Raw genomic sequence first — 55,163 nt, 5'->3', positions numbered from 1 at the left:
TCTCACTACTGTACTGTACTGTATCACTTAATGGCACAGATGTACTTGTCTAAATAATAACTGGGCTGCAACATTGCTAATTCACATTAACAAGCACTATCTTAGCTGTCCACATGAATAGTTACTAACACACGAGAAAGTTATACAACACACCAAACATGAGCTCATTATTCAAAGTATGATGCACGTAACGAAATTACATCACTGAACATTAATTGCAGCCGTGTACGGCCGTAGATGTTACATATTAGTGGCATCCATTGAGAGGATAATGTCCCAACTGACAGCAGACATGATGTGAAAAGAGAGACAAAACGAGCAAATAAGCACACTATACTTTAGTGCACTTCTCTACTAATGCCAAACATATGGAAGAGAACACGTTCATGTAGTTAAACGGTGTTTGAGACACTTAATTTGTAACGGAGCGGACTTTAACGAGGTGCACAACGAGCTGTCAATCAAATCGACGTCGAAGCTTAAGGCACACAATGGCAAACCAGTGCGACAAATAAACACAATATAAAGTAACTAAACGCTATTTAGTGTCACTGTGGCATCTGACTGCATAATAACCGCTATGCAACAAGTAGTGGACGTGACCCAGAATGCAATGTGTGCGTCACGAGAGGTAAATATAATGACATTACTCTACTCTTAACATGGAACTAGACAATATAATAATGACAACTGTTAATATTTGGAACCTTTCTAACAAACATTATTTACTTAATTAAGTGAAAATGTGTGTGATTCCCTCCCCGAGTAGTTCAAGTAGCGAATTAGCTACTGGGTGTTAGCCTCCATGCTAAGCTGAACACACCACTGTTAGCTAGCGGGGATTCAATGCAAGGCAATGCAGCTCCATTCATATAGTGCATTTAATACACAACATAATTCAATGTGTTTAGCTTATCATGGTGAAAAGTTCAGCGGAGTCTCTTCTCTTTTAATTTACCTTCGAAGCATGTGTCTCTCGCGTTGTGTCCGTGGGTGCGTGTGTGACCAGCTACTGTGATACACGGCATACACTACTGATTGGTTCTGGCTCTTGCACGGCTAACCAATCAAATGCTGCTATGGGCGTTACGTTGCTGGAGTTGGACTCCATACCAGACAGAGACGCTCTGGGCTGCATTCGAAGCGAAAAGACGGAGTTTTAAATGGATCGCTCATATCGGCCGCCAGATTAATAAAACAGACTGATACCGATATGTACCAATATGTCAAATATCGGCCCCGATTATCGGCCCGGCCGATTATCGGTCTATCTCTACCAAGGATCATATGAGTAGCCTGTGGGCCCCTTCTTAAGCTCGCTCACCTGTGTTGGGACATTTTTGATTTTAGAGGAATGTTGTAGAAGTGATCATTTGAAAATGTAAAGACTAGTGGGGATTTAGAGAAATAAAGGGTCCAATTTTCATGTCCAGCGCAACCCTTATGCAAAGCGCAGTCTGACTATGCACATGGGTGGACAACATTATTCCACCTCATTCAATATGATTCCACGTTTATGTATTTTTCATTCAGCATTCACACACAATTTCTCCAGAAATTGCTTCATCTATTTCGAATATATATTACTGAAGATAATTTGAACACATTTGTCTTTTGGGTAGTATGTATCCCTTCACATTAATCAGTACCAGGGAAGTCGCTTTCGAAAAGGTTGGTGACCCCTGTCATACACCATGTCCTCTCAGGTGTCCCTCATCAGCCTTGTGGCCAATGCGCTGGGCTACTCCGAGCTCACTGCCATCAAATCCCTCAGGACACTGCGAGCCCTCCGGCCACTGCGAGCCCTGTCTCGGTTTGAGGGCATGAGGGTAAGTAAGATTCCCTTTTAATGCAAGCTTTGTAAAGTTGCAAACAAATGTTAAGTTCTCCACTCGGGATCTCAGGCAAAGTTGTTTTACCACTCATTGTGTAGCTATGGATATAACTACATGCCTTTTAGTAATTTAAAATGTGTAATTTGAAGTTAACTGCATGTTCTCCTTCCAGTTCAACTCTGTACTTCTTCTATCTGCATGTTTCTTTTGACATCGTGTTGATGGATTGCAGACATTGCTTTTTGACGCTGCTTGTTTGGTGCCTTGTAAATGTGACCTGTAATCTTTTTCTTTGTTGTGTGTCTTTTTTCATTTACAGTCAGACAAAATGTTGTGACCTCATCCTGCCTCTAAGGTTTTTTTCTGTTTTGCTTTTTTTCCTATGAAATTGTAATCTTTACTGAATCAACCTTCACCTTCTTAAATGTCTGGTAACAAAATCTTTTGTGTGCAGACATCACTCAATAAATGTAGCCTTTGTATAATGTAAAAACAGTCAAGTGATTACATGATTGTAATGGGTCACTTATCCAAAACTAAGCAGCCTTTATTTGGGGAAACAGAGCTTGAGCAACAAGAAGGCAAGGCAAGTTTATTTGTATCGCACATTTCATACACAAGGCAACTCAATGTGCTTTACACAAGGAAAGACAACACATAAGCATCAACAAACAGTAGTTAACATTCAGAGGGAGAAAAATAAATAAAAATAGGTTAGAAAATTTACTAAAAAGAACATACAATAACAATCTTAAAACATTATTCAACAAACTTTAAAACATTTAACATAAGAAAGTTTAAAATAATAATAAAAATAAAAACTTAATTAAAGCTGTTTAAAAGTCCCTAATCAAAGGTATAAGAAAAAAGCAAAGTTTTAGAGTCGAAGGTGTTGAGTTTGTCTGTATTTTGAACCTGTCCAGGTTGTGGTGAATGCGCTACTGGGGGCCATCCCCTCCATCATGAATGTGCTGCTGGTCTGCCTCATCTTTTGGCTCATCTTCAGCATCATGGGGGTCAACCTGTTCGCAGGGAAGTACTACTACTGCGTCAACACGACCACTGACAAGGTCTTCCCCATCGAGGTAGTCAACAACAAGTCCGACTGCCTGAATCTGGTCAATGACAGCGCCCGGTGGAAGAACGTCAAAATCAATTTTGACAACGTCGGTGCTGGCTATTTGGCGTTATTGCAAGTGGTGAGGTGTTCAAAAAGTCTCAGCCTGCTTTTTATTATTATTTTTAATTAGGTACACTTTCCTCCAAAAGGTTTGGAACAGTGAGGACAATTCCTTCAGGACAATTATGCTTGAGATCAAAAGACAAATGTTAGACAACAGAGCAACATTTCACCTTTTATTTCAATTTCTGATATGAGATAGCATTACAGTATTTGAATCTAATTTTGTTAATTTAGTTTTGTTTGTTTCTTTGCTTTAAATAACTGCATCAAGGCTGACATCAGCGTTCTTCTCCTTTTACTGTTGCCTCTTTCAGTGTCCATTTGACTTCCTTCACTTATTATTATTAGGACTACATGTAGTCAATGAATCACTTAAAATTGATTAGTGTAGTTTTTGGGACAGAATGTAATTTATCCCCCCCGCCCCCCAAAAAAGTACATCACAGTATCTTGACATATTTCACACACCGACATATACTAACACACAGGCGGGAGCTGCGTGGCTCAGGGACTAGATCGGTTTTCTCCCAAGCTGAAGGTTGGAGTTTGTTCCTCTAGTCTTGAGTCACTTTAATTTTATTTTATTCAATTCAATTCTTTTTTACTCTCTTCCAAGTGTAAATATTGCTCTAAAACTGAGTCTAATTGGTCCCACTCTAAATAGTCACATTTCCTCGATACAGAATTTACTGTGTATTCTTCAACAATAAACATTTCAAACAATTAAAAAAAAAAAAAAAAACTAATTCTGTGAAAGGACTCTCGTGCAATCGAGTCCGGACATCGGCCTTCCTGGGTGGAGTTTGCATGTTTTCCCTGTGCCTGCATGGGTTTCCTCCGGATTCTCTGTTTTTTTCCCCCCCACATTCCAATGACATGCACAGCAGCTTAATTGAGCGCTCTAAATTGTCCCAAGTGAATGGTTGTTTGTCTCTGTGTGCCCTGGATTGGCAGGCATCCAGTTCGGGGTGTACCCCGCCTCCTGCCCGAAGCCGACTGGGATAGGCTCCAGTACCCCCGTGACCCTTGTGAGCAATAATCGTTTAAGAAAATGGGTGGATGGATGGGCTCTCGTGCATTAAAATGACCATTTAAGGATGTCACAAAACTGCTCAGCATTAAGTGCAAGAACTCATTTTGTGCATTTTTTCCCCACAAAAATCAACTCATTATTCAGTTAGTATGTTTGTCCTGCATGTCAGTCCAATCCTCAAAATCTAAGGCTCACTTTGTTTGTAGTATAGGGCAGTAGGAATCTCTGATACAAGTGCAACTACGTCATTTCCGCCATCTAGAGGTGAATGGTAATATTACAACTTTAAAGTATACAGTAGTAGAGGAATCCATATTACCCACTTGTGAAAGACCATTAGGTTCACCGTGTGAAATAATCCAATGTCACTTAATTGGTCTGAAAATGTTTAATTTACTACAAAAAAGGAAATCTTAAAATTTAAGTTGCCTATGGGTCCACCTCTTGCCATTCAATATTAAGGCATGGCTTCCTGTGAGTTACAGTATATCAGGTTCGTTTTCATATAAGCTGGCCCATTTTTCACACTAAGTAAATTGTGAGTACCGGTAAATTGAAACGTGATTATCATTTTAGTAATCATGCTTTTTGTGATGTTTTTGCTTTGTAGTGTGTGGTGAGATTTTTCTGAAATAAATGGGTGCCTTCGTTCAAGAAAGGTTGGAAAACTGATTTATTTCTTCTCGGCTTGTTCACCCACGGACATCTCCTTGCTCTTTATTGTTTGATTAGAGGACACACTGAGCCAACAAACCACAAATGTTATTCATATGAAAAATGGATAGTTTACAACACAACAGCATCAAACAGAGACACTAAGTTATTTATCAGAAGATATGGAAATTAAAATCTGAAATGTTAATCACTTGTAGTTGTCTCATAATTCATTATTGTTAATGTAAAAGTAATGTAATTGGTATCACTGTTCCAATCGTTTGGGAGGAGAGTGTAAATGAATGGATAGGTAGATACATGGATCCTGACTTATTGACTCTTATCTGTTGTTAGGCAACATTCAAGGGTTGGATGGACATTATGTATGCAGCAGTGGATTCTCGTGATGTAAGTTTCTTCCAAATTATAAAATCAACTATACACAATAATTTAAAAATTGATTTGTGACCAATAACATTACATTTTTTTTCTTTCTGTATCCATCGCTCTAGCTGGAAGATCAGCCCGAATATGAAGTGAACTTGTATATGTATCTGTACTTTGTCATCTTCATCATCTTTGGTTCCTTTTTTACCCTAAACCTGTTCATTGGTGTTATCATTGACAACTTCAACCAGCAAAAGAAAAAGATAAGTAGTCAAAATGTCTCTAGACGTTTCATTTCCTTGATTATAACCATCTATTGTTGTTGTTTTCTATACTTTGGAGGGCAAGATATCTTCATGACAGAGGAACAGAAGAAATATTACAATGCTATGAAGAAGTTGGGTTCCAAGAAACCACAAAAACCAATTCCTCGGCCAGCAGTAAGTTTTCTTTAGACCATTTGACATTTCCATCCCATATGCTGATGATCCTGTCAGGGACAGCAACAGGATTTTTTTTCTCTCCTGGGGCTAAAAGTGAGCTTCACTGATACATAGGGGGCTGAAAAAATCATTTATGAATATATTTTTGAATGTCAAATAAAATGCTGGAAGGCTTACCTGAAACAGATATCTTAAGGGGCAGCCCCGGTGTAGCGCCATCCTTAGATCCTGTCAAAACTAATCCATTGTTTCTGTTTCTTCTTCTGTTTGGCTGACAGAATGCATTTCAAGGCTGCGTGTTTGACTGCATAACGAAGCAGGCTTTTGACATTGTAATAATGATCCTCATCTGCCTCAACATGGTGACCATGATGGTGGAGACTGACAACCAGACCCCAGACATGGACGACATTCTTTATTGGATCAACCTGGTCTTCATTGTGCTCTTCACAGGGGAGTGTGTACTAAAGATGATCTCCTTGCGTCACTATTATTTCACCATAGGTTGGAATATTTTTGATTTTGTGGTGGTGATCTTGTCGATTGTAGGTAAGGACGTCATTATTTTCATGGGTACATTTTGACCTCTGTTGGGTTTGTCATATGTGCTAATTTGATGTTTTTACTTTTGCAGGTATGTTTTTGTCAGAAGTGATCGAGAAATACTTTGTGTCTCCAACATTATTCCGAGTGATCCGTCTGGCCAGGATCGGCCGCATTCTCCGCCTTATCAAGGGTGCCAAAGGCATTCGAACACTCCTCTTCGCCCTGATGATGTCACTTCCTGCCCTGTTTAATATTGGTCTCCTCCTCTTCTTGGTCATGTTCATCTACGCCATTTTTGGCATGTCCAACTTTGCCTACGTCAAACGGGAGAGTGGCATTGACGACTTGTTCAATTTCGAGACCTTTGGGAATAGTATGATCTGCTTGTTCCAGATCACTACCTCAGCTGGGTGGGATGGTCTGCTGGCTCCCATCCTGAACAAGAGAGAACCAGACTGCGATAGCCAAATGGAGCACCCGGGCAACTCCTACAAAGGCAACTGCGGCAACCCTTCAGTGGGTATTTTCTTTTTTGTCAGCTACATCATCATTTGCTTCCTTATTGTGGTCAACATGTACATTGCCGTCATCCTGGAGAATTTCAGCGTGGCAACGGAAGAGAGCGCCGAGCCACTGAGCGAGGACGACTTTGAGATGTTTTACGAAGTGTGGGAACGTTTCGACCCCGACGCTACACAGTTCGTGGAGTACAGCAAACTCTCGGCCTTTGCCGACGCGCTGGACCCGCCGTTGCGTATGCCCAAGCCCAACATGATCCAGCTCATCTCCATGGACTTGCCGATGGTCAGCGGCGAGCGCATCCACTGCCTTGACATCCTGTTTGCCTTCACTAAGCGAGTACTCGGGGAAGGCGGTGAGATGGATGTGTTGCGCGGGCAAATGGAGGAACGCTTTATGGCGTCCAATCCTTCGAAGGTGTCGTACGAGCCAATCACCACCACTCTCCGCCGCAAGCAGGAAGACATGTCCTCCATCATCATCCAGAGAGCCTTCCGCCGCTACATGATTTGCATGGCCATGAAGAAGGCCTCGGCACTCTACAAAGAGCAGCTCAAAGAGGGCTTGCGTGACCCTGACAAGGATGTGATGGTCATCAGCAAATTCAATGAGAACTCCACCTCGGACAAAACTGACATGACCCCATCCACGGCTTCCCCTCCCCCTTACAACAGTGTGACCAAATCTGACAAAGACAAATATGAGAAAGAAAACTGTGAGAAGAAAAAAGACGTGAAAGAGCGAAAGAAATAGACTTTTTTTCCATTGTCGTGTGCTTGTATGTTGATTGCTAGGAGTTGGCGAATGTCTCAAGTAGAGGAGGGCAAGTATGTTGTGTAGGCTAATACAGTGAATCCACAAGGACATCTAAAGGGACCAAATCATCCAGAAGACACTGCCAGACTGAAAAGACACATGCAAACACGTGATTTTGTTTGGTTGTTAATTGACACACTCCAGTGTAGTCTAAGTTGTCTGTAGTTAGTGCTGCTGCTGCTATAAATACACTGTCATTAATTTAAAAATGGCTGTATTACTCAAAACTACTCTGCTTTTTTTCTTCTTTTTGCTTGGCAAGGGGATAAAATGAAACTTTTTTTTTTTTTTTTTTAAACCAGTAAATCTCAAGATGACAAAAATACAATTCAAAACAATTCTGAGCTCTTTTAAGAAAAAGAAAAAAAAAAAAAAAAAAAGATGACAAAAACACTTAACTCCTCCACTCGGGAAAGGACTTCTGCCCTTTTCTATCTGATGATCATGATCTCAGATTCAGCATTTCTGCCCTCCTTGCCGCTTTGAACTGTCAGTTGAAGATCATTCGCCTGGCAAGCCACACCCACTTTGATAAAACTACTGAAGGCATAAAAATGGATTTTGAATTGCACCTGTGGCCGGAAAATGAAACTGCATTTTGCCTTCGTCACATACACAACGCGCACATGATGTCACATCAGCAGAAATTGAAACCAAATCCAGTCTGAAAACTATTGGCCAAAGGCTTAGAGGAGTTCCCGTTATGAACAGCTAAGGTGATAATCTGATGTCAGTATAAATGGTCAAATAAAAAGGCGACTGTAAAGATATGTTTTGGGTAAATTGTTACAAAATGCAGCTTTAACAAAAGAAAGTTGGTCCTGTCCTGCCATTGAAAGTGATTTCAGTCTGGCTCAAAATGAACCGTGCAATCAAATTTGTTTATCTGCTGTGACGTGTCACCTATTCTTCGTGAGCAATGTGACTCTTTGGCGCCCGAAGTCTGTCATCTCACAAATCATCAAGTTTTTGCCGCAAAAACTACATATGTCATTCGCACTACTGTCTCTCTTAAAATAGCCATGTTGAATTTACTCCATAGCCTGTCCGCCCACCGCTACTGTTTACTCACGGACATATGAATATTATACACAGCATTTAATATGTACGTTCATGTGTGTCTACTACTCTTTCACGCGTCCCACTTTTATGACGTCATATCAGCGCTTTGTTCATTGAATCGTTTCACTGTTTTTTTTTTAAACCAATTGCCCCTTCCAACTGACGTCACTGCTTAGCTCCTGCGGCGCCTCCTGGAGGGCAAACATACCACAAGAAATGAATGTAGAGAGCTTGATTTTCGGCGAGCGTTTTCGTTAACAGGTGGGAAATATGTCAAGTGTCACAAAAAAACATCCCGAGTAGGACACCACTCGAGGAGTGAAAGACGATCACACGTGACATAGCCACCGTGCTCGTCTTTCACTCCTCACTGTCTTCCATCTGGTTTAGAATCGCTGCCGGCAGCCGAAAAAGCGATCTAATCTCTCTTTGAGCCATTAGGGCAGGGGTGTTCAAACTTTTTCCTCTGAGGGTCACCTACTGAAAGCTGCAAGGGCCACTTTGATTATTTTTTTTAAGCTATTTATTAAACAGGGTAAAAATCAATGAAGCAATTATACATTGTTGATATAATGTACAGTTACTTATTGAAAACTGCTAACAGTCACAAGGCAAATAGTACGGAGCCCCTAAGGTGACATGGTAGGAAAAAAACAAAAACTGAACGCAAAGATTGCGTTCCCGCTACTTGCAAAGATTGCGTTCCCTCGCAAAACAACTTTGCGTTCGAACGCAAAGTTGTTTTGCGAGGGAAGGCAAAGTTGTTTTTTTTCGCCTACCATGTCACTGTCGCTGCTAAACATTTCCGGGTCATCTTCCATGTGAACAAAAGCGACGTGTAAACAAAGCAGTGGAAAAATACATGCTCCATCCTCGTCGCTTTGGGAAAGCTTTCCCACTGTTTTGTTTCATGTTTACAAACGTTCCCATCCTCGTCGCTTTTGTTCACATGAAAGATTACCCGGAAGTGTTTACGCCGCAGCGAAGGTGACATGGTAGGCGAAAAAAACAACTTTGCGTTCCCTCGCAAAACAACTTGGCGTTCGAACGAAAAGATTGCGTTCCCTCGCAAACGCAAAGTTGTTTTGCGAGGGAACGCAAAGTTTTTTTTTTTTTTTCCTACCATGTCACCTTAGGGGCTCCGTAGAATCCCAACTTGACATTCTGAACCACAACACGAACAATCGGTAGTAAACTGACTACACTTAACCATTAATTTAATGTGATGCTTTCACAAATTGGACCTTGACACTAAGCAAACTATTTTTATTTCAGAAACTGAATTATTAGCTGTAAATTTGTTTCTTTGCCTAGCTAGAAATGTTTAATCCACCCTCTTTTTTTTTTTTTTTCTTCTTTTTTTTTAAAACAGCATTGAAAAATTATTTTTAGTATTTGCCGTGGGCCGCCATAAAATGTATGGTGGGCTGCCCCCAGGCCGTAGTTTTGACACCACTGCATTAGAGCATTCGCCGGCCACGCACAAGTTCACCGTAGCATTGCTCGCTGATTTGTCAACTGTTTGACCTATTTTCTAGCTCACACTGATTGTTTTCTAATTCACTCGCATTGACGCCCTGCCCTCCACAGCAAGGGGCGCACTTAAATGTGACATCACACTGGAAAGGTCTATAGCAAATGGTGCAGCTACAACAGCATATTTTGGTCAATAGTCCATCGGAAACATCAAAAGACCTATTGTGACAGATGACCCTTAGGTGGGACTGGTTCTAAGGGTCATCATTAATGAGCCACTGCTAGTAAAAGGGGAACTGTTGCATCGGTTTCTCAAGGTGATACAATTATAAAAAAAAAAAAAAAGCTACAATCATTAGAAAAGAGTTGTTTCTATGCATTTTTTTTTTAAAGATATGTTGACCAGTTCCGATAAAACTGTGGCTCAGTTAGCAACACACAACATAATCAGGGAACTGAAGCTAGAATTGTTTTTCACTTTGATCTGTACCTTTGTAACGCAACCTTTATTGTGCAAAGGAACATATTCACATAGGGAAAACTCTCACAGCACACCAACAAATTAAAAATGCCACTAAAAGTGTATATTAGGATACACAAGTGAATTCTATGTATTCTATCTCATGGGAGAGCATTTAATTCCTCTGCCTGTCACGATACGTTGCTGGTATAAACAGAGGGAGAAAGATACATTATTTGTCGTAATTATTTTCAGACCAATGAAATAAAATTGGATAATTTTTTGCAACACATGATTTCCCAAGCATTGGCTAGACAGAAATTATTGATCTATACCATAAAATATGAGTTGATTATGATCTTCACTAATATGCATTACAGGGCAACGCTGCCTTCCCTGCCTAATTTTGAATGCACAAAAACTGAAAAATATATGTATTTCACAGTTACAAGAAAATTCAAACCCTACCCTGTCCTTTACATGACACATTGAAGTTGAATGTATGTAAGCAGAATTAATGAATATGTTGTGGTCTCTATCACAGTCTCTCATGGCATTTTTCTATTTTATAAAATATTTTTAGACTTCAAATCAGCTAATTTCTACATAATTTTGCACAGTTACTCTGGCTAACTATACATCCGTCCATTTTCTACCGCTTAGCGTGTCAGAGGTGAGCTGGAGTCTATCCCAGAATGCTTTGGGCAAGAGGTCTGTCACCTCTAGATAAACAACCACTCGGATTCACACCTGCATGGGCATTTATGATAATCTAAGGTGGGATTGTCTCCAGTTTTGACAGCTTCCTCTCACATTCCAAAAACATGCATGTTAGGTTCTACAGCTCACCTCTGACAGGGTCAGTGTTAGGAAATTATGAAAGGATGGATGGAGTAGTACGAGGTCACACTTTTGATAGTAAAGGTAAATTGTACAAGTACATGCTAAGGGATGGACTAATGGATTCAATTATCGAGCTTGAGGTGTGATTTTTCTCTAGTGCCTCTGTACACGACAACAAATCTGTTGTATTGCCCCTAAATACTGACATAGGCTATTCCTGTTTCTATTCTCCCAACTCACAAACCAAAACAACTGGAAATACAGTGATGCCTTCAAATATGAGTTAAATTTGTTCTGTGATCATGCTTGTAATTCAAAATACTCACCTCAAATCATTTTTTTTCTTACTTGACTGCCGTTATACATGCAGCAAGGCCACCACTGCACAACTTTTCAAGATGACACAATTACAGTATGTCACTGTTAAAAACGACGTGGTTTGTTTTAGTGATTCAAACTATTTTGGGCCAAGGTTTGTGTTGCGCATGATTTAAGAACTTTTTTTTTTTTTTTTTTCTTTTATATTTACTCCAAGGTTTTATAGTGTGGGGCGGTCATTTTTGTGTTTGTCTGTGTGGATGTGACTGTGTGTGTGCGTGCGTGTGTGGGGGTGTGCGTGTGTGTGTAAGAGTATGAGTGAGATACTTCCATCTATTTTCTATACAACTTATCCTGTTCAGGGTCATGGGAAGCTGGAGCCTATCCCAGCTGCAGGTGAGAGGCAGGGTACAGCATGCTGATCACTCACAGGTCAAAGAGACGTTGATGTATACAGTGCATTTGACTAATGACCAATTCTCCTCATATTTGTCATGCTTTAAACACCAGTTATCTAAATACGCAAACCATTCATAAGCCATCTCAAATTGCTCATGTGGTGTTATCGTGAACTGCTTGCAGGAAGTGATTTCTGTCTGCACAAATGGTCTTATATTAAAATGCCAAAAGAATAAAATTACATATTTTTAATAAATTTTGTCTTTTAAAAGTTATTTTTCTTTGAGTTTTATGGTATGTTTTTTTTTCTTGTTTGTCTTTTTTTTCCCCCATCATCAGCGCTAGTACTGAATCATTGGTTCACTAATTAGGCACATGTGATAGGCTACATCGGTTTTCAAATTAAATATGGGACAGTGTGACTGATTTCTTTCAATAGTATCTATTTTAACCAAACAAACTCTACATTTCAACATTTTTATCGACATCCCATATACTATTATTAGCCGCTTTTTTTGCGGTGTTCTTCCTCAAGCACATCCGATTTTCGTGGAAATAAGGAATACAGCTATCCAAGTGTTAAAATTTGAATGGCTAAGCTTGTGTCGAATGTGAAAAATAAGAAGCATTAATTAAAGTGTTACTTTTAAAAATAAGTAGAAGAATTAAACATTAAAATGTACGTTAAGATTACTATGGGGTTAGTAGAAATAGGAAGGAGAAGAAGATTAAGACATCGAGACGACCTTCATCGTTCAAATGCTCTTTCCATTCCAGTTGCCTGGTAACGGTCAGTGAACCCGCCCCATGATTCACCGAACCCCTGATTTCTTGCTTACCAATAATGTTTTGAAAAACATATTTAAATAAATAAGTAGGTAAATAAATAAATAAATACCCCCGAGGAAGGATCGCATAAAGCCGCCAGATGGTAATAACCAGACGAGTCATGAAATGGCTTTATAAGAAACGACAGTCTGTACAGTCCAGTACTAGACGGCTTGAAAATAAATCCCACGCCGCTAGGTGGTGTCAATGTATCTTTAAGATGGTCGTTAGCCGTCAATAAATACAGAAGAAAAACACAGACGCGCATGCGCACCAAAGTGCGGTCGGCGTAAATAGATGAGGAAATGCGGAGGCGTAGGATTGGTCCATGTAGGAATTTTTAAGATGCAATACCTTTTCGTAGTTTCGTACACTCATCCTTTTAACAACTGTTGCGATGTATTAAGTTTTAGATCGTTTTTAAGCTAGCCACTTATCTATTTCTTCCACTTGTCATCAACTTCTTTTGTCTTATTGTGGAGGCCCAAATGTCCGCTGACTGTACCTTAGATAAAATGACACCACGTTTTTGATATTTTTCTCCCTTAGTTCATTAATGGAATATGAGATGGCGTATTTATTTTCAACCTCCGACATTTTCAAACCAAAATAATTAACCTTGGACGTGACTCATGGCGTCCTCAAAAGCAGATACCGGAGTAAGCAATGACACCAATTGTTCCAAAGAAAACAGCAGCGGTTCCTCAGGTGAAGAAGCATCAGACAACCACCAGAGGTATTGCCTCGATGACTTGGTGAGCATCGCCACAGTAGGTGAGTTGTAAGAACACCCCAATGACCACCAAGATCTTCCTTTGAGTTTACCACGGAACAGTATGTAAACAGTTGTCGCCCGGGTACTTCCGGGTGGTGGAAGTGAGTGACCTCCACTGACTTGAACTGAAAATGATGATAACAAATTTTGATGTTGCAACGCCACCTCTAATGGTTTGGGAGTGGTTTACTTAATTTATCCAGGAGAACGTATGGGTGAGGAGGATAAATCGAAGGGATGCCATAAATAGACAATCTAGATGTCCAAACCATCTGCGGTCTCTTGAGCTTTGTCTAAAACATTCAAATTTTTGCTGCTAAACTCCTGTCCTGTCCATCCATGTTATACACGTCACACACACACTTTGCCAACCCCGAGCTGTCACTTATTCCCTCCAAAATAAGGTCACAAAATACCAGAAGTAGGCAACACTCAAGTCAGATTTAAGTTTCAAATTTTAGGAATTAGGTTTTAGACAAGCTAGTCCGATGAAAGACTCGCCTTGACTTAGACCTGGTATTCAGGAGACTCCGCTTCACTTACAGTACTTTTTTTTTTTTTTTTTTTATTTTTTTTTTTTTAAAGAATTTTTGTTTTTCGTGTGGTGCGCAAACCTGGCAACTCCCCAGTATGTAGTATGTGTAGGGGCCACCTCATGTGCCAAATATCATGAAGAGACTCTAAAGGTATTATATTTAGTTTCAAGGATTATGTTCTTGATAAAATTTGGGGAAAGCATGCAAGGTTTGCAACTAAAAGATAAGAGACTCAAAAACTACTACATTTAACTTCAGTTAATCTGTCATTATAAAACCTAGTAATCCACAATGGCAGGTAATCTATGTTAGCTTAACAGTTTAGCTAAGATAAGTTTAGCTGAGCTTCTAGTTATTTATGTTTTTGAGAAGATGATGAAGTAATTGAAAATGCAGGGGTTAAAAATATATATGAAAAGAAAATAGAATATGAATGCAAAGTGCCTAATGTTCAAATCTAATTGTGACAGAGCAAGTTTGTATGACATGCTATAGCAATTAATGACTAAACATGCTTGGAATTTAGAGGGGACTCAGTTTGACTTGCTTGATTTTTACTACAGTAACATGGACCTTGCTTGTAATTTGATGGTTAACATCCAAGAATTGCATAAACGTAGCAATAATGAAGAATTTACAAGAGGAGGAAAATATTACCATCACGGTCTGTAGTCACACAAGCTGAACAACACGACCAGCTTATCAGTATATTGGGTCAGAGCCAGATGAGTGAAGGCTTGAAGAATGGTGTACGAAGAAGTTTATCATACCTGGTCATTGTATATTTACTTGTTTACTGCAAGAGAAAAAGAGTGGCTCAGCCGCAGTGCCCTGAAAGAGGTGGAAGTATTCAGCGGTGTGTCAGCACACCTGGCAATATTAATGGAATGCCTCCCTTTGCTAATAGCGATGGTCTCGGCTATGTATGTAGTAAGTTGTCTGTACTCTGTACAATGTTTATAGGTGAAGGTGATGTGTGTATTTATTTTGGTTTGTATGTATTTGATCTAAATCCGACTTCTTCCTACACCTTTTTTTGTGTGTGTGTGTGGGGGGGGGGGGACTAGCAGTACACGTTTTCATTAGGGATATACATAATTATATGGCATATGTTTTTGTTTGTTGACATTCTAAATAAACTTAAACTTCCAGTAAAAGATACAGACTACAGCTAGCGCTAGATTTAATTATAATTAGATTGACTCTTCTTTTATTTATTTATTTTACTTTTTTTTTTTTGTGTGTGAATGACTTGAGAAACGCGTTTATACAAACACTCAACACATCCAGTTGCTCCTCCATTTATGTCTGACAATAGCACAAGCTGCTGATTGCCATCATTTCATTTCACTTCATAATTACAGAGTATTGGCAACAATTGAACGGGTTCATCATTTTTGATCCGACTGTTTTCGAAGAACATCGGAGAGTTAAAAAAAAAATATATATCACTCTTGCCCCACACCCTACAATACCGTATTAATACATCTATTCATTTTCTATTCAGGATATTATTTTAGAGACATGAAATCAGGCCTATGATCTGAAGTGGAGAAGGGAATGCTCCAATGCGGCCTGTACAGCAGTTTGTCTTATATCTCGCTTAAGAATAATATTGCTTTCTTGTGTCCCCTTTTATTTAGGTACAGGAACTTTTGGTCGAGTATACCTGGTTAGGGACAAGAAGAGTAGGACCTTCTATGCTCTGAAACAGATGAGGATCCCTGATGTAATCCGACTGAAGCAGGAGCAGCACGTACACAACGAGAAGGCGGTTCTAAAAGAGGTCAACCACCCCTTCCTCATACGACTGTGAGTTTGTTCCCCACGGTTTCCCGCACATGCCTACCCCAATCATATTCACGTACAAGTACACAGTGAGAACCATGCCGATGTCACACTCACACTTGACTGATTGTAGACCAAGTCTACTTAAACAAATACTCAAAAATATTAGTTACGCTTCTGCGTTAAACTATCTACCAGTGACATGTAGTAAAGGGCATGTCAATGAAGTGCTCTTCCACTAGATGGCAGAATGTAGTTGCCATTCATACAGCAGAATACGGTAATTGCTTTGTGCTCAATGTATACTGTTTGTATACGTTTTGTTTAGTGGTGTTCCACGAGATTTTGCCTTGGCTCAATAAAGTTTAGGAAACAAACTGTGATGTAGAATTTCATCAACTTTCATACATTTTATTTCCCTTATCAGGTTTTGGACCCACCATGATGAATGCTTCCTTTATATGTTGATGGACTACGTGCCTGGCGGCGAGCTGTTCAGCTACCTTCGCAGCCGAGGCCGCTTCAGTAATGCCACTGGTCTGTTCTACGCCTCCGAGATTGTCTGTGCTATCGAGTACCTCCACTCCAAAGACATAGTTTACCGTGACCTGAAGCCTGAGAACATCCTGCTGGACAGGGAAGGCCACATCCGACTGACTGACTTCGGCTTTGCAAAGAAGCTTTCTGACAGGTAAAATCAATATCCACGTTGTTGATTTGTGAAGTTGCATAAGATTGGCTGGCACTTTCAAGTTCACATTATACTGTTCCTAAAACACTCACAAATGAAAGCACGTGTTGTCACCTTTTTAACAAGATGCCTTGTCATCAGGAGGAGGGTGATGTCACACAAAACAGTTTATTTCACTGCTGGTCATTGATATGTTGTCATGTTAGTATGGTAATGTACATATAGATTGGCTTTTTTGATCATCCACAGGACATGGTGGGTGGGGTTACACCATTGGTTCTTAACTCTGTTCCGAGAGTGCACCTATCCAGCCTGTTTTCCATGTCTCCCTCAGTCAACACAGGTGTTTCAAACCATTAACTAATCAGCAAGCTCTGCATGAAGCCTGATAATGATCTTCACCTGTGTTGGCTGAGGGAGACATGGAAAACATGCTCTATAGGGGTACTCGAGGAACAGGGTTGAGAACCACTTGGTTAAACGCAGAAGAAATTACCATTCTCTTAAATAAAGAGGGAGCAGTATAATACAGGCATAAAGCCACACAAGAAGTTTCACAACTAACTCAGTAAGCTGCAATACTATTAGTCATTCTTACAAAAGATAAATGCCTGTGAGTACTTTGTGAGGCAATCACTGCAATCAACCCATGTCTAACTCAATGAGACGTGTGCGCCTGTCAACGTAAAATAAGCAAAGGCTCAATTTTCATTTATTAATTTTCCGTTTTTTTGTTGTTGTTTGTTTTGTTTTTTTTGTCACTTCAACTTTCAAGTTCATGTTTTTCTTTTTTTTCTTTCACAGTAGGATACCAATTATCAATTGTTAGGGGTCATTTGCGTAATGATGATTTTTTTTTTTTCTCATATGATCATAAGATAGTCATTCAAAGGTTTCATCTATTTTTATTTTTTTTCTCAATATAAAACGTGCCACACACACTTATAACTAATAATGAGGTCAATTCTTGGCAGAATGTTTTTGGAGTCTGGCATCATTTTGTCTTTCTCTTCCGGAGCAGAACCTGGACTCTGTGCGGCACCCCAGAATATCTTGCTCCCGAAGTTATCCAGAGCAAAGGTCATTGCCGTGCAGTAGACTGGTGGGCTCTCGGCATTCTCATCTTTGAAATGTTGGCTGGGTGCGTAACTGCTACACACACACTGCAGATTTTAAGTCAGAGCCACTGATTCATCTATGTATGCCAGTGATATTTATAATCAGGGACAACAATGAAATGCTCTTCCCTTAGATGGCAGATCGTGCAATTAACCAGTTGCATTCATACAAGAGAAAGTAAGAAATTGTGCTCCACTATATAAGCCCCAATTTCATAGTGAATTAGTAAAAAAAAAAAAAAAAAAGTCACTAAATGTAGACGAGGTCATTATTATTTTAGTGTAGTATTTGATGTTGTGCCGTGACATTTTTGAATGTAAAATATGTGCCATAGCTTAATGTTTGTTAAACACACGAAAGTTTACTGTGTATGCAATAATTAAAAAAAATAATATTCACATTATTGCTGTTGTGATTCCTTCTCTTCACAGGCATCCACCTTTTTTTGATGACAACCCGTTTGGAATCTACCAGAAGATCCTGGCAGGAAAACTGGATTTCCCACGACATCTGGATTTCTATGTCAAGTAAGCGTTCATTACCAGGAAGAAAAACAAATCGTAATGAGCTTTTATGAGTCACATCTTGCTGAAGAATTCAAATGAACCATAAAGATGGTGATTGTGGTCAAATTTGCCTGTAGAGACGACAACTCTATACAACAGTTTTGTTTTGTTTTATTTGTGGGGGATTTTTTTTTTCCAGCATCCAGTACTGTATTTCATTATGTGTGATATTTGCCACTAGGGGGTGCCTTGGAGCAGCAATCTGGGTAAAAGATTTACAGAGTGTTTGTTTTCCACAGAGACCTAATCAAGAAGTTTCTGGTAATTGACCGAGCCAGAAGGCTGGGCAACATGAAGGTGAGTCGGAATGTCTTTTCTTTGCATTGAACACCTGAAAACTAATATCATGTATAATAACACTTCATATTTGCCCTATGCTAATATTTAGACGACTCCATCACTTTATGACATTTTCTAATTCAAGTGGAAAGGTAAATATGTGATCAGATAGTTAACTTATATCCTCAATTGTGTAAAAAAGTAAATATATTTGTATAACATAATAAGCATTTTTGATATTTTTCAAATGGAACCTTTTCAGTAACATATATATATATATATATATATATATATATATATATATAAACATGGGAAATGCGTATGAATGTTTTAATACATAAAATTAATTGATATTAAATGATATCTTATACATGAAATTACTGTTGTTGCTATTCAGTAATACAAAAATAATAGGACTTTTAAACCCTTGTAACTTAGGAAATGCACTTCTATTTTTTTTCTTTTTTTAATTATTTTTTATTATTTACTCTGTAACATAACAGGACAGATATTTAATATTTATTTAGTATTTCCATTCATGTTCAAGACAAATGTGTAATGTGGTCATATTTAACACATACATATTTTGAATAATAACATCTGATTTGGGTTTAAATCATGTTCTTGAAAGGCTTTGGGAATATTTGCCTTTGAGGATGATTCAGTACACTTTGAAAATGACAGAACTATGTTTGTTTTTCTGTTTAACAGAAATTTCAAAATCACAAAAGAGCGATGTAAACCATTAAGTCTTTTTTGTAATAACGGTTTCAAGTATGTACAAATTGATATTCCTGACATTTTTTTTGTTTATTTCATGTTTGCCTGCTTGAATTGCCCTTGTGTGGGTCTCAAAAGAACGGATAATCTCAAAGCACTCATGGGAAAAGAAGTACCCATTTGGTCAGGGGGATAAGTAATATTTAATCCAACACAGATTTTTTTTGTGCATGAAAGTAGTGATTGTTCAATAAACTAGTTAAAACTGGAGTTTTCCTCACAAATTCTCGTTAAATCAGTGTAAATTGCAAGCTTTTAATTGTATGATTTTTGTATGGTGTCTTGACAAAAATGACCAGCATCTGTTGTTTGAATCACATCTAATTTTACAAGTTTATTTATTTTTTAATTAATAAATTTGGCAGTAATATTGTATTAAATGTACAGCCGTCTTTCTATTTCTACAGAATGGCGCAGATGACGTGAAAAAGCACCGATGGTTTAAGGCCATCGATTGGGAGATAGTTCCGCTGAGAAAACTGAGGGTAAGTCATTTCTTAACCTTGAAATAGTTGTTTGAGGACCCATACAGAGTACTTTGATTTAAAAAAAAAAATAACAAAAATGAGAACATGTTTTTTATATACAAACATAATGATGACACTTTGCTATTCTACAATATAAAATAGTTAATAAGAGCATTTGCAGCATATAAATTTAACGTCCTCTCAAAATAAATTCATACTCATGAATGTCTACAGATGTCATCTGCAGACAACAAAAGTTAGTGCCGGCCCGTATTGTCCAAATTTTGTGTGGCTCCTCATTATTTTTCAGCACTGCCTGAAACTTCTTGGGCATAGAATTCACTAGAGCTTTACAGGTTTACACTGGAATTGTCTTCCACATCTCCATGACAACATCAGGCACCTAGTGGATGTTGGAAACCTTTGTGCACATCCTCCTTCCATTTGAGAATTCCCCACAAACGGTCAATCGGGTTTTATAGTGAATGCATGGAGAGAGAAACATTCTCAAAGATTGTACAGTCAAACAAAGCTGTCAGTCTCAACAATATTCAATAATTGTTTAGTCGTTGAGTTTAAATGATAAAGTTAATATAAATCATTAAACTGCAACTTCTAACTAACTTTTCTGGATAAATCCACAGCCTCCAATAGTTCCCAAAGTTTCCCATGATGGCGACACTACAAACTTTGAAGTTTACCCCAATGACGAATGGAAAAAAGACCCTTGCGTTCCACCAAGAGACTTGGAAATCTTCAAAAACTTCTGACAACTCAGTGTTATATTCATGGAAAAAAAAAATACTTTACAAAGAACAAATGTGCAGGGAATACAGTCGACCCCCACATATTCATGGTTGGGCATCTGCAAATTGATTGATTTTCTTTTTGTGTTTGTTTGTTTAATCTGTCCTCCGTTAGTCACAGAAAAAAAAATGCCTGTTTGCGATGTTCCGTAACGTGGGTTAAAAAACACTGGAAATAATTTTCATATTCATGACAAAAAAAACGATCCACACTATGTAGTGTATGACATTTAGTGTATTGTAGTAACGAACAGTTACTAGTCACCCATTCAACCAAATCACCAGAACCACAAATCTAACTGCAGCCGTCTCAGTTTTGAAATTGACCACCAGATAAGGGAGGGAGAAAGGCTAGATAAGACTGTGACCGTGACTGTTTACATGCAGCCAGTATTGGGTTAAGGTCAAAATTCCGGTTTCGGAAACATTCGGGGTAACCCGTTTACATGTGTGAGCGGACAGAGTTACTCCCATATATGGCCATTGTGATGAATTGCAATATCACGATCGAAATTGCAAAATTTTTCAAACCAAAAATAGGTAGTCAATTGTTTATCTTACACCAGACTGCAGCAGTTCAGTGGAACATCACAAAGACGACTTATGACCGGTTTGTTGTGTAGTCAAATGTTCATTATTTTACACCGGGCTGCACCGCTACAGTAATTCTTCATCATCATAATTGATGTGTGTGTACATTGTGTATGTGCGTGCTTAGCATAAAGCTGTTTACTGCACTGTATTTTTAAGGGAACAATCATGTTTGACAGTCTAAGTAAGCATTTGAAATGCTATTTAAGTCTTTTGGGTTATGTTTAGGATGTCCTCGTTTTTTTTTGTTTTTGTTTTGTTTTTTTAGGCCTATGACATCGTCAGCCAGTACAAGAGTGTACTGTCATACTAAACACACGCACATGCCCTCGTTGCAACTTACGCTGCATCAGCTAGCGAGCAACGAGGTTCAGCTGACTACGGGTCCTGCTAAACATGTTGCAGTCAAGCCATGCTAATTGCTAAGATTAACGAGGCTAACTCATTTAGCACTGGAACTATGTGAATGCTTGGATGATCGAAACATCACAGACATCTTGGATGATCAAGATTTTTTTTTTTAATAAAAACAAGAATATTATTTGTTGTTTTTACAATAGTCTGGAGTTTTGATTTAGACATTAGGTCATCTGTGAAGGACCAGATTTGCAATCGTGATTGGATCGGGACATCTCTAAACATTTTATTTTTTATTTTTTTTAAGCAGAATACTCAAGGTGGGACACATTCATAGTTATTGGTATATTTATGGTTTAAGCTATTCATAACACTCATTATAATCACTGATAGGGGTGCATCAGTTATTCATGGGAATTTGCTATTCACTGTCGGGCTCTGGCCTTATCCATCGCGAGTAGTTGGGGGTCTACTGTATTCCTATTGCTTAGCATGTTATACCTCTTTTACTCCCTTTAATGAGTCATACTGTAACCATCATACCACAAAACATGCTTTTTATACTCTCATCCACCTGCCCATTTTTTATTATTCATTTTTCTGAGCCTAAATGTGAGAGAGAGAAAACAAGACTGTTAACTTTCTAATTTTTAAAAGGTTTTATATTTCATTGCAATGTCATATTACTTTGTGACCTCTGAACCCTGTGACTTCTTGGCCAGAAGCAAGTATTACAGGAAAATACGACTTCCTTTTTTGTTTACAAAAGGCAGCAAAAAGGTGCCTTGTTTTTTGCTACATACTTTATTTGTTACCTTCACTTGAAATTTGTCCTCAACTTCTCATTGTATTGTGATGTGACTCAACATGAAATAAAAATAATAAACTTGTAGCTGTTTTAAGTTCTCTTTGTCTCTTTAAAGGTTCCTTTCGCCAGTTGCTTTTTCCAACTGTATTTTAAGTGGCTATGAAAATTGATATTAGAACAAGATTGCTGAGCCCAAACAGAACATTGTGTGACAACAATAAAGCGATCAGTTGGAAAACTGTAAGTACAAAATTTCTTAAAATAAAAATTCCCGATTCCACTCACAGGTCTCAATCAGGCAAGCTATAATACACGGCCATCTGTGATTTATTTTTGATTTATTTTTTTTAAACTCATTTACACTTGGCACATTTCATAAAGTCCTTGTATAGTCAAATTTGCTTACAAGTTAGTTAAATTTCTTTGTTGCATTATAATCATTTCCAAGTGTAAACAATCAGTGGTAGCTTATCACATTTTCAAGGGCAACAATGTCATGGTTTCTGTTAGAGGGCCGGACTAAAAGTCATAGGAATGTTAAGATTTATTTCTGTCAAAATAAAAAGAACAAATCAATTTAGCAAGAAACAGGAGGCACCTTTTTTTTTTTTTTTTTTTTTTTTTGGTCTACATGCTATATATTTCTCACTTGTGCTGCAACATCTTATCTGGTATAATTACCGTACATATTTACATATCTTTATCTTTGGCTAATAGCAAATACTCAATTTGGATTGCAACGACTCAACATCTTGTCTTCCATGATATAAAATTAATGTACTGGACCTATAAGCAAAGAATAGCATGAATCCGCTGGGTCTAAATTTTTCGCTAACTAGTAGAACAACAATTCAAGTCAACATTTGAAGAATCCTTTTCCTGATGTGAAAAAGACTTGTTGAGGTATCACCTTCTTAGGAAGTGTTTGTTTCTGAAATCCTCCCTCTTTCTCAAGGACTTTGGCCTTCTTCTGTTTGGACATAGAACTCAGGCTGCCTCCTGTAACACCACAACTTAAATTTGCAGGAACACCAGCTTATTGAGATCAGATGCCACTTCTCAAGAGCAGATGCTAAATTTAAGCTCAACAGGGTCCAAGCTAACAGATTTTGCCAAATGTTAGCCCCCTGGGAAAGAAGAGTCAGTACACATTTTTGTCTGAGGGCAACACATGCTCAGTTGGTACTCTAACCACAAATGCATGTTCTTTCTAAATGGGGCATAATTTAAAGGGGAACGATATTGGCTCTCTCCAATGGGGGAACATGTTTTGGCATTGTTAAGAGTGAAATAATCTGTCAAATGAGAGAAGTGTGTTTATTTGTCAGGGCTGGAAGATGGCGATATTAACATGTTAAGCATTGAGTGCATCCGGAAAGTATTCAGTGGGTTTTACTTTTTCCACATTGTGCTTTCTTACAGCATTATTCTAACATGCATTATTTTTTCCCCCTCACAAGTTTTTTTGCACCTAGCATGAAAAAAGTTTAATGAAATATGGAAAAAGTGTAGCTCAGCACTCTGAATACTGAGCAGACGCCCTGTATCAAGGAGACGCTGATTCATAACAATTGCAAACAAAAACTTCATACAAAGACGTGATGACTCAGTTGTTTGCCTCTGTAATACAAATTTGAGACCTGAAAACGGGAAATAATGCAAGTTTCAATTCTGCATACTTTTAAAAATATTTATTCATGAGTTTCATCAAGTATTACAGAAACCCAAATGCATCTCTGATTTGAATGTTTTCTTCAAAATAGGCCATTTTAGCTTGGGTGCTGCAAATTAGTATTAAGTGGGTAATTTTTTTTTTTTTTTTTGTGACATAAACAACTGTATGAATTATAGATCTGAATCTTAAAAATATTCAACATGCAGGTTTAATATTAAATACTAGTAGTGTCCAGTAGTGAAGCAAATGCAAAGCTCTCCCTCCACTTGTAATTCCAAATATGTCCACACACATTACATTCACATATCCTCGACTTAAGAGTTCAATTTATTCCACAACTGAGCTTGTAACTCAAGTTTCTCGTGTCTGAAATTGAGCAGAACGCAGTATGATTGAGCAGATGTGGCCTTCTCTGTTGCCATCTACTGGCAGCAATCTGAAGTTGATTCATGCCTCAAATTTTGGCTCACAAAGGGAAACAATTAGCTGAACAGCCAGTAATTTAGAAAACTCCCAAATCGGTGCACTCCAAAATGAGGACACCACTGTAACAACAGTCGTCATGTGAGCGGCCCATTATACTCATAATTTTTAGCCTTAAAAAACAAACAAACAAACAAACAAAAAACACTAACCTGCAACAACTTTGCTTGGAAAAAAAAAAAAAAGAAAAGAAAAGAAAAAAACAAAAACAGGGTCGGAGCTATGTGGTGGCCAATGGTGGTCGCCCACACATCTCGGAGAAGATTTTGCTCAAAGTCATTCTTTGGTGCAGATAATTATTTCTGCCATTTTCACACGGTTGCATTACACTAGGGCTTATCTAAATAAGTATTGATACTATTGAGCTGCATGCAGAATATAAAAGAATCTTTCATAACAGTGAAATATTTGATACTTGTAGTAAGCATCAATCCAAATGATTATTTTCATGATTATGACTACCCGTTGCTTAAGCCCCTTTTCCATGGTACCGGTTCTACATCGAGACAGCCTAGTTCCGCCTTGTATGGTCGCTTTTCCAAAAAACTTTTTCGAGCCCTTGGTTTTACAATGGAACAGCTCCTCAGAACCTTTTCCAAGAATGCAAGCTGGACTGTGACATCACTCTCATCTGATTGGCTGAGAGAGGTATGGGCATTACTTTGAGAGATGTGGAGAGGAATACCACTGCACACATCCATTTCCTGGTGTTATGCAATCAAACCAGGATGAGAAAAATACAGTATATAGATTACACATATGTTGTTTAGCAATTCTTAACCATATTCACAATTTCACATGTACCAATGGATGAAATAGTAAAGCTTGTGGTAAAAAAAAAATATATATATTCACTAGCACCTCACCGGGTCCATTCAAGTGAATTAAAGCGAGGCCCATCTTTCAATTTATTATATTCACAATTTCCTCTTTACTGCTGCTAGACATTGCACCATGTTGTGACAGAAAGCGGATGTGATCTACAATAAAGACAAAAATTAGGATTTATTGAAACATGGGACTTGTTCTCATTCATTGGGATGAACCCATTCAATGGAATGGAACTGGTGACATGCCTGCAGCTCATGATCATTTTTACCACAACCTTCAATATTTATCCTCAGTTACATTATGAAATTTCATATATGGTTTCATATAAGTACTGCTGTAAAACACAATCTAGGTGTATTATAGTTGATTGATGCCTGTTGTAATGCAGACGCAACGGAGGCCAGACTAGCTCAAGCGAGCAGAGAAGGTCCAAGCCATTCTGGAATCTGTCATGGAAAAGCACCTTTAGTTAGTGGTTGTGTCACCCAGGGCGCCCCACTGAAAAAGTTTTGGCTCCGTCCCTGCTTTTTAATACTTCTGCCTATTATTCATATATATATAATAAAAAATAAAAAAAAACTTCATATACAACAAAGATGTTAACACATTCAGACTATAACAGAAAAATATAACATGGTCATCGTTCCGAAATGACAGTTACAGGTGTCTGTACAGAATTGTTACCGTTACAAACAACAAATGTGCAACGACTAAGAAAGCCACTTAAATGTATTCTGACACAATAAAAAAAAAAGCCAACCATTAGGGAGCAGAAATTTCAGAGAAGTCACAAGTACTTTGTACAAAGAAACACATGAAAGTTAGATGTAGTTCCATCAAGGAGGCGTGTCTCTTGCGGGATGCCGTCTAGGATGTCCTGAGCAAGTCGCTGTAAACTAGAATCAAGTAGAGAAAAGGAAAATACAAAATGAGGCTGAACATTTGCGCTGGTTCAAAATTGTCCCTGGTAAAGCACTGACAAGAATCTACAGGAAGTACAGTTAAATTAATTAATTTGTATTTTAACTCATTCACTCCCAGCACATTTTTCGCTGTTTTACTGGATTTGGAATGATTTTGCAAGGCCCACAGAATATTGTGTCCTAATGCTATAAAAACGTGGAACCTACCAAAACAAAGATTAGAGTATCTTCTTTCACCAGGATAAAAAAAAAAGGTATATGTCTATCTGTTTCCATTTTGCAGCAATTAGCATTAGAACATAGAAAAGTTTCATCATTATTCACAAATCTGTTGAGAGCAGTGTGAAAAAGAGCTTTTTGCAACATGGCCCAGGTTGATCTCTTATACTTTGCTGCCACCTGCTGGCCATTTGTGTAATAACTACCATTGGTTGAAGCATTCTCTTAAGCTCAGAGGCTGCATCAAAGCATTCTATATGCTCTAGCATTTTAAAAAAAACAAAAAAAACAAAAACGTATAAATACGTCTTTAGTAGCATGGTAATATTTAACATAGAAAAAATAGAACGTCTTTATACATTTTTGGGAGCAAATGAGTTAAGTTGATGCCAACCTAAATCCAAATGTTCAATGTATCTAAAAGATATGGGAGGGGTAGGACCAGTAAAAAAAATAAAATAAATAAATAAATAAAATCCCCCTATGTTCTCTAAGAATCTTTATTTGCCACGTAATTATGTAAAAAATAATAATAATAAAATAAAATAAAAAACACATGGAATTTTTCTCTGCTAGTGTATTGCAGTAACAAGCAACTATTACTAATAGAACATTTAAGATGTGACACGTACATACAGAGTCTTTACATAATGTAAGGGTACCATTAGTGCTGTAGTCCCTAATACTATGAATTTGCTATTGTTAACAAAACTTAACAAAATAAAGCCGCCTACCTTGAGGATCAGACTGTGCAGGATGTCGGGCTTTACCATGCTCTGGGTCAGCACCTGTTCACAAAATGTTTTACTTAGTACTGTATTGGTACCACGTCAGAGCAGCAGAGTACTTGAGAAGTAATAAAGATTAAGTACCTCCCTGTAACTTGAAACACAGTTTTTTCTTCTGGTAAGCAAAGTAACTGGATGCTGCTCCTAAAAGAGCCACCCCAATAGTGCTGGCGATTGCTGCGATTGTTCCGGAACCAGCCTCTGCAAGACCAAAGGAAATTCTGTACAATAAGCAAGATGGGGATCATTTGGTTTGACTTGACCGTTATCAGTCCTCAACCCACTTGTACTGTACCTTGGCTTGAAAATATGCAAAAACAATCATAACCCGCTAAAATAATACAACAGCTGGCATTGACTGTTTTTACTTTTGTGACACCTCAAACTATAAAATTTGCTGCATGGCGTGATAAATGTCAGTGGCTTTTTTTTTTTTTTTTTTACATGTTCATTTACTCCATGTACTGCCATGAAACGTCATCTTTTCTCATGATCTCAACACACACTTTCTACTGCCTATTGTAATACATACTCTGTTTATACCATACCATGCTATACACTGTTCCATTGTTAGGTGCCAAAACTTGTCCAACTTTTCTCTCCTTCAAGATAGACATGATAATTTGGGATCCAACACTAATATTTAACTTCTACTCAAAGGCTGTGCTGATCTCAAATGCCAAGCGATGTAATGCTGCCATCTACACCCTACCTTCAGATTGGGTGACATTACATTATTACATGAGCCGAGATAAATCTTATGCAAAGCAAACAAGGGTGCTTATTAAAACTAACAACGGCAATCGTATAACTACAACTTGACAAACGAAGAACAGATTGTTATTGTTGACTATGATGAGAATGTGCTCGGGCGTGCTGGGTGTGTCCTGACAAGAGGTGGTGACTGTTGTCAGTTGGTAGATACTTTATTGGTCCCAACGGAACTCTGGTTGCTTTAACATCCTGTCACGAGACTTTGATTTATAAACAGACATCCACAATAATGTTTCTTAGAAGACAGACTTTAGTGTTTTTTTTCTCTCATCCATTCATGTAACATAGTTGCATACAGTACACATGACTCATAGTACCTCATAAACGACGACTCAATACAGATATGTACAGACACACCCGTCACCAACATGCAAGCTCATGGCATTCCCATTATACACTTCATAGTCAACCAAAAGCACAAGATTATGCAGAAGCAGTTTTACGTGATTCTGAAATTAAATATAAATAACTGAAGACTTTCATCGTGTACAGCCAACATAGTTAATTTCTGTGTTGTTCCATTTCCATTCAGGTCATTCCAAATGTATCATTTGTGTATCTGATTAAATGAGAGGTGGGATGGCTAAAAAGAATGTTTGCAACATGGTGCAGATACCAACAATAGTATAATATAAAAATAATCAATGAGCGAAATTTTTTTAATATTCAAACTTCAGTAGGTTAAAAATAAAATAAACAACCAATATGTTAGGAGAACTGTTGGAGAATGACCATACTGCCTTTCAGCATTAGAGCTGGTTAATGAGATGTGTGACATACTGCATGTCAGTGCAACAATTGCTTTTACTACTCATGGGCATGTGCAGTAAGTCTCTGTTGTTAAAAGTCTGTCTTACATCTGTTAAATAGAGGCATAACAGACTTCAATGCCCCATCCTGCATTGGTACTTACAGAGAGAATAGTGCGCTGGGAAAAAAAAAAGTCAGCTTGGATGGCTCGGGTGTTGGCTATTTTTATAGTTGTTTTAAGAATGACTGGAGCTGCAAGAAGAGCAGCTGCTTTGGTAAACATGACGTGTCAGTGGTGAATTGTAAAAGGGAGGAGCATATATGTAACAACAAATACACAAGATCCTGACAACGTCCTGAAAAGATTCCCTGTATCAATCCTACTAAAGCCAAAGGTGAGCAGGGCTCCTGAATTAACAACATATAACCAAGTCCATTTCCACTTGACTTCCTGTAGTCCTATCAAATTCAAGTACCATAGTTAGAAGACATAAGGGTCTAACCCCAAATCAACGTACAATCAAGGCATAGCCTGCACAAGCTCCATGGCCCTCTCTAAGAGCGGCACCAAGATCTTTTTTATATTGGACATCCACATAATGACTTCCTCGGGCATGTTAATATTTAGCATCTTCAGGATTTGTCGCCACAGAAGGTCTGGATCTGCAACAACACAAAATTGCAGCATGGTTTTAGCCAGACAGACTAGACTAGAGCCATTTCATTCATTTCTTAAGTCAAGGAAGCCTCCTTCTCACTTCTCTATCCATTCCAAGCCCAAACTTCAAGTGGCATCAACGGCACAAGTCACCACATTACTGGGACACACAAACAGACTTTGCCCTTCGAGCTGGCAGGATTAGGCTGACTGTCAAATGATGTATTCCCAAAGTGAAAACAGTGGTGTTTTGATTTAGGTGTTTAGTTCATGACCAAGCCCTAACTCACCTCCTAGTACCGGTAAATCAAATTTTGCACATCTGTTCGAGCCCAATACAAACACCATTTTAGAAAAACAAAAAGCACTAGTATTGAATTAAAAAAAAAATAAAAAATAAAAATAAATGAGAATGTACAGAAATTATCTGCCTGGTGTTATAAAGTGTAATTACTGCACTATGGGACAAGCTAGTAGTCACAAACACAACCATGCGCCTTTAACATTCACTGCCATTGATGTGTATATCCGTCAATGGCAGTGAATGAGTTAAGGGGGCGTCACCTGATGAATAATGTCACAAACATGGCTGCTTAATCCTTGTGAACGTCAGAATGGAAGTTTTAGACGACTGTAGCTGCTTCTCATTTTGTGTGTGTTTGTACTGCTCAATAAATAGCTGAAGGTGCATGGGCGACTGTGACTCTCCTTCTGACTCATTCATCTAGTTTCATGACCAAACCTCGAGCAAATCCATTCTCTTCGCTGGTACTACAGTCAATAAAAAAGATTTTGCAAAAGTAGAGCTGTTCATGGCTTTCTATTGTCCTTACAGCACACATAAAAACTCAAGATGCTGACTTTTCTGTAAAAGGTGAGCACAAGGTCCAAGATGTACGAGCAAGCAAAACTCCAGCAACAAGTGCACTGATTAACCCCCAGTGCGATGTCTTTAGACAGGAAACGGGAAATGTGATTCATGGGCTCTAATGTTGCCAGCAGAAGTCATAAGGTATCAAGACAAAAACAGGAAGTTATAAAAGCAAAGAATAAAGTTACCTTGAGGCTGATCAGCACCACCTGGAAAGATGACAAAATATCATTATTCTATTGTACAATGAATGAAATTAACCACAGAATACTGATTTGTTTTAGACATTTGACACAGTTATCTGTTCATCTATTAATTTAATATTATGTTGACTACTGTGGATGTTGATTGCAATGGTGTCTAACTGCCTGCCATCATGCCTGGAGTGGAGATGTGTAATATTTTTATCCTTTTATGGCGAAATGAGGTAACCGAATACTAGAATCCTCTCAGTGCAGATCAGCTCAACAACAGTGCACACTCCGAGCACAATAGTAAACGTACAGTAGTTAAATTAAAATCGGACTGTTGATCAAAAGTGAGTTTGCCGACAGGGAGGAAATCACTAAAGGCTTGCAATGTGCAAAAGGTTATTCTTTCTCAAGGCCGGCTTTCACTTATCTCCATGGCAGGGCTATTTTTACATGGTGCCCCTCCCTCTGAAGCATTACACTTAGAAAGTTAGAACATTGAAACAAAAAACAATTCAGTTAGTTTAACACCATAGTGTTGATTACTACCATTATCATGAGGATAAACAACCAAAAGTAACCAAGTGATCACATGACTCTGCAAATATGGGAAGTGCGTGTGCGTGATGATGAGTTAGTGTGCTTGTAGGAGGAGCATGTTGAGCATGTTAAACTCATAGTAGCTCAAGGGCCACATGGAGGGATAGACATTACCAAGCGGGCCGGATTAGTAAAATCATGGTATATAACTTAAAAAGAATTGGCGTCAATTTTACGCAGATTTTTATTTATTTATTTATTTATTTTTTGTGGGTCAGCCCTATTATAGCAGGGCTCAACTGTAAATATATTGTTCCAAAAAATAACACAAATGCAAATGGAAGGCGGTAACACTTTGCCTGTGTGAGTTTGTGGCGTGTTATATCTACCTGTTTTGTATATACATTGTTCCTACAATACTTTGTGTGGCGCAGTTAATGAAGTTATATATATTGTTCCAAAAAAACAACATGAATGCAAAATTACCAGTAATTTAATTTGTGTTGTATTTAACAGGTTTATGTCGGTCTATGATTTTATTTGTATTTGTTTTTTTTGTTTTGTTTTTTGTTTTTAACATAACTTGAGGTGGTGTGTAAAATAATGACCAGGGCAATTCCATGTACAAGTTGCATTGCTTATCTGAGCAATGCTTGTGAAATCACAAATTTATAAGTTTTGATTGTGGCCGGATGATTAATTGGTCTGACTCCTAATTTATTTATTTTTTTTACTTTACAAAATCATCTCGCGGGCCAGATTAAACTCCTTTGCGGGCCTGATCCGGCCCGCTGGCCCCATGTTTGACACCTCTGATGTATACAGTGTGTGATGTGTGCCTTCATGGAACAGCTCTGTCACTTTTTCCTGAAAATTTTTGACTGGTACTATATACCTGCAAAAAGTCATGTTACAAGGATCAACATACCTCCAGAGTTATAGTCAGAATCTCCTGAACGGCCTAAGTTTAAAACAGAAAGGCATGTATATGTTAGACATTTCACTAAATAATTGTATTAATTACAATTAAAAACGTGTAAAATGATTGCAGAAGATGTCTTACCTCTGTCAGGCTTGTAGTCTCCACCATCACTTATATCAAATAAGTCATTATCACCAAAGTTACCACCACCTATGTGGAATGATCCACAGAAATTTATTATTGAAGGGAAAATATATGTGGTTAGCTAAGATGCTGCTGGATTCAAAATCATACTTTGCTTGGATAGAAATGAATGACTCACCTCCACCACGCCTTGGTGGATCGACGACAGGTTTGTCAGGTTTGGCATTTGGGTCTGAAAGAAAGAGGAGAGGGGGAACCTAATTTGAATGATTTACTTGAACTGTTCCTTTTCAAGCATGGAATTAATGCGAAGTTCCCACCAGTGTAGGGAAACGGAAAATATTCTTCCTCTCACGTTGGAAAAATGAGCCTTGTAGGTTAAATGAACATGCAAAATAGGCTTTACCTGGGTTTAGTGCATCCTCTAGGTCAAATCCAAAGCCATCTGCACAAATAAGTACAAGTTTGGAGTAGTATCAGTAGAGGAAAGGCTGCTCAATTCTGTTATTGCAAATACTGTTAAAAGATAAATGATGGACAAATCTACCAGAATCTCCTGGGTTGTTAGTCTTGGGTTTCTTAGGTTTCTCTGGTTCTGGTTCATCTTTAAAAGAATAATACACACAGCGTATAAGCATGACTCAAAATTAACAGTTTTTTTGTTTTTGTTTTTTATAAACTTTCAATCATGGAGGTTTTTTGTGCTATTATAAATGAATGAAAGAAAATGTCAAAAACAAAATTTACAGCAATATATTCTGTGCACCCCCACTAGTCTGAACACAGTATTCTGATTGATATTGAATTTGTGGAATATGAATTAAGCAGCAAAATCCACAAGTTGTTATACATCACAGGTGGCGGCCATTTTGCCACTTGCTGTCAACTTAAAGCAGTGCTTCTCAAATAGTGGGGCGGGCCCCCCCCAGGGGCACGCTAGGCTCCATCAAGGGGGGCTCGTTTGACCTCGGGGATCATGCTTTTTTATTTTTTTATTTTGATTTGTTTTACTGTCCTAGAATAAAGTGCAATTGCACCTCCACTACATTAGAGGGCAGTGGCGCTCTCATTATTGGCAGAGTGTGAGCAGCAAGCATTCGCTCGGTGGTGTAGGGGTTTTGTTTGCACTGAGGATGCGCGCTTTGCACCCAGCAAAAAAAAAAAAACATGACAGAAAATAATTGAGAAGCACTGACTTAAAGTGACATCACAGTTGCTCAGGGCTCCACATGTGAACGTCACATGACCAAGAGTCGTGACGGGCGTTACCCAGCCATTCAGACAATTATTTATTTATTTATTAGCTTTGCTGAGTAGACTGGGTCTCTAATAGTGTTGTTCCGATACCGATACTAGTATCGGCAAAGGTGCCGATACTGCATTAAAACAGTGGTATCGGTATCGGTGACTACTCACAAGTAACATGCCGATACCATTAATTCCAACACTAATATAGGATTTTGGATGCAGCATCTTGTGTCTTGGTGCCCTGCGATTGGTTGGCAACCAGTCCAGGGTGTCCCCTGCCTACTGCCCAGAGCCCGCTGAGATAGGCGCCAGCACCCCCCGCGACCCTTGTGAGGAATAAGCGGCCAAGAAAATGGATGGATGGAGCATCTTGTGTCTTGCTCGTGCACGACATTCACTGATATGTGACATGTTCACTGCATTCCGATCTAAGATATCCTATTGGCCCTTGAATGCTCTGAACCAATGGCAGGACAGCTTTTTCATGTTGAGGGAAATAAAAAACCTTAGGTATTGGTATAGTATCGGTATCGGCCGATACTGCAAAGCTGGGTCTCGGTATCGGGGGCCAAAAAACGATATCGGAACATCTCTATTCTCTAACAACCACAAAATGGACAGGCACTTGAATAAAGAGTCACAAACCCGGGGCAAAACGGCACCAAATATAAATCTGCTCAATTTTGGCTTTTGCATGCAAACGAAAAGCCACATAAACATTAAGTCACAATTCATGTTAACCTATGTTGTGCATAAAAATAGAACATTTGGATTTTGGACACCTTTTAATACATTATCATTCTGATAAACAAACTCACATTTTATTTATCTATTTATTTAATTAACGTTTTATTTCGTTAATTTTGGCAACAACAACAACAAGAACAACAAACCTGCTTGGGATGCAGCACGTGCATGTGAAACAAAAACTTGGAAGGTCAATATAGTGTTGATAGATGTAAAACAAATATTGTCCATATTGGGATGTACAGGATAATAGTGTATGTTGAACTGTATATTTTACCTGGTCCAAAAGCATCTGAAAGGTCCAGACCTCCTAAGGTAGGGAAAAAAAAGAATAAAATACTTTAGATGTTAGTTTGGTATAAGCTAACTAACAAAACAAAATAATGTTTTCTTTAGGGTTGCAGGTAAGTTGTACGCGCTCCCACACTACACGTTACACTGACTGCTCACCAGACAATAGCAGCGCACATGTTGACAAACAACATATTCACACATGGACAAGTCAAGTCAAAGAAAAGATGCAACTCTACACAGTGATTCTATGAATAATTTCAAGGACATTAGTTAGCCAGTTCGTTGCGTAAAATAGGTAGCACATGGAAAATAGGCAGTGCACAAAAGATTTACTTGGCTGTGAAAATAATAATAATAAGCCCAGAGACCAATTGTATCTATACAAATGAAAAGTAACATTTTTAATGACATTATGTCCCCTTGCCTTCATAATTCATTAATCTTGTTAATGCCAAGCAAGATACAAACCATCAAAAGGATTCACTGGGGCTTTCGGTTTCTCTTTGGGTTTTGGTGGTGTTGGATCTATAAGAACAGAAACAAGCACTGGTCTAAATGTGTTTATCTTTTTTCACAACATACAGTGCTCAGCATATATGAGTACACCCCCTTCGAAAAATTGAAGGTTTATTCAATATCTCAATCAACATAAGGAGAATTTCCAAAATTTTGACAAAATATTTTCTGTAGAATATATGCTTAACTCAACATGAAAGTAAGGCAAGGCAAGGCAAGGCAAGTTTATTTGTATAGCACATTTCATACACAAGGCAACTCAATGTGCTTTACACGAGGAAAGACAACACATAAGCATCAAGAAACAGTAGTTAACATTCAGAGTAGGGGTGTGAATTGCCTAGTACCTGACGATTCGATTCGTATCACGATTCACAGGTCACGATTCGATTCGATACCGATTAATCCCGATACGAATGGTCACGATTCGATACCGATTAATCCCGATACGAATTTATAAGTCGATTGTTGCGATTTTTTTCCATTCAAATTTAGAAAATACTATCAGTAAATTTGTACATGTACACTGTAAGATTTGTATGAATATATTTATCTAAAACTTGAGGCTTATAACCGTGAGCCACTGTACACAAACAGTTTGCAATCTGTTTCACATTTGAACAGCATTAAAATAAAAATATTAAGGCTTAATGTGCCGTTCATATAACATTCTTCCATGCTCAAGGTGTGAATCCTAAAAAAAAAAAAAAAATCGATTCTGCCGATTATTGAATCGATTCGAGAATCGCGCGATGTAGTATCGCGATATATCGCCGAATCGATTTTTTTTTTAACACCCCTAATTCAGAGGAAGAAAAATAAATGAAAATAGGTTACAAACTAACAATCTTAAAACATTATTAAACAAACTTTAAAAAATTTAACATAAGAAAGTTTAAAATGATAAAAATAAAAATGAAAATAAAAATAATAATTAAAAAACAAACAAACACTTAATTAAAGCTGTTTAAAAGTCCCTAATCAAAGGTATAAGAAAAAAGCAAAGTTTTTAACCTGGATTTAAAAGCATTTACACTCGGGGCTGACTTCACTTCTGTTGGTAGCCTATTCCATCTGTGTGCAGCATAATAGCTAAATGCAGCTTCACCATGTTTACTTCGAACTCTGGGTTCCACTAGTTGGCCCAAGTCTGTAGATCTCAGAGCCCTGCTGGGTTTGTACTCAATCAGCATTTCTTGGATATATTCAGGACCTAAACCATTTAGTGATTTATAGACGAGTAGCAGAACTTTAAAATCGATTCTACAGCTGACAGGGAGCCAGTGTAAATCCTTAAGTACTGGAGTAATATGTTCTGATCTTTTTGTTTTGGTCAGAACTCGAGCTGCAGCGTTCTGAATGAGCTGCAATTGTCTCATGTTCTTTTGAGAGAGTCCAGTCAGAAGACCGTTACAGTAATCTAGTCTGCTGGAGATAAAAGCATGGATAAGCTTCTCTTGGTCTGCTTGAAGCAAGTAGGTTGTAATAGAATGAATAGATAACCAAATTTTCAGTTTAATCAAATTAACTATTGCAAAAAAAGAATGCAACCCACAACAAAAATGACTAGTATTTTCTATGACCCCCGTGACTGTTATGGATAGCAACATGTCTGCTAGTCCTGCAATTAACAAGTCAGTCTTTTTCTTGGGGTCTACTTATTTGTGCAAAATGTACTTTAATAAATGTAAGTTAAAAAGTACTTTTTCTGTGGGTACAAATGAACAAATCTTGTTTGCAATCAATGGCCCACATTTGTGAGGGTATTTTATAGTATAGTATCAAATAGAAAACCTCAATTCTGACAGGAAACTAAAGGTGTTCTTAGAAACCTGTTGGGGTGTACTCATTTATGCTGAGCACTGTATATGCACTTCCAAGAAAACATATGTGAAACTAGATTTCTACATGAGTTGGTCATTTGTCTGACTCTCATACCCCCCCCCCCCCCCCCCACACACACACACACACACACCCCTACACACACCCACACGCACACACACCACCACTAATCCTCACATATACCATAAATGTCATTATATAATATGCCAGTATACTGTAAAGCAGGCATTAAATACTCAGCCAAGAAAATCATCAGGACTACTCACCTACGTCATCAAGTGCATCAAACAGGTCAAATCCTGCATGAAAGAGAACAGTTTCTAATTAAATGTACTGCTTTTTTTGTATTATCCTCTTCAACTAATCAGAATATGTTGTACCTGCAAAGCAATTTACCTCCACAAAGTCATTAACATCAAGTGTGCTATATTACTCTGCTGACAAAACATACTGAATGTGTCAATATGATCTTTGGCCCCTTACTCCATAATCAAAACGAAACAAAATGGCACTTCCCACAGTGTGACAACCAGGCCACAATGTCCGGCTTTCAGCTAGAGCAAAGCTACCGTAGTTTGGCTATTAAGAGTCATTCATTGTCACCTCTGTCACTTTGCAACATTAGTGATTTTGTGCCATTTCCAGTCTGACAACAGTAAACTGACAACGGGAACCCAAAACATTTAACAAAACCCCGGTTTAAACCCTGTGGCACAGGAAAAACAGATGTTACTATTCATTTTTTATTTACGTCAATAACAGAGGGGCTCAAAAGACAACAGCAGGCTAACGAGCATGAAGAAAGTCAGACCATACCAGCAGTATCTGGTTATTGTTTACTGATTCAAACACTTTCCAATGTGAGGGAGTTTGGTGAATCTTCATAAGAGCTTTCCTCTCCTTCTTGTGTGGGGTGTCGGCCGGGTTTGAATATCTAGCTTGTGAGTCAACTGCAGTTGTAAATGCAGTGCGAGCAGAGCTACATTATTTATGCTGAAAGCTTTATGTAGATTTGATTTATTACTTCATACAGTACTGTGTCATAGTTATCGTTTCAAATTTTAAACACGTTTGAAGTGGTTTAGATTTTCAAGTAAAATGATTGAAATAGGAAATCACAGTAGTGACTTTTTGATTTATCAAAGTGGAGGCTAGCTAGCTACTTTTTTTTTTTTTTTTTGCTACTTAGATTGTCTGCAAGGTAGATAACATACAACGTAATTATGTTTCAAGTAAAAAAAACAAAAAAACTTTACTCTGTGTCTTTGCACATTGATACAACAATGTACAACAAATTTAGCCAAGAGTAAAAAAAAAATGGCATCAGAAATCTATCCATCAATTATTTTTCTGATTCTCATTAGGGTCACGAATGAGCTGGAGCCGACCCCAGCTGACTTTGTCCTAGAGGCGGCCTATACCCATGACTGGTTGCCACCCAATCACAGGACAAATTAAAAACGGACAACCATTTGCACTCATATGGACAATTTTAGAGCCGTCAACTAGGATGCAGGCTTCCTTCAGAAATACATGGCAACATTATATGCCTATTCCTTTGTACTTTATGCTTGTAAGATTTCTAAACTCTTTCATGATGACGTCACATATAATTAGGCTGAGAGGTCAGAGGGAAGAAACTCTGAGATTTTGAAAAAAAATTATCTTCAGCACACAACGGCCACACAGAAATCCCGAGTCTCAAACCAAACCAAAGCTCCAGAAAGAACATGAAAATTAAATCTTAGATTACAGTTCCTTTGCAAGTGGAAAGAGGTACTTTTTATATTAATAAATAAGACAAGTTTTAAGCTTGGCTGTATTTTGTCCTGATTTTAGAACTGCATTGTGTAGTAGCACATGATATTTGTGGTTTTCAAGCTTTGATGAATGTGCATGCCGCATGGTGTCATCAGCAAATAAAATGAAGCACCCATCTGAAAGCATCTAGCCCAGTGGTCTCCAACATGGTATCCAGGCACCAGGTAACCTGCAACTGGCTGCAAGGTACACATGAGTAGACAGCGGGTCGGTTCTAAAATAGCTCCCCAGTGACTGGACATTGTGATTTCCTGGGAATGTTGTAGAAATGATAATTTGAAAACTGACAGATGTATAGAAAAAGTGTTGCACGGATTTATCTGTTTTCTTCTTATTTTTTATTTTTTTATCCATTTGCATTAATCAGAATGCCCAAGAAGTAGCTCTCACCTTCAAAAAGGCTGGTGACCCCTGGGCTGGTCTACCATGTTTTCTTTAGCTGAGGGAGAAGTTAGAACTAATTACTAGATTAAAGATTTAGTCAATTCAATTGCACTGAAATTAATTTAGTAAAACTAAAAACAAGACCTGACACATTGTGACTAATTAATTACATATACAGTAAGAAATTACTGTTCAGTGGTTTGGATTGTAGGAAAGCACAAGAGAATATTTTGACTATATTTTTCCATTACGTCAGTTTCAGCAGATTTCATTAATGGTGGTAGAAGTGCTATGATCGTATTGCGCACTTAATAAGTAGTTTATTAAGTAGTTCAGTCCGAGGTATGTTGTTAACTTTAAGCTAAATATGCAGCCAGTCGTGTTCATGTTTGGGTGACTCAGAAGCTCCATGCAAAACGAGACAGTTTGGGGAACCCTATTAATAAGAGTTCCTTGGCGATTACTGTGACCGTATAACGCAACACAATAGCAAAACTATTGTACCGTTGATTAATAATGCAGCTTTCAAACAAGCATTAGACTATCGAAATAGAAAACGGTGGGAAACTTGCCGTCCTGCGTCAGTGCCCCAGTCACCAGGAGGAGTAAAGCGGGTAGCAGGCAAAACTTCATGTTGACAAAAAAAAAAAAAAAAAAAAAGTATTAGCTCCTCAGTTTTTAGGTATCCAGAAAGTAAAGAAAGTTACAACCAAAATGAGGTATGTGGTTCGAGGCCGTTCCAATGTGCGTGTTTAGCTCGGGGATATTTCAGGGAAGAGCATAGGAGAGAACACGACTTCTCTGTGGTATCCAGTTACAACAGCTCTCATGAGTGAGTCAACTTGGTAGCAGACCAGCTGGGTGTGGCAGGGCGTTCCTCTAAAAGAAAACACGTTTAGATTTTGTGACTAATGAAATGACTAGTACAAATGAGTTGGACAATACTTTTTTTTTTTTTTTTTTTTTCTAAAGAGGGGATTTGAGAAAGTGTCAACACACACAGCTGAGCATTTTGAGAGGTTAGAGGCTCGGCTGGCTGCTCCAGTGTGGAGCGGCAGCTTTTACCTTAAGCTCTACTTCCACCTTCTGCATGCAAGGAGAAATACATTTTTAATGTGGCTTCCCTTCACCAAATGGGACTATTTGTTTGAGATTTAAAACCGAAAAAGTTAGGTGTGGGCCGGGGCTAACAAGACAAATTGTTCAAGGAGTACAGAGGTAGGATTGTAGTAAATACCATATAGCTACAGTATGCAGAGATGGCAAAAGTACTCATTCTGATACATTTAATATTAAAATATTAGTAACAGTAATCCTCTATGCCGACTCGGTGACAATTTCGATCTTACGTCACCAGCATACTTGCCATTTTGACTTCTGACAAGTAAAAATGGCGACGGTCAACTGGGTGAAAGGAAGCACTCCACTTATTGAAAAACGTTGGACGCCGTTGCAATTTCATTTTTAGGCTTATTTTGATTTCAAAATGTGTTGAAATGCCGTTTGACTAGTGACTACTATAACAATCTGCCTGGTTTGTATGCTAGTCAGTATCACAGAAAAAAAAAAATCAGCCCTTTCACTGAGGGTATTAAAAATCCATCTGCAAATGTGAACCTGCGGGTTAATACTGCTTTATCATTGAGTGCTTAATGGGATAAGCAGTGAGTGGGCAGACTGGTGAGTACATTCACCTCACAGTTCTGTGGTTGTAAGTTCAAATACTGGTATGGACGAGGAGTAGGGCCAGTGAAGAGAGAGAAAAAAAGTTTGGCGGGATTCTCACTTTATTCTCAGAATTCTGACTTTAAAGTGAGAAGTCAGAATTATTCTGACTTTAAAGTGAGAAGTCAGAATTCTGACTGTATTAGTGCTACTATTATTCTCACATTTAAAGTGAGAATTCTGAGAATAAAGTGAGAATTCTGAGAGCAAAGTCAGAATTCTCACTTTATAAATAAATAAAATCTTAATAAAGTGAGAATCCTGCCAAACCTTTTTTTCCCTCTCCTCACTGGTCCTTAATCCTCTTCCGTAATAATAGCCGAGATTTAAATTTTCAAATGAGTTTTATTTTGAAATGCAACATCAGATTTTGTTCAAAGTAGTTTGGCTGGATACCTGGGGTGCTGTAGTGTCCCTTAGAACTGGTCTGGTCCTTGGATAACAAACCATGATTTTTTGAAATCAGCAATAATAGTCGAGATTTAAATTTTTAAATGAGTTTTATTTTGAAATGCAACATCAGATTTTTTTTCAAAGTAGTTTGGCTGGATACCTGGGATGGTGTAGTGTCCCACAGAACTGGTCTGGTCCTGGGATAACAAACCATGAATTTTTAATGATTTTTTAAAATCAGGGATTAATGTCGGAAAATAAATTTTTCAAATGAGTTTTATTTTGAAATGCAACATCAGATTTTGTTGAAAGTACTTTGGTTGGATACCTGGGGTGGTGTAGTGTCCCTCAGAACTGGTCTGGTTCTGGAATAACAAACCGTTATTTTTTTATGATTCTTTATTTTAAACCATAAACCAGGTGTTACCTAGCTTTTATTTTGAAGGTGGCCAACGCAGGGGCAGGGCGGCACGTTACCGTAATGCACAGTATTAACAATCGTTGGGGCGACTGGCTTGACTTCGTCTTTTCGAGTGGCGGCTGGCCTGACCGCAGTGTAACACTGGAGTAGATTTGATAAATGACAACTAGACAGTCAAAACACGCTCGCTGGTGCAGTGTACATACGTGCTGGCCAATGTATGTAGTGTTGTACATACACATTTATATCTTCCTGTGTTCTATAAAATTATGAAACCTAATTACTGAATGTTATTTTTTAAGACTATTCCATATGTCAAAATGAAACAATGAACGGCACAACCTGTCAAGCATCACTAGTCCTACAGAATTGTACCGTAGATTGTGGTGTGAAAGTGGACAGGGAGATTTTTCATGACTCACCCACAGCTAAAGGGATGACCTGCTGCTTAGTGGTTTAAAAGCATGGTACTAAATAAATAGTCGAAAAGAATTTTGGAGTTGAGTTTTTAGTGATGTTTTTTTTATCAATTAGTTATACAAACATGATCAATAAACCATGCAAAACTTTATTGTTGATGAAAATACACCTCGAGTCTGATGTACAGTGTTCCCTCGTTTTCCACTGGGGTTAGGTTCCAAAAAATACCCAAAATTCGTGAAGCTGTTAGCTTTATGTTTTAAATTTATTATACGTGTTTAAAGGCTCTAAACCACACAGTTTATGCACTTTTCTCGAGGCATTTACATTTTCTCAAATTCTCTCTTGTTAAAACATTCTCAATGTTCAAACTTTCATAAATGTTCTAAAATGGGTATATTACTGTGTAAAAAAAAAAAAAAAAAAAAAATCTTCAAAACAGCAAAGCCATGAAAAGTAAACCGCGTTATAGCGAGGGAACACTTTTTTTTTTTTTTAAACATGTCCTCTTTGATGCTGACAGCCTGATTAATTTGCCCTTCCTACTGATCACTTATAAACAAACCAGGGTTACTCAAATGTGATATTTATTTAGCTGACAAAAAATTGCTATTGTGGGTCTGATGCCACTTTAGTTCCATTAAATAAAATCTATGGGAAGAGATTTGTCTAAAATCTCACTGTTTCAGAGGAAAATAGTTTGCTGACAAGCTTGTTGATTAGCTATCCAAAAATGAAAAGCAGTTGGTTGTTAATTACATTCAAATGTGTTTTTTTGTCTTCTGTATTTATATTTGTTTAACCAAAAAGTAGGCTATATACTGTACAGGTAGGTTTTTATTTCTATCCAAATACCAGATTATTCGCTAAAATTTTCAGCAGGATATCCGAATACCAAAATATTTGATAGCTGCAACCCTAATAATATTAATTTTGAGTTGTTTTGAGGCACACCCACACAAGTTATTTCACCAACCACCCCTGTCAAAACTAGATTGCACCCCACAAGTCATATTGCACATGCTGCACCCCAACTTCAAATTTTTGTCAACATAAATAATCATTTATTATTAGAAAGTCTGTTTGGTCCAAAATGAGCTTACATATTTTTTTTGTCTTAATATTTTCAAATGTTTAAACATTTTCTTGCTTTGAACAAAAACATAAATCATCGTTTTGAATAATCGTGATTTCAATTATTACCACAATAATCATGATCATTATTTTTTCCATAATCAAGCAGCCCTAATTCATACATATCAAGAATGAGCTGTATTAAATGAAGAGTGTGAATGGAATTTCTCGTTTGTACCCAAGTGATGGAAACAAATTTTCTCTGGTCACTGTTCAAACACTGCAACCTTCAGAAGTTTTAGACAGTATCCTTCACAACAACTACCCTGAGGGAAAGAGGAAATAACCTCACCACAAAATGTGCATAATATCAATTCATTTAGATGAAATGTGCTACTCTGAAATAAAGAGTTGACATTCATCTGGCAATACATTAGCAATCCCAACCTTATTAATAGCTAGAGGAATCTGAGTGATGATTACCCACAGAAATTCCCAAGTGGTGGGTTATAAAAGAATTCTTTGTAATCATTCAGTAAAAGTTTGTTCCACCTCATAATCTTATGCTTCCTTGAAAAAATATAAGTCGTTACGTAACACTTTATTACTTACTGCTCTGTGAATGATTTTGTGCCATCCTGAGAAAATAAAATTTTTATAAAATGCAGCGTTTTTCCAAGAACAAACCCTTGGGTGACCCCGAAATTGAAGACTACTGATAGTGTTAGGGAAGTATGAAAAAATGCAAAAAAGACTGTGTGGAATTTCCCCCAAAGTAAAATGAGTAAGATTTACCACATAGGGAAATAATCCATCCATCCATTCATTTTCTTAACCGCTTGCTTAACCCTTGCAAGGGTTGCGGGGGTGCTGGAGCCAGCTAGCTTCGGGCAGTAGGCGGGGTACACCCTGAACTGGTTGCCAGCCAAAAGCAGTAGGGAAATAATACATTTCCAAATTCAAAACAAAAATAAACTATTTTAACATCACTCAAAAATTTAGACGAAACAGAGCAGTGACGAAATGTATGAGTTATGATTTCTGGTTCAAAACTGCAAAAAGAACATTTTCCATCTGATCACTATCACCAAAACTGGAAATTGGAACATTAATACTCAGATTATGTATTTATTTATTTATCTATTTATTTATTTATTTGCTTATCCATCCATCCATTTTCTTGACCGCTTATTCCTCACAAGGGTCGCGGGGGGTGCTGGCGCCTATCTCAGCTGGCTCTGGGCAGTAGGCGGGGGACACCCTGGACTGGTTGCCAGCCAATCACAGGGTTTATTTATTTATTTATTTATTTATTTATTTATTTATTTATATTAACAATCATTATTGAACCACAACAAGTATAGAACAAATGAAATGAACAAAATGAAACATATTTGAGCATACTAGTCTACAACATGAAGGAAACAAATCCAAACCACACAAAAAAAAAAAAAGAAGAAGAAAAAAAAGGAAAACGTTAATGCCAGGAGTTTCATATACACCCAAATAACTTACTCGGATTAAATTGTGTAGAAAAATAATTATCTGATGCCTGTGACGCTCGGTGACGTATTAACATCGGGGGCGGAACCATAGTGAGATTGTTGTTTCCATCAAGGCGACCAACGGGACTGCACACACACACAGTCGGACGCTGGAGAGGCAGGAAGAGGAATCATGAATCCACTGTCTGTTTTGGTGCCTCTTCTCAAACTTTACTACTGTGGAATCAGAGTTCTCATCTACCAGATGTTCAACAGATCTTTTACTCTACCAGGTTGGGTCTTTTATTTGCTATATTTTCATTGGTTTCTTTAAAATTGATAATAGATTGTAGGATTTAATTGAATAATATTACAAAGTAGCCTAGTAGTCCTATTATGATCTTTTAGTATTTAAATTTTTTTACCTTAAAATTTAAAATAGGCTAAATGTTAATATTTTCTTTTATTGACTAGTGTGATCTTTTTCGATGATGTATGGATAATAAGGCAGCTGTGGTAAAACTACTCTTACTCTATTTACTTAGAGATATTTGTGTTAAAAAAGACTGGTAAAAGTAGAATTACTGATTTAATGTCTGAAATGTCTTGTACAAGTAAAGCAAAAGTTTTTTTTAAAACTTATTTATATACCGCAGTTATACAACTATAAATATAGTACCTGTTGTGATAACTTGGCACCTCAAAAAAATAAACTCCACACAAAATAGTTTAAAATTTATTAAACTAATGCTGCATCTCTTGAGCTGGGGTTGTATAGGACACCGCCTTGCTCAAGGGCACCATACAGTACCCACAAAGCAGACTAACATCTCTCCAACAACTAGTTGCCTTTTTTTTTTAGACACTCTGTTTGCAAAGCCCTCTGTGAGCTAATTCCTAGTTTTATATTGATCACACGGAAAAGAAAAGCAATACACTGGACGTTATCTAAATATGTTTCCATAGCTATGGCTATATATAAATATCAGACTCGCAATGATGACTCAGTCTGTGCATTTATGCTGAACTTGCATTGGCAGATATCAATATCAGATATCACTTGGCAGATAAACAATCGGCTTGTATCTTGCAAGAGACATGATTCCCATGTAGCTCTGATTTCATGATACATATTTAAATTGCAACACTCCACAAATTCAGAATTCTATCACTTGAATCATGACATGCAGATCCGGCCTTAGGGTGAGAGGCAAGTAAGGGTTCCTGTCGATCCTTAAAAAGCATTGAATTTATTAAATATAAATAGTCAAAGTTAAAGCGTTAATAGATTAATTAATCACAGAAAAATATCGCCATAATCACGTATTAATGCAGATTAATCGCACTATTTATTTGAACCGCACTTGAGCCTTGAGCATAACCGCGGATGGTTACATTGAAGGCTGTGCAGGTCAGTGATCAATGCATGGCATTTCCTACGCCTGTTGTTCCAAAATGAGCGGGGTGACTCGAGTTGGTGGTAAATTTCGCTTTAAAAAACACCCGACGGGACTTTAGACAAAACAAAAGTAATTTGCGTTTAATTAATTAATAAGTGCTGAATTTCACCCAATTGATATGATGCTGTTACATTTTGAGCAATACACGCATGCATGCAATTGCGTACATGCATTAAATCAATGTTTGCAAATGACATTCAGATAATAAAATGCGTTAATGTCAAAATATTACGGTATTTTATATTACGCGAATACACAAGTCATTTAGCTGATTAATCGTGATTAATCAAAATTAAAAAGTGTGATTAATCAGGTTAAAAATTGTAATCGTTTGATAGCACTAATTATAAAACAAGGCCTTCATTAAAAAAAGATCGATATAAGATATAATCAATCTTTCTAAAGTCTTTGAAAATATTTAAACACATGATAATTTGGATTTTTTGATTGTAAATAGTCTCAAATTTAAAATTAACATTCTTCGAAAAAACAATAATAATTTAATCATTTTAAATGACTGAATCTGCAATTGGCTGGCAGCCAGTTTGGCGTGTGCCCTGCCTGCTGCCCGATGACAGCTGGGATGGGCTCCGGCTCCCCCGCGGCTTTTGTGTGGAGTAAGCGGTCAAGAGTATGGATGGATGGATGATGGATGGATGGATGGATGATGGATGGATGGATGGACTACGAATGACTCATAACATAGCACGATCACGATAGTGGAACCAACAAAACAGTAATGTTGTTTTAGTCAGGACTCTTAAGAGCAGTTTCTGTAAAAGGTGTAAATTTGTGGAATAATTGGGGAATTGACCTGAAAAGATGTGACTCACTTGTTGAATTTAAAAAAATGTTTAAAAGCAAAGTTAATTAAAAAACAAAAAAAAATACTTGTGTCAGACAAGAGCATGAAAATTGTATATGTGAGTATGAGTATATGATGTATTATGGTATATGTCTAGGAATTTAATGTACATATGTTGCTGGCCAATGTACATGTCTAAGTCCACTTGTATACATGACCAGATGTATACATATTCTTTTTTAAAAATATTAACTTAGTATTGTATCAATAATTAAATAAGTCTAAATATACAATAAGGGGTAGGACTAGATAACTTTAACTTCTTCCTAATCCCCTTTGAACATGTAAACTGTGATTAATTGATTTTTGTCTAAGGTTCTCCTTTTCTTTTCTTTTAAATTTGTATTTTTTCTGCTACTTGTTTATATGTTCAATAAATCAAAATCAAATCAGATGCACATCAATCATATAATGTAGTAACGTTGGACAACATGGGACATTGGGAACTTTGTGAAGTTGGTCTTAAATTTAATTTTCAAATGGTATTACAAGTCTTAAATATTCTTTAATTGTACTTAATAGTAACCCAGAAGTATTATCTTGGACTTATCACTTAAAATGCACGACTGATTCATAGCGACAGACTATTCACACACTCATTCACACTGCAGACAACTAAATAGAAGTACATTCTAGAATAGTGTTTGTTTTTCTAAAATTACATTATCAGTCCAAAATCATTTGTACTTAAAACAATATCTGCTTTATTGGTAAAGGCCTGACTGACAAAGCAGCTGAAGATAATTTACAAAAAAGGCCATAAACCAGTGGTGTCAAACTGAATCCCTCGAGGGCCGCAGCCCTACAGGTTTTCGAGGCCTCCCATTTTCAACACAGCTGATTCATATTTAAGCTTATCAGCTATCTCTGCAGGAGCCTGATAATTATCCTGATCCTTGAATCAGGTGCGTTGAAGCCTAGAAAACATGCAGTGCTTCGGCCCTCGACACATGTGCCGTAAACTGATTTAAAAAAAAAAAAAAAAAAAAAAGGCGGGGGAAGTCAAACCAGATTGTGTGGTGTAGCATGTGAGAGTCACAAGAAGGGCATTATGCATTGCTGCCTTATTACTCATAATCTGCAAAACAATGCTACTTATTTAACTAGTTGTGAGGGGTTTATCCCAAAGCACGAAAAGGGATCAAGACTGACTAGCTACTGAATAGCTCTCAATATGAAAGCGTACAGTTGTTCCATCCATCCATCCATCCATCCATCCATCCATCCATCCATCCATCCATCCTCTACACTGACATGGTTCACTGTTGTGCTGGAGCCTATCCCAGCGAAAGAGGGTTACTAACACCCTGGACTGATTGCCAGCCAATCACATTACTCATAGACAAAGAAGCATTCATACTCACTTTCACACCTTCGGACAATTTAGAGACAAGCACGATAATAAGCATTTTGTTCAATGACACCTCGCAATTTAATCTTGATTCTGTGAAGTGTTTTCATACAGCTTTTTGATACGTATCATAAGAATATGCAGGAGGTTCTGAAGTAGCTACAGGTGTATTGTTTTAGAAGGAAGAATATCAGTTTTGTTGAATAACATTTTGTACAAACATCATGAAAAATTGGAAGGTACTTATCACTTTCTCAATCTTTTTGTGTTCAGAATCTCAAACATGTCAACTGAAAAGAACGTTGTGGTCCCATCTCCTTTCTTACAGTCTTACAGAAGCAGAATGGAAGGGTCGGCATTGTTACTGGCGGCACAAGAGGAATGGGTTATGAAACTGCAAAACATCTGGCAAGACTTGGCATGCATGTCATCATTGGTAGGATTGCCTGACATTTAAAACTCGGACTCGGACCTTCCTCTTGCATGTTAAATTTCCATTCGAAAGGTCAGGAAGGGATTTCCATATTTGAAATTTCAGATTACATTGCCTCAACTTTAAACTGAATTTTAAACTTTAATCTCTGAAAGTACTTCAAATATGGGATTTCAGTTCAATATTCTCTATTTTGTCATATTAATAGTTCTAAATATTAGTAAAGAACTCTTTGGTTTCTAATGACCGTTTCTCACTCTTCATCGTCATCTCCAGCTGGGAATGAAAAAGAGGAGGGCTTAGCTGCTGCAAGGACGATTCAGAGAGAATGCAGAGAGGGGAAAGGTAATTATTGTTCATCATCACATAACTACATCATCAAAAATCTCTTTAGCACCTTTTAACCAAAACCAAACTCACAGAAAAGGAAAACAGCTGTTAAGCTCTATAATATTGTTTTTTTTCCTCACTTGAGTACCGTAATCACAATACAAGACCCGTATCCAAATTTCCACCATATGTTCAGATACCTTTTGATCAATATTGTCAGAGGTGTTGTTTTGGTGGGTGTTGATTGCATGGTGTGTGACAGTTAAACCCATGGTACACACATTTTGAACTTCTGTTTTCTAGTATGTGTGCATTCTACTGCTGTTAATCTCTTTGCAAGATCATGCTCCACGACTAACTTATTATCAATTTCCAGCGGAGTTTCTCTTTCTGGACCTGACTTCCCTGAATTCAGTGCGAACATTTGTCGATACGTTCAAAGGCAAAGCGCTTCCCCTGCATCTTCTGGTGAACAATGGTAGGCTATTTTCTATCTGTAACTTTTTCAATGTATTATATGTCATTCAAGGTAGTTTTTATTTTCTGTACTTAACACTACATAGTGTAGTCTATATAATATTGGATCATATGTGTAAGCAGTAGAGGTGGGGCATTACAGTCACATAGTCCGCACCTCGTTTTTTGGGGTGACGGCCCAGGTATGCGTTTTGTGCATAATTTTTTTTTTCCTCTCAAAATTATACCTTTATTTGGATTGTCAGAAAGAAAAAAAAAAAGTTTTATTTCAGGGTTACTGTTACAGTATTTCAAGACAATTCTTTCAAATTGTATTCCTTGACCAATTGTATACATGTATAAAAAGGTACATTTAAACTGAACTGTTTGAAGTTGCCTCAAAGAAAATGTTTAACATTTCAGAAATACACTGTTGATTAAGAAGGAATCCAACTGGCTGTTCAGTATTGATTAAAATGGTTTGTTTTCTTTTGTGTATTTATTTCTCTTTAACCAAGCAAAAATATAGTTTAACCAAAAACTTGATGAAAAACCTTTGTAGGATATTATTTACAAGAGCAAAGATGATTCCATCAAAAGAAACTATTTACACTACCAGGGGCGCTTGCTAATTCAACACAGAAAAGCAGAAAAGGACTGCTGTTTTCCGTACCAAGAAAGCCGCAAGGGGCGACTTGAAGGGTTGGTCACGGGGATATTTGCACCAAACCGTAAAATACTTTGAACAGAAACCACCATAGCGGTAACTGTTGTAACTGGGCTTGCTTGAATTGGCTTGCAGAATCATCAAATGATTGAATGACACTGGTGAAAGCCACTAATAGGAAGGCAGAAGTTTGCAACGCCAAGATGAAGATTGCATTCTGTAATGTTTGAACGGTGTACAACAAAGTAAAACGAGCTCAAAGTGGAAACGCTTTCCTTTGGACATTCTTTGCATTAAGTGAAAGCAGATAAGAGGACTGAGTGTTTGGGCAAATCAAACAAAGACCAAAGTTGTATCAGAATGATGGAATGACAGAGATATAGTGAAGGAAAGGAACACCTCATAATCCAAAGTATAATCCTAGTACAAGGCTATTTGTGGATGCATAAACTCAACTCTATACAGCACTTTCACAACAGCAGCATTAGTTTGCATTGCTATAATCCAAATGCTGTGTATTTGTTTATGCCTTTTATGGAAGGTTTCGGTGGATCCCAAAAACAAGGACGAGTGAATTTACAAAAAGATTTATTTACAGAAAAGAAACTTAAACACACAGGCAGAAGTCCAACAGAAAGAGCTTGCAATGCCAAGAGTAGATTTAATAACAAAAAAAATTCACGCAACAATACGCAGAACTGAAAACACACTTGAGCCAATTCAAAAGGGCAACAAGGCAAAGTACAACAGAAATCTTCAAGAACTTACAAAAATCAATACGGTAAGGCAAGATCATGGCCGAGGTCGCAAAACGAGGCCGAGGAGTCGAGGGCGAGGCTATCTTGAGGCATGAGCAAGCAAATAGTCAGACAAAAAACAGGAGCAGAAGCAGCCTCTTATGCCGATGTCAGACTACGCGATTTTTTTGTCTTACACGACAGTTGCGCTGTCACATTACCCGACAAATTCGCAGCACGGACGGGGAGTGTTTGCGTGAATGGAGCACGTATGGGACAAGTGTGATGTGAGCGCATTGCTTGCTCCTCAATAGTGTTTAAAATATGATTTAGTAGCCAACACTGTATTTTAATTTATTTAGGCCTACATGCGCCGGGGTAATATAGCCGATTTTGTTAATTTGCGGGATGACATCTTGTTTTATTATTTTATCAAACACTGAAATATTATATAGTTTGAGTATTTTTTACTGCTTAATTTATTCATATTTGACTTGTTTTAGTACGGTGCATTGGATAGTCCGCCACTCACTCCGAGGGGGGAAAAAAAAACTTTCAAGTGAGAGCGGGTGACAGTTAAGGCGGCGAGGCCTGGCCCAACTATATGAAAATGTGATCGATCCTTACTAAATATGTGCCTATCCCTACTCATATGCCCAAATCTCTGAAATTATTAGAACAACAGTCACAATATATTTTGGTCCTCTATTCACGTCGCTGTTGCCTGACGGGTTGCACGGATGCGTGCGCGCTCCAGCCGCAGCGCTGCAGCGGGGCACTTTTTTTTTTTTTTCCCCTCGAGATGCACCGTCTGGCCCCATCCCATGAAATATCCTGGGGATGAATAAATAAATACATAAACGAATAAATAAACAAATGTATACATCAATAAAAAGAGCTATAATGTGCTGTTCAGTGTGTGATTGACGTTTCGCTCCCTCTCGCTATTGGTCAATGCTGTGGAACCAAATGGACGACAACGTAGGTATGTCATATTGTGCGTCAAGACGAGCAAAAATTCTAACATGCTAGACTTTTGTCGTGATGGTCGTGAACCGTCCCAGACAACAGGCGACCAGTCGTTGAACGTGTCACACTACACGGGCGACGCTACGTCAAGACAACCCAAAATCGTTTAGGACATGCTCCATTTGTCTGCGACACGTCGGTCGGGCAAAAATCGTGCTGTTTTCGTGTAGTCTGACATCGGCATGAAATACACAAGACTTAATTGCTGATGAGCAGCAGCTGTGCAGAGTCGCATGCGCACCACCGCCGGTCAGGCTCATACTGGAATTACAACAGTAAAACAAGACTGAGAGCACAGCCTGCAGGCATGAACAAGACATTTTATCAATATCGTGATAATACTGATAACCATGGACTCTAATGGAAATATGAAATATTCATGCTGTATTGATTCGTTCATTTTAATGGTGAAAGATGATGACATGTTGTACGTCTCACTGTGCAGCTGGGACCATGCTGGTTCCTGAGAGACAGACAGAGGATGGATTTGAATTCCACTTTTCTCTCAACTACCTCGGCCACTTCCTGCTGACCAACCTGCTGCTTGACTTGCTGAAGCGATCAGGGAGACCACGCTGCTGTTCTCGAATCGTCAACATGTCCTCTGCAACACACTATGCGGGCGTTATACACATGGATGATCTCAACAGGAGGTAAAACATTTTTGCAATGTCCTTGCTTGGTTTGTATTTAAAGGTGATGTTTCTTCCCTATTTATTTCAAACCTTGAAGTTCATTAGGACTCTTTTCAAAGAATAACAAAAGTGGATAATGTACAAAGTTATACAATTAAACATAGTTTTTTCTTTATATTGGTACAGTAAGCCTGTGTTCACGTTCACGGCAGAAAGAGATGTAAAGAATAATAATCCAAATATCTGACCTCTTTTCTCCCTTGCCCAGGAAATGCTACAGCTCCCATGGTGCCTACGCCCAAAGCAAACTAGCCTTAGTCCTTTTCACTTACTACCTACAAGAGCAGATGACAGCCAAAGGTTTCTCAGTGATAGTCAACGCAGTGGACCCTGGCATGGTGGACACGGCGCTCTACGACAACCTGTGGAGTCTTGCACAGGCACTCAAAAAACCATTTGCAAAGACTTTGTTCAGGGTACGTCAAACATACACATCCGTCTTTAGTTAACTACATTGTGCCTAGTCCTCAGACCAAGCTTAACCTTTCAAAATTCTTTGAAATAAACATTTGCGCTTCTTTGTTTCCCCCCTCAGACTCCGACAGAGGGTGCCTCAATAATCATGTATGCCGCAGCTGCCGCTGAGATGGAAGGTGTGGGTGGCTGCTACCTCTACAATGGCGAAAAGAGGCAATCAGCTCAAGACTCATACGACTCGGAGCTTCAAGCAGAGTTGTGGAAAAAGAGCTGTGAGCTTGCAGGCTTACACAAGGCTTAATACTCAAGGTGGCTGGCCTTCCAAGAACAATCAAGCCACATCAAACTGGAAGGAAGAAAATGATTGGACTTTATGCTTTTTACACAATCAGTGTTCTGGGTGTGGTCCAATTTAACTTAATTCATATTAAAATTGTTATTTATCTATTACAATGTTGAGTTTGTATAATCAAGACAGGAAGATCAATTAAATGCTCTTCCACTAACTGTTGCCATTCATACAACTGAATTACTGTAAAGCTTTGTGTTTAACTACATGAAGAAGTCCAGATTTCACAGTGAGTAAATACATTTCTAAGTAAATTCAAATAAGATCATCATTTTTAAGCTACTTTGTGTCGCATTTTGGTTTGGTGCTTTGGTTTTCTAATGTACAATATGTGCCTGCCCTGAGCTTACTAAAAGTTGGGGAAAACTGCATTAGACACACATTTGTTATACAGGTCAGGACATTGTTGCAGTCCAAGATAAGAAAAATGTGTTGGCTCTTCAATCCTGCAATATTATCAGTTTCCGAGGCTGATATTACAATGTCATTTTTTTTTTAAAAGCTTGAATCAACGTGTCGAGTTCATCTCCATGTCATCACCATGATCAAAACAATACCTGGGTCCAGATTTTTTCAATTCTTGAACTTGTTTTCTCAGGAGCCTTACAAATCAACCACGTTTGAATCACATGATACTGTTTGCACATTTTTTTTATGTGTAAAATAAAAATTTGCTGGACAAAAAGTAGAGTGTGTGAGTGTATGGGTACGATATAAGGGATAACCAACCACATTTGAACACAACAACATAGTCAACCAAAATCACTTTAAATGACACTACATATTGATTACGGAATAATAAGTGATGTGCGCATTAAGTTTGCACATGCGCGAGGGAAAAAACGAGGCTACCAACTACCCTATCAATTTGAATGGCGAAGATTAGAGTGGTGACAATCTTTGCGTAACTGTACACTTTAAAGCTTGCATGTCAACTTCCCCGATGTCAGTAAACCACATGCTATGTATGTTATTAAAAAAAAAAACTAGCAACTTTCCAGCGGTTGAAACGTGACTATCAGAGCTGATTCCATTGGATCCAATTCATTTTCAATGACCCTTTGGTAATTTTTCCTACCCACAATGCACCTTGAATTACCCATAATGTACCTTGATTTTGAGATGCACACATCGTTTATTCTGAACACAGACATAGAAATTCAACATTAACCATTATATACTGCTCATTTTTTCTTTGGAGGCTATACATAAAGTTTTAGAATCTGACCCAGGCCAAATGTACTAATTGTCTCCCATTTAAGGGATGTACTGGAACAATTTCAAGATTCCCACCAATTTCCTTCATTTGGCACACATGTAAAAGAATTTAAAATCTGCTGTAGTAGACCAGAGTCAGATTTGACACGGAACAATCTCAGGGTATAGCCTACATTCTCTTTTGTAGCATGTCTACAAATGAATTACTTTTAAAGTGTTGTTTACTGTCTTTTAGGAAAACCTTGCCGGACAATGTCACGCCACTTTCGATGGGATATATGCCACGGAAGAGGCAGGACTTCCGACTTCCGTGATTTTGCACGAGTTGGGTTCTGGTCCGGGTTGCAAACACGCAACCGAGGGGCACAAAGTTGGAAGCACAAATATTTTGTCGGATATACACCCTGGGGTATATGCCACGGAAGAGGCAGGACTGTTTTTGCACATCAGCTTTGGTTTCGGTTCGGTTTGCGACGTGTGGGCTGCGTCCCAATACTTGTGCTTCCGACATTGTGACCCTCGGTTGCGCGTTCGCAACCCGGACCGGAATCAAAGCTCATGTGCAAAATCACGGAAGTCGGAAGTCCCGCCTCTTCCATGGCATATACCCTATTGGGGCATGGGTAGGAGAAAGGCTTCCCGTCACCCCCTTG

General features: G+C 38.0%; 4 protein-coding genes across 7 annotated transcripts in view; 3 read left to right on the top strand and 1 right to left on the bottom strand.

The window, feature by feature from the left end:
• LOC144014523 (sodium channel protein type 2 subunit alpha-like) overlaps window positions 1-7,723 on the top strand; it is a 36,138-nt gene extending 28,415 nt beyond the window's left edge. For both annotated transcript variants that reach the window (XM_077514493.1, XM_077514494.1), the window contains exons 21-27: window positions 1,707-1,829; window positions 2,759-3,034; window positions 5,060-5,113; window positions 5,218-5,355; window positions 5,428-5,532; window positions 5,814-6,084; window positions 6,170-7,723. In XM_077514493.1, coding sequence (XP_077370619.1) covers window positions 1,707-1,829; window positions 2,759-3,034; window positions 5,060-5,113; window positions 5,218-5,355; window positions 5,428-5,532; window positions 5,814-6,084; window positions 6,170-7,353 — 2,151 coding nt within the window. In that variant the 3' untranslated portion in view covers window positions 7,354-7,723. The remainder of the gene's footprint in view (window positions 1-1,706; window positions 1,830-2,758; window positions 3,035-5,059; window positions 5,114-5,217; window positions 5,356-5,427; window positions 5,533-5,813; window positions 6,085-6,169) is intronic.
• A 5,336-nt stretch (window positions 7,724-13,059) lies between these two features.
• Window positions 13,060-22,459, top strand: prkx (protein kinase X-linked). The gene is made up of 8 exons (XM_077514492.1): window positions 13,060-13,576; window positions 15,757-15,925; window positions 16,329-16,592; window positions 17,614-17,733; window positions 18,143-18,238; window positions 18,517-18,574; window positions 19,744-19,821; window positions 20,448-22,459. The coding sequence occupies exons 1-8, from the start codon at window positions 13,435-13,437 to the stop codon at window positions 20,571-20,573; spliced, it is 1,053 nt and encodes a 350-aa protein (XP_077370618.1). The 5' UTR covers window positions 13,060-13,434; the 3' UTR covers window positions 20,574-22,459.
• Window positions 22,460-24,041: 1,582 nt separating this feature from the next.
• Window positions 24,042-39,874, bottom strand: cd99 (CD99 molecule). Of its 2 annotated transcripts, XM_077514490.1 has the most exons (13): window positions 39,559-39,855; window positions 37,048-37,080; window positions 34,892-34,948; window positions 34,407-34,439; window positions 32,682-32,738; window positions 32,541-32,579; window positions 32,313-32,366; window positions 32,132-32,200; window positions 31,997-32,029; window positions 30,526-30,546; window positions 27,369-27,485; window positions 27,231-27,284; window positions 24,042-26,250 (listed from the first exon to the last, which is right to left on the bottom strand). In XM_077514490.1, exons 1-13 carry the CDS (start codon window positions 39,617-39,619, stop codon window positions 26,222-26,224), a joined length of 657 nt encoding a protein of 218 aa, XP_077370616.1. In that variant the 5' UTR covers window positions 39,620-39,855; the 3' UTR covers window positions 24,042-26,221. The 2 variants fall into 2 exon arrangements, with proteins under 2 accessions (XP_077370616.1, XP_077370617.1); XM_077514491.1 differs by lacking the exons at window positions 24,042-26,250; window positions 27,231-27,284; window positions 27,369-27,485 and adding an exon at window positions 27,709-29,471 and having other exon boundaries at window positions 39,559-39,874.
• A 4,768-nt stretch (window positions 39,875-44,642) lies between these two features.
• Window positions 44,643-53,977, top strand: dhrsx (dehydrogenase/reductase (SDR family) X-linked). 2 transcript variants are annotated; one of them, XM_077514488.1, is made up of 7 exons: window positions 44,643-44,796; window positions 48,508-48,615; window positions 48,889-48,957; window positions 49,319-49,420; window positions 52,277-52,484; window positions 52,735-52,942; window positions 53,062-53,977. In XM_077514488.1, the coding sequence occupies exons 1-7, from the start codon at window positions 44,697-44,699 to the stop codon at window positions 53,242-53,244; spliced, it is 978 nt and encodes a 325-aa protein (XP_077370614.1). In that variant the 5' UTR covers window positions 44,643-44,696; the 3' UTR covers window positions 53,245-53,977. The 2 variants fall into 2 exon arrangements, with proteins under 2 accessions (XP_077370614.1, XP_077370615.1); XM_077514489.1 differs by lacking the exon at window positions 44,643-44,796 and having other exon boundaries at window positions 48,544-48,684.
• Window positions 53,978-55,163: the final 1,186 nt, after the last annotated feature.

This window comes from Festucalex cinctus, chromosome 2, assembly GCF_051991245.1.
Source record: "Festucalex cinctus isolate MCC-2025b chromosome 2, RoL_Fcin_1.0, whole genome shotgun sequence".
NCBI classification, from domain to species: Eukaryota; Metazoa; Chordata; class Actinopteri; order Syngnathiformes; family Syngnathidae; genus Festucalex; species Festucalex cinctus.
This window is presented reverse-complemented; position numbering and strand designations above follow the sequence as displayed.

Coding starts and splice junctions, on each gene's coding strand:
- dhrsx (XM_077514488.1), top strand. CDS start 44,697: ATGAATCCACTGTCTGTTTTGGTGCCTCTTCTCAAACTTTACTACTGT. Junction 44,797..48,507: donor CAGATCTTTTACTCTACCAG/GTTGGGTCTTTT, acceptor CCTTTCTTACAG/TCTTACAGAAGCAGAATGGA. Junction 52,943..53,061: donor TTGCAAAGACTTTGTTCAGG/GTACGTCAAACA, acceptor TTCCCCCCTCAG/ACTCCGACAGAGGGTGCCTC.
- cd99 (XM_077514490.1), bottom strand. CDS start 39,619: ATGAAGTTTTGCCTGCTACCCGCTTTACTCCTCCTGGTGACTGGGGCA. Junction 37,081..39,558: donor TGGGGCACTGACGCAGGACG/GCAAGTTTCCCA, acceptor TCTTTCATGCAG/GATTTGACCTGTTTGATGCA. Junction 32,367..32,540: donor AGAGGATGCACTAAACCCAG/GTAAAGCCTATT, acceptor TCTTTCTTTCAG/ACCCAAATGCCAAACCTGAC.
- prkx (XM_077514492.1), top strand. CDS start 13,435: ATGGCGTCCTCAAAAGCAGATACCGGAGTAAGCAATGACACCAATTGT. Junction 17,734..18,142: donor ATCTTTGAAATGTTGGCTGG/GTGCGTAACTGC, acceptor TTCTCTTCACAG/GCATCCACCTTTTTTTGATG. Junction 18,575..19,743: donor GAAGGCTGGGCAACATGAAG/GTGAGTCGGAAT, acceptor CTATTTCTACAG/AATGGCGCAGATGACGTGAA.